Source organism: Cryptomeria japonica, chromosome 5, assembly GCF_030272615.1.
Source record: "Cryptomeria japonica chromosome 5, Sugi_1.0, whole genome shotgun sequence".
NCBI lineage: Eukaryota > Viridiplantae > Streptophyta > Pinopsida > Cupressales > Cupressaceae > Cryptomeria > Cryptomeria japonica.
In genome coordinates, this window is record NC_081409.1 from 908,274,218 (window position 1) to 908,346,306 (window position 72,089).

General features: G+C 37.5%; 1 protein-coding gene across 2 annotated transcripts; it reads right to left on the minus strand.

Annotated features, from left to right (window-relative positions):
* Positions 1-20,922: 20,922 nt before the first annotated feature.
* Positions 20,923-48,880, minus strand: LOC131066209 (uncharacterized). 2 transcript variants are annotated; one of them, XM_058000905.2, is made up of 2 exons: positions 48,192-48,880; positions 20,923-21,252 (listed from the first exon to the last, which is right to left on the minus strand). In XM_058000905.2, exon 1 carries the CDS (start codon positions 48,668-48,670, stop codon positions 48,203-48,205), a length of 468 nt encoding a protein of 155 aa, XP_057856888.1. In that variant the 5' UTR covers positions 48,671-48,880; the 3' UTR covers positions 20,923-21,252; positions 48,192-48,202. The 2 variants fall into 2 exon arrangements, with proteins under 2 accessions (XP_057856888.1, XP_057856889.1); XM_058000906.2 differs by lacking the exon at positions 20,923-21,252 and adding an exon at positions 27,230-27,425.
* Positions 48,881-72,089: the final 23,209 nt, after the last annotated feature.

A 72,089-nucleotide genomic window follows, 5' to 3' on the forward strand; every position in this document is an offset into this window, starting at 1 on the left:
GGGCCTTTATACATAGTTGCGAAGGTTAAGGACATACCTTATCGTGGTTCTCTTGTTGATCCCTCTTGCATGGTTAATGTCATCGCTGAGGAGTATCACTTTACGATTGCATAAACCAATCTATGATGACTCTAATGTGGTTGTGAAGTTATTTGATGGATTCTCTTGTCCTACCATTATTTCTATCACCCTTCCTATTGAAGTTCACACTAAATCTATGAATGCCAACTTTGTTATCATTCCCTCTTCCAAACAATTCCGTGTGAAGTTGGGCTACCCTTGGCTATCTTCCATGAAAGCTATTGCTTCTTCTATTCATAAGTGTTTGAAATTTCCTCACAATGGAGAAATCATAACCGTGAACCATAGCTTTTTTCACCCATCTGAAAGAAACCCTAGTGTTCATATTGATCTCTTTTGGCCTAATAAATTTCAATCTTATCAAAAATGGAAGAAAGATATGATCTTATCCTTGATTAAACCTAGATCCCCAAACACTTGACATTCCCATCCTTCTTGAAGATGAAATCCTTCCCCTAACGGATAGGACTAATCTTCCCCCTAAGGAAAATCCTCAACCTATTCCTATGGATGTGACTATGCCTTCTCCTAAGAAGAACAACAATATTCCTCCTAACGTTAGACCTGTATCACCTCCCCATGATGGACCCGGTCTCCTTCCTACACCTAATATTCCTCATTTATATTGTGCAGTTCTACCTCCTTGCTCTTATAGAGAAAAGAGGCTCGCCTCTCCTCTTGTCCGACCTAAAATAACTCAACCCAACCCTTCAACTATCAAAGAGGAGACTATTCCTCCTTCAACAAATGTTCCTCCTTCTTCTCATCCTTCCTCTAAGACTCGACGAAATCATTGTGCGAGAGACTGTCGACGAAGGCGTCATGCTCGAGCTCGTGAAGTTGTTCCTCAAACTATTCAATCTCCCAAGGCTCCAACAATTGATATGATTCCCTTTTCTCCTAAGCAAGATGTTGAACCTACATCTCCAAATCATAAGTTGCACAAAACATGTGATCATTTTACTCTTGTTTGTGTTTGTACTCCTCTTTCTATAAATCTTGATGAATAAATGAGTCAAAATGTTATTCATGATGGCAATAAAACTCCGGCCTAATGCTTTTGATAGTGATTATGAATATGTTGATGTGGACAAGCATTTATCAACTGAATTTTTAAAAACCCTAATCCTAGCTCCTAGAATCGAACAAAGTGACTTACCACATGAGTATAGTCCTTGTTTGGATCTTGTGATAGCCCCATCTGTTGCACTCAATGTCACTCCTCTGGCATGTTGCTCGCCTTCCCAAAATAGTGATTAGCAAGATCGGGAGGCGGATGTCGTGCTAGATTAGCAATATTAGCTCTATAGATCTTCTCTATCTCTCCTTTCTTGCTCTTTTGTGACTATTCTTATATATGTATCCTTGTTCTTCTATTTTTCCCTCAATGTCTACTTGAGGACGATGCAAAGCATTGAGATCTCTTTTGGTCTCTTTCATGTTGACTCAAAAGACATCCTCTATTCCCTTTCTTCCAAGGTAGTGTCCTTTCTTTGGGGAATGACGATTATTATATGCACACATACATATATGATATACATGAGTTATCATACAGAATACTAACCCCAAGGAAAGTGAGACTACCTCATTTTTTGTGTTTATTACCTTGGGTTTATTCCTTGACTGGGGACTAAATCCTTGTGATAACGTGCTCTCTCTCTTCTCTCTCTCTTGGGTGCATCCTACCTTAAAGCAATTGCTCCCGATAAGGCTTGTGCGATCGCTTTAACGTGGGGGCATACACTCCGCTCATATTTTCTTTTTCGATACTTAGAATTATTTAGTGAACTCAACTTTGCTTTATAATTTTGGAACCCAGCTTTGCTTTAAAATTTTGGTATCTTTTTCGTGACTCATAGTGAGGGGAACCTTTCTACTTGCAGTCGTGGTTTTCCCTTCTTAATCTTCCCTTTTACTTTGTCAATCGATGTTGTCAGATCCTTATTCCACTAGGGGCTTGGTGCATCTTGCCTCCTTGACGTGGTATAGGTCTTTCAATCTTGTTTCCTTGTACTTTACCGGCAGTATTGGCATATGCTTATACTCCCGCTAAAGTGGGGGCTAATTGTAGTGTCATAAAATTGCAACCCTAGCAATTTGCAACCACATTAAGGTCTTCATGTTGGCGATTTGAATCCCCAAACCTAATCGAAGACCCAATACTTGCTCAACCCTCGGAAACCGCACTTGTTATGCCCTCCGCACTGCCTAAACCTGCTTCATGTCCTAAGACAAGGGAAGGATGGGGGCGTGGCACCCCTATTGGTGTAGGGCACCAATCACTCCATGCATAATTTGGTTTGTTCTTAAGTCTTTTATGTTGTCTTTCATGTTGTAATAAGTAGACCAACCATTTGGGACTTAATGACGTCATGGTTGAGTTGTCCAAGCTTTTGTTGTGTTCAGGATGTTGATATCCTAGAAAGATGTAATGTCTATGTTGTTCATAGGTGGACTACTCTAAAAATAGAGTCATCATGTAATAAGGGTGTAATGCATTGTTTTAGGTATCTTATAATGCATAGAGGGCCTTTGGATCCTTGGAGTACACTTGAGTGCAAGGTTGCCTCCTAAGGATCAAAAAGATGTAAAATGCTAAGCAACATTTGCAACATTGCAAAAAGTTGCATTCTATGTTGTTGGTGGTGAAGAAGTTGGTTCTAACCAACTGAATCATGATGTTAAAAGCCAAAGACGACATCATTGTACATGTTGGAAGATTTTGGAATGCAAAGCAACTTTTGTTTGTAAAGAAAAAATCTTGTTTTTACACCGCTTTCACTGTTTTCCTTATTTTTTGTTGTATTGTACGGTCCAGTACAGACTTGTCAGAGGAATCTACCTGTAGGGAATGAAGGAATAGTGAACCTACTTTCCATGAAGGTGGATTTCAATATTTGTTGTGTCTGGTTGCAGAGATTTAAACCATTCTCTATGAACTAGGTACAAAACCCTTGTAGGGTAGGGTTTAAGCAATAAATGGCTCTAACCTGAGCACCCACTGATGGCACCGGTTGAAATCAGTGGATTCTAGGTTAGGGTGTTTAAATATTTTTAGTGTAGTTTTTTTGGCTTTGCAGACCTTTTTGGTGGTTTTACAATGATACCCTAGGCTCACAGCTAGGAGTTGGTGAGATTAGGATAGCAGAAGATGTGCGTTTTCAGAGCACACATGGATTGGTAGAGACAAAGTTGATACATTTTTGGAGACCCCATTGGATTCCCTTTAATAATCCATGATTAGTTTGTGCAGAGGTTTTGACTGGTGAAGCTTTCTAAGGCCAAGTTTGCAAGTCACCTGGGTAGCCCTAAAACCCTTAAAAATAGGATAGTTCTAGAAACCCCATGTGTACAAAGAACCCAGATGCCATTCTGAAATATTGTATGTAAATAGGAAAAGAGTACTCATAAATGTAATTTTGGGGGGGCCTTGTGTGGGTAGATGTGAACTTAAGCCCTGAAAACCATAAAAAGAGGCTTAATTGAATTAGGTCTGTTTGGAGCCCGATATAGACAAAGTGAGCTTGAGAAGGCTTGGAAATGGGTTTAAAGGTGATCAAACCCTTAGAAGACACCAAAGACACTGTGTCAACTTCATTCACACTCATGGAACAAGTTTGTGATTAAAGATCCTTTGCAGAGGTTGTTGGATCATTGGGAAGGTGTGATAGGGATTGAGGTGGAATCCTCAAGAGGAAGCATTGTTGTAAAAAATATGTGGTTATGCCTTGGAGGAAATCCAAATTTGATTAAGCCTTGGAGTTATAACAAGCAAAATATTTACCAAGTACCATTGGATGGGCTTGAGGAGTTAGAAGGTTGGAGAAAACAAGAAAGACAACTAGGTGACTAAGAGTAACTCCAAGAATCTCTGCATCACCTATCCTCCTAGGAAAGGGGTGTGGCACCCTTGTCCTTGCCCTATTTTGGGGGTCCCTCTATCCTATCCTTGCATTGGAATTTGCATAAAGAGGGACAAACTTTCCCTATATCGGCTTGTGACGAAAAATTAGTCAATTAACCCTAATTGAAAGTATATGTGTCGCATTTATCCTTCTCATTTTCATAAGCGATAAGTTGAATAAGTGGGAATACATGAGATCACGCATTCAAGCATTCAAGAGCATTCAAGCATTCCTTTCAAACATTGATCATTCTCAAGTCTCCCTTTAAGCCTAGGTGTTGCATTCAAGTCAAGGATACAACCATTGAATACAAGATCCCTTTCAACATTCAATTCAATACAAACAAATCTACCTACATTATATCTACAACCTCCCTTGAGGTGACTTACATTTTAGTCATTCATTTACATTTACTTGCAAGTACTTTCTTTCATCATTTGGTTAATTCCAAAATTGGGGTTTGACCTGAAGGCAAATCCCTAATCCCAACGCCTTTTCCTCTCTTTTTTGTGTGTAGGTTGCAACTGTGCATTTGTGTTTGCAAATTCAGACTCCATTTGTAGAGGCAGAAAAACCCTTTTCGTTTCACAAATTTTTTGGAGGACCGTGGACACTTTCAACATGGTCCCGACAACTTTTCCTCAAATTCACAGGGTAGCTTCATCCGACATATTATAGCCAGATCCAGGTGCACAGCTTCATCTCACGCTTCTATCTCAAGTTATAATCAATTCTTTCCTACTTTTACACTTAGTTATACAACACATAATTCAATCATTTTCCATTCTAAAAGAGGGGTTAGCTTGTAATTTATATCCCATTATCAATTCATTTAGTATTCAATCTCTTCCCTAAGAGATTGGATCTAGTGAATTTCCCCCTCTTTTAAATGTAATGTGGATAAAGTGTTTGAAGGGAAATCTGCAGTGAAACTTTCATCTCTCCTTGGGGGGAAGAAAAGCTTCCTCTTGATCTCTCCATCATTCACCTTTTTCACCATTACATTTAGAACTGGTCTCATTGTACCACTGTTCAGCCAATGCAAATAGCAATCCTAGATTTTCCCTAACCTCGGGCATAAATATCACATACCATAGTCTGACTGATCCTAGTATCGTGTGGTCATCATCAGTCAACTATGATCTCAACCTATGTACGAGGGAATCTCTCCCATGAATCCAAAGGTGCTAAATTAGCCTACAACCACAAACGCAATCGCATCAACTTTATCAACTTACTTAAGTCTTATCAAGCTTTACTAGCTTTATCATATCTAGCAGTTTTATCAGCTTTATCAATTGCTACTTAGCTTATCCTACTAGGGAAACAGTTTGATATTTTCAATTTGACTAGTCATTCTACCTATCGTACAATTATCTATCACATCTACAACATTCCTAGTCCCTAGTTTTCATTTTGACCAGATATGCATTGATACTTATCATATATGTGTTAAGAATCCATAAACACACTTTTACATCACACATAAGGGATAGCAACCACATACACGCTGCAATTAGCCATATACGCATTAAGAAACCCTATACACATCAACATACCTTACATGCAGTTTTACATGGTGTATATGCACTAAAGACCATAGACGTGCCTATATCAACCATATACATGTTATTGTGCCATGGACGCACTAATACCTACCATAGACGCACTTTTAGCAATTTCTTATCTTGTTGTGTTTTTGGCTAGCTATCATTTCTACACTATTTATGATGCCATAAATGCACAATGCAAGAAAAGTAAGGGCATACTTACTAGCTCTCCATGCTCCTCTAGTCACTTGAATCACCTCACTCACTCGAATTAGTGGAATCACTCTTCCATCTCGCCAAATACTTTGTGCTCCTTCTCTACTCTACTCTATGCCTTGATCTTTGAATGTGATGGATGAAAATGAGAATATCATTACCCCTAGCTCCTACTTATAGGTTTTGTAACCCTAATTGTCCATTCAACCCCCCTATGATCCTCGTGATCCCCCAAGACCTATTCTTGATCCGTTCTTTTCATTCATCTAACCCTATCATTGCCTTTTCTTGCTAGCCTATCCTCTCTTTTGTCCAAAGATTGTCTGAACCTTGTCACCACTTTTTAACCCAATCTCTTGATGGGGAATATATCATCATTTAGTTATTATCAAGAGAAAAACAAAAAGGGCTTCCATAATGTAAGAGGAATTGAAGTTCTTCAATCCTAGCTCAATAAGTTCCTAAAGGTATTCATCAACACCATTGAATCTTAAATAAGCTATAGGTAGAGGAAAATGAATTACGATGTCTACAAACACACATAATGGATTTGTAGAAGATAATAGAATTACAAAATATTAGCTAGGATCACAAGAGTGATCTCATCCAATAGAGTAGAATAGTCGCTTCATTTTTTCATATTTATGTGTAGGTGTTCACAATCTCATAATAGACTCACAGTTAACCTCTTCCCACACACCATTCAATATCATGCTGAAATAGTTACACAATATATCTTTCCTTCTTTCTTAGTTTGAAATTTGTGTTCTTATATATGGCTTAGTTGATTATGTTATTTTATTTCTAGTTTATTATTGAAATATCATTTGTGAGAGTTAAAAAATGAGGTTTTTCCGTACTAGTTTATTTTATGCATTTCCATTTCTCTTGCTAGATCACCTTTATTCACACTACCTTTTAATAGTATAGGATATGTTTATCTCTTACATTTATTTTGAAGCTCTTATTGATTTTTTTCACATTTAAGGAGTTCAACTCTATCTAACTTGGTCCCCAAAACAAAAGATTCAACTACTAAAATAATTATAGATGGTTGGGATGTGGCACATGATGACACCACCTTCCAAAACCCCCAAAAATTTATCCAATTTTTTTTTCACAATATAAACATCTTAAAACTCCCTTAATATTATTCTTTTGATTCTATTATAATACCACAATAACATATGTTATTTAAATTTATGCATTTATCCATCAAGTGGAAAAAGCCACCATATTTATATCATATTAGAAATAGAGGAGTAATATAGGAAGAAGTAATTATAGACAGAGAAACGATAAAGGAATTGAAACCTAGAGAAAGCCAAAGGAAAATGAGAGAAGAAGCAAAACCACCTTAATCCAAAGAAACTGCAAACAAGCACAACTAGACCATAGTCATTTAGTATTTTCATAGAGATGGATAAGTAGTAGGAAGCCACATTCGTGAAGAGAAGTGTTTTTAATTGAGACTCTAGTAACATTTGTTGGTGTTGGAAATAAGCCACACCCGGATCGATGATGGACTGGTCCAAGAGGGGCTAGTAGCTCAATGGCAGAGCACTCCAACAACGTATGGAAGGTCCTAAGTTCGAGTCCTAGCTGGTCCATGTCTCAACATGGTATCAGAGCCAGGTCCAGGCTAGGAGGCCCAAGCACACAAGAGGTGTGGCTTAAGGGGGGTGTTGGTGTTGGAAATAAGCCACACCTAAACCGACGATGGACTGGACCAAGAGAGGCCAGTAGCTCAGTGGTAGAGCACTCCAACAGCATATGGAAGGTCCTAGGTTCGAGTCCTAGTTGGTCCATGTCTCAACAACATTTTCCCCACCATCGCCATGATGGATTCTATCATAGGGTCGCGATAGCATAGACCTAAGCTTTTGCTAGTAAAAGGGGTAATTGTTAGATATTTTCCATCAACATTTGGGAAGAGAAACCCTCCTATTCAATTGCATTGTTGAACATGATTGTGGACCAAGGTGAGAGGTGACTAATAAAATGTTACATAAGCTCCAAGTATAAGGGAAAAGATTAGAGCTTGCAAAATTGATGGTGTGACGAAACCAATTGATTGTAAACTCAACCATCCTAAGAGTAGGAAACAAGCCCCAAGATTAGGAGATGGAGGAAAGTGTGCAAAGGGCTAATCATTTATAGCTAGACCAAAATATAATAGGGAAAAAATAAAAGTATAAGGAATGTGTCACTTTAGGGCTTACATAAGGAAGTGATACTGGAGAATCCAATTAATGACCTCAAAGTTGCTAAGGGAGTACAAAGAAATAACATTTAGAATCTTGTGAGGGGTAGGTTGAAGGGGGTAGGAGTTGATTGAAAATTTAATCAAATGGAAATGAGATGGCATGCCATCAATGGGGCAATTAAGCATGGGCAAAAACCAACACACACTTATCCTTTAGACTAGCCAAGCACAAATGGAATCTACAACCCCCATTCTTCATATAAAGGAAAGAGAAGGTTGCATCATTCCATAATCCAACATTTGAGAAATGCAAGTAGTTGAAGCCCTTCACAATGGCTAAATTGGTGAGTCTATCAACCGCACAATTCACCTCTTAAACATAGTGTCCACACTCATAATGGCTAAACCAATTTAAAAGGTTCCAAACTAACTATGACATATTTAAGAAATTCTAAAAAATCAAGATGATTTTTTTTTATGGTATTAATAATATTCATTGAATCCCCTTCACTAATGACGCCATTGATTTTTTTGTGGCAATACCTAGTCCAAGCATTAAGGCTCGGACCTTTGCTTCATTATTCAAGCCAAGAGGAAGATCTTTACTAAAGTTTAGAGGAAACTACCATTTGAAAGTTGCAAGGTTATCATGCCCTAGAAGTACCCATATTTAATTTAAAGGAATCATCAAAGTTGAGCTTAGTAAGAGAGGGTGAGATATTGACCATTTAAAATTTAGGCAAGAATTTCATAAGCTTCTTAGCTTGATAAATCCATTTTGAGAAGGAAATCGAAAGAGAGTCCAAACTTTAAGGATAGAAATTTGTACTAATGGGTGAGGACATCACAAGCTTAATGATTACAAAATCCAACTTGTGAATCACAAGATCCCATAGCTTAGATTCCTTAATAAAATTCTAAAGTTTATTCTCTCCATATATGCTAGATTAGAAGAGAGCAAGATACCTTCCACAATATGCCAAAGGTTAATTTTTTATAAAGAATCGGCCAGCTCGTAAATAATTGACACAAAGTACCTAAGAGAAAACACTTCCAACTCAAGTAGGAACATAGCTAGTTTCATTAGCTTGGGGTGAACTTGCAATGAAGGAATACGTGATCCAAAGATTTATTAATTCTATATTGGATGAGAAATTAGAATTTGAAATAACACCAAACTTTTGAAGCCCATCCCCTATGAGAAATCTATTCTAAATTATACGTTGATTGAAGACACCAACCTTGGGTAAACAAAGTTTTTCCTAGCAAAGAATCCTAAGCTAGTTGTGTGAGAGAGTAGGTCTTATTTAGATAAGATAACAAGTAATCTTGTAGAGTAGAAACCTGAAGTTGATCCCATCCATCTTAGTTCATCTTCATGTTTAGAGAAGAAGACCTTCCTTTTTGAAAGAATGTTCTTCTTGAAATTGGCTTTTGAGATTCTAAGAAAAAGGCAACTAGAGAAATCTTTCCACTTCAGATTTTTTTATTATCATATTTTGATATGTATTAGTTATTCTATGTTTTGATTTTACTAATTACATTAGTAAGCCAGTTTTAACTAATTAATATCAAACATGGATATATTAATTTCATATATATTAGTGATTTTTAGTTGCTCCTTTAATTGGTTTATTTTTAATTTTATAAATAACAATCATTTGGTGTAATTAACTTTTTGTTTTCTCAAATTGTGATTTTGATTTAGTTCATCCCTAATTAGAGGGAAAGCATTAAGTAATGATTTTGTAGTGTCATCGAAAAACGTTGAGGTATATTGGGAAGGTTGTGTGGTATATCTTACATAATTCTTATAATATAAATCTAATATGTATTAATGGTGCAACCATGGAACCTAGGAATGCATGCACCACATGGGTTAGAAATTCTTAGTGATAAAGAAGCATCCACAAACTTAAAACGATCTTGTATCAACCAGAAATATTTTAATTAGTTGTTGATAAAATAATGAAATTGAAGTTACATGGAGCGTCACTCTTTATATAATTTTTTTTCTCCAATTTTTTTATGTATTGATAACTTAAAACTTTAGTGTATGGATATATTTTTTCACCATTTTTTATAAATACATATTTTAAAATAGATTAGAAAAATTGTGTATTGAAATAAAATTCGTTCAATTTGATGTCACCTTTTGTCTTGATTATTTATCTAAAATAGAAAAAAGAATGTCATCTTGACCTTTATTCTTTTCTCTACTACATCATATTTATTCGCTTTTTTAAAATAAAAAATTAGTATTTTATCTTGATAAGATAATCAGCCTTATTTTTTAGTGCTAATGACCCATTTTCAATGAAAATAAAATATAAAACATAAAAACTAGTTAAATATTAATATATATATATATATATATATATATATATATTAGAAAACTTCAGTTGGAGACCTGCAAAAGGGTATTTTTATATTTAAAAAAATATTATTTATAAGAGTAGGATTTTTTGAAACATGATTTTTTCAAATAATTTTATTTTTGTGGTAATTGAACCCAAAGTGATATAAAAAAATACATTTAGTAGACACTTCCAATTGGAAAAATTGTGGCCCATATATAACTTAGCTAGAATGAATCTACCTAGACCATATATTTTACCAAAATTAATTTTAGTTAGAAATACTAAAATTTACTTATGCTAATAAGTTGGCCTAAAGTGTGATGCAAATTTGTACTTTTACATTGTGATATAGTGGAAAAATTATTGTCACTTTGACATATGCAACTCAACAAGGAAGGATTTTTTGCCTTGTCATTTCTGTTTTTGTCTTGTAAAGTTGAACTAATAATATTACCCTTTTCTTGGATTGAAGCTTATGAGTGTAATTGGAAAGGAAATGGATAGGTTCGATGAACTTATTTATAATGGTAAAATCAAACTCTAGGTTGAATCGAGTAATAGTCAATCTGATAGTAATAGAAATATTTTGGTGAAAAATTCAACAAGCCAAAAAGTATAATCAAATAAAAAAGGAGGAAATTTTGGATTAGCAAAAACATAGGAAATGTTAAAAAGGGAGAGAAAAACCTACTATTTTTAAATTTAAAGGCATTTTAATAGAATAGAGATATAAAGAGAAGGTTAAAATGAGAGTAGGGATTTAGGGTGGCAACCTCCAATATACTTGAGGAAAAATGCTCCTTGTGCGGATCTTGGGGCAACACCCTTAGCATGCTCCCTAACATAATACAAGACAAGGTCAAGGGTTGTAACCTATGCCACCAAGCCCATATTAAAGCTTTTGAAACCACCCAAACCTTAATGGAGCATGCTAAATTTCACAATTTATCACTTTTAACCAAACTCCAAGTCTCCCCCCAACCTTACAAAAAATGTTTGACTTTCATACTATTAGATTGATTGAAGTCTTTTTTTCTATTATTATTCATTTTTAATTAATAATTATATAATTAATATAATAAAATCATTACAACTTTCAATTATAATTATTAAACACAAACAAGATCGTAAAACCCCAACACTTAACCTATAAATAGAACATTTGATGTTGATGAAACCTTAAATAAATTTAAATCCTATGACTTTGTTGCCCATAGTAGTTATTCAATTACAAAGAGTCGGCTCTATGTAGCTAATAATTGACCTAAATATCAACAAACATCAATAGAATCCTAAAAATTAAGATCTCGACATAAACAATCTAATTTAGTTTGGAATAATTATCTCTATTTTTTAAGACCATAGGTGCAAACTGTGACAAGGTCCATTCTTTTTGTAGGAGGCTTTCTTTTTATTTCACACTTCCCATGTGTCATTACTTTGATCATCTCTTTGTGTCTCTAAAATTAGATGGCAAGACTAGGGGTTTTAGTCGTTGGGGTGAGTTTTCCACAATCATCCAAAGATTGCAGATGATCATTTTGTATCACTGTTGAAACTTATTTTGTTGAATTTTATTTAATCTTAGGTGAACTCTGTTATGTATTTGCATTACCTTTGTCTTGCAATGGTTCAAAAGAAGGTTCTCATTCTTCCACTAAACTGTTTCCAATGTAGTGATGTGGAACATCTTTCCACTATATGGCCTGTCAATTGATTTATCTTTGGGGTTAGGACATTCTACGAAAAGGTGCCCAATAATGTAACATCTCCTACAACAAAAAGGCAATCCCTCATAATCTTGAGGGTTACGACCAACATTGATCATTAACCCTTAAAATTATTTCAGCCAAAAGGTTTTTTGAAATGTCAAGATCTACTAAAATGTGAGCATAAGTTATGCACATAAAATAAAAAGATTTGTTATCTATAGCCAAGAAATTGCCCAAAGAGTCGCCAATAGCTTCAAAACATGATTCAACACAAAAATAAAATGGTAGATTTGAAAGACATGCCCAAATAGGGATAAACATCAAAAGATTAAGTAGAGGGACAAATTGAGGGGGAAGCAGCTACACTCCACACAAAATGACATGTCATACAGTTTTCAAAAATCGAAAAACACAATAGATTTCAACAAAAAAATTAGGAGTTAAATCTTCATGCTCTTGATCCCCATTGTTGTTAAACCACAAAAAATCCAACAAAAAAATAGTGTAATACAAATTGAAGAGGTTTTTTGAAATGTCATTTTGTGTGGAGATTAACCTGTACCAAATGAGAAGCACCACGACCCCATGCCCAAATAATGAAAAAGCTTGTATTTTAATCCTCCACACTATCCCAAAAACAGAACGAAGAAACAAGCATATAGATATATTTCAAGTTTTCTATCATAACAAACTGTCATGAAATCAAAAACAAACTGTCATGAATCAGTGATCCACTGATACAAATCTAGGAGGCAAGGCCATAAACATTGAAATCTACCAAATAACCCATGCTCTGCAGAAAAAAAAAAAATCCTTGTTTTCAACAATCTCTTTTTTTAACCTCATCACCGCAAATTATTTCCAAGGGCATACATGTGTTCTGAATTGGCTTTCAATAATCAAAATATTAGCTACTACTTTCCCCAAGTTTTGTTGGGGGTTTGTTCCCAGATGTGGTAGAATCTAGAAACCCTTATGAGGCAAAGTAGCTCTATCTTGGGCACCATTAACAGGGCTACCAAGAGCCATAGAAATCCCAAGTATTTGTGATCCTGAGTTGCCAAGATTTGTGTTGTTGCACGTGATATGTGGGTACCCAAAGATGAATGTCAAACATGGCAAAACAATATTTGATGGACGGCTTCTATCCTCATTCAAAGACTTAGGAAAATTAGATATATTGCTCTCAACGTCAAGTGAAGAAACACCCATTGCACAAGGAAGGCGAGTAGGAAACCTTTCCAGAACCCTCATTTCAACAACATTTGGCAATGAATCCCTCATTGAAGCAGCGTGGAAAAAAATGTTTAAAAGAATAATTATAAATTTTTTGAATTTACGAATTAGGGATTGGGATTAAAATCACCATGTTGTGCGTGCGGGGGATCGTGGGCGACCAAACTAGGGTTTCGTGGCCCTAGCTCGTGGGTGGCGGTGTTGCAGGTGCGGCGGGGGAGGGAAGTACAGGGCGTCGGGGGAGTGTCGTGGCAGCAGGTGTTGGGCAGGGACCGGCAGTGGGTATGGGGGGAGTAGCGGGGGTCGTCGGGTGGGGCTTGGACTGCGCGGGGGTGGAGCTTAGGCTGCGTGGGGGTGGGGCTCCGACTTGCTGCAGCCCGAGTGTTTCCCGTGAGCCTGGGGTGTCGGCTGGCCCCTTCCTTCAGTGGTGCTTGGGAGGGGTGGTACCTTGGGTGTTGAGCCTCCTTGAGTGGCCCTTTGGGGTGTGGATTCTTGGCACTCTTGTTTTATTTTTTTTATGCTTCGATGTTGAGTTTTGGTGGTGAGGCCTCGCAAGTTGCTCCAGCCATGGATTTTTGTGTTGCAGTGGGCTCAAAACCCCCACTTCAGAGTATGAAGACTTTTAACAATAATCTTTTCTCATCAGATTCGGGGTTTGGGAGTGTTGGCAGCTCGCACATTATGAAGATTAATGGTTGTCTGGAGAGATGCAGTGAGAGACCGAAGTTGGTTATTCCTCCTGAGATTATAGCTGAAGACATTGAATATTTTTCAAAACACTCGCTATACTGCAAGTTTTGGGGAATGAAGGTCTCCTTGCAATTTTTGGAAAATTGGGCGCAGAGGACTTGGGCACCGAAAGGGAAAATGGAGATTATGTTGTTGGCAAATAACTACTTCATGGTGACTTTCAATTGCATGGAGGATCGCAATAGGGTCTTTGAAGGAGGTCCGTATTTTTACAACCATGTGGGATTGTTCATCAAGCCTTGGCATGCGGGGTTTAATCCTTCAGAGGAGCTCCCAAATAGGGTTCCAATGTGGGTTCAGTTACCACATTTTCCTGTGGAATGTTGTCGGGAGGATGTGCTTCGGATGCTTGCTGCTCTGCTTGGGAGGCCAGTGGGATCTTCAACGCAAACCCTGGGGAGAAAGGTAATGACATTTGCGCGTATCTGTGTTGAAATTGATCTTAGTAAACCTTTGACAGATGTTATAGATATGTGTGCAGGCTCTTATTCCTGGGTTCAGCAGTTAGATTATGAGACTTTACCATTTTGATGTCGTCTATGTCATGAGTATGGTCATTTACAGCGTAAGTGCCGTAGATATAAACCAATGGTGTGCCAACCTCAGCAGTCGGACCCAAGCCTAGATAGGGTTGAGAAAGGGAAAGTTGTCATGTCGGTCGAGGTTGAGGGTGCTAATGGTTTTGTCTCAGTTAAGACAAAGAACAAGAACCGAGGACAAAATAGGCCCTTACAGAAGAGACAGGAGGAGGATACCTTCAACAGATTTGAGGTCTTGGATGACCTTAGCCATCAGGAAGTAAATCTACGGTTAACCCTTTTGGATCAAGATGCATCAGGGGGGCTCCGGAAAGAGTAATTGAGGACTCTACCCAGGCCTTGCTAGTGGTTGGAAGCCAGCAGATGGAGATGGATCAGGCAGTAGGAGTCCAATTGGGACTCACTCCTAGTTTTGAGGTCAATTTGGTTGAGGGGGAGGGTTCTTTAATAGCTTTGAAATTGGAACCAATTGGGTTTAAAAGTAATAAGTCCTCCGCTCACCTGGGTCTGCATCAGAAAAATATTAAGAAAAGTGCTTCAGAGAAGAGCTTAAAGGTTGGCAGAAAGAAGGATCGAGATAAGATCAAATTGATGAGGGAGAATTTGGTTGAGTCAGGGTCAGTAAAGACTTTGGATTCTCACTTTTCCAATCCTCCAAAATGATTGTGCTTTCATGGAATGTGAGGGGCTTGAACAGTGGCCCTAGACAAAAAGTTGTTCGGGATTTGATTAAGAATCATTCACCGGATGTCCTATTCTTGCAAGAAACTAAACTTTCAGTGGAGAGTATGATGAGTCTGGTGCCAAAGCTGTGAGGGCGAGGCGAGTGTCAGTGTGTTGGGGCAACTGGTTCTTTTGGAGGGGTGGCCTGTCTTTGGAACCCTTTAAGATTTTGCCCTGTCTAGTGGGTTGCCTTCAAATCTTCGTTATTCGGGGTTATATCTAGTCTTGAGAATGGGGAATTCATCTTGTTTTCCAACATCTATGCCCCTATTGATCTTCAGGGTAAGCAAAACTTATGGTCTTATATTTCTTGTATGCGAAGGTTGACCCCTTTTCATCCTTGGATTATGGCAGAAGACTTCAATGTCGTCCTTGAGTTGAGTGAAAAGAAGGGGGGTGTTATGCGGTTGGAACCTTCCTCTTTCCTTTTTCAAGATAGTATATCTTTTTTGCAACTGGTTGACATTAAATCTAGCAATGGTTTGTTCACTTGGAACAATAGGAGGGTGGGAGAGTATTGGATTGCGAAGAGGTTGGATCGTTTTCTAGTTTCTAGTTTTTGGATTGGTGGGGGGTGGTCCACAAGTTTTGAGATTTTTGACTAGAGAGGGTCAGATCACTAGCCCATCAAGTTGGTTTCTTCTTTGGCTTGGGTAGCTCGCTCACCTTCTTTCAAATTCCAACTTATGTGGCTTTGAGATCCTACTTTGCAGGTTCTTGTAGCGGAGTGGTGGAGGAATGGGAGGCCGGCCTTTGGCATTGTCATGTACTCTTTTGCCACGCAACTGCAATTTGTTAAGTTTCAACTTAACCTGTGGAACTGATAGGGATTCGGAAATATTTTTCATGCTAAGAAAGCTGCTCAAGTTGTGTTGAATGGGATCACCAGAGAAATCAGACAACATGGTTTGTATGAGGACTTGCTTAGGGAGGAGGACAGGGCTGTCAAGGTGGTTGAGGAATGGGAGCTTAGGGAAGAAATATACTGGAAGCAGAGAGCTCGTATTGATTGGCTGAAAGAGGGGGACAAGAACACTACTTTCTTCTTCAACTCAGTGAAAGCAAGAAGACATGGAAATTCCATCCCTGTTCTAGTTAAAGATAGAGGTGAGCAGTGCCTATCCTTGCAAGAGATTTCTAGGGAGTTGTTACAGTTTTTCCAAGCCCTCTTCAGGGAGGACTCCCAGGGGGAAACGGTGGTGGAGAATCGGGTTCTTGCTTGCATTCCTTCTCTTGTCACAGGGGAGATGAATGAGTAGCTTTTGTGTCCTATTTTGTTGGAAGAGCTTGAGAGGATTGTCTTTCACATGAGGAAAGGAAAAGCTCCTGGACCAGATGGGTTCCTGATAGAATTCTTTCAAGAGTTCTGAGATATTATCAAACTAGATTTATTGGAAGTAGTCCAGGAGTCCCAAAGGAATAAGAAGATGCTTCGAGTGTTGAATGCGACTTTCATTGCTCTAATCCCCAAGTGTGATGGGGTCGATCAGTTAGGCCAGTTCCGCCCTATCTCTCTCTGCAATGTGATTTATAAGATCATCTCTAAATTGATAGCAGATAGATTGAAGAAGTGTCTGGAGAATGTTATCTCCGAGGAGCAAAGTGGATTTGTGGAAGGGTGCCAAATTTTGGATGGTGTAGTCATTGCTACGGAGACCATTCATTCTATGGCATCATCCAAGGAAAAAGCTATGTTTATCAAGCTGGATATGGCTAAGGCGTACGATAGAGTTCGGTGGTCCTTCCTTCAGAAGATCCTCAGGGCTTTTGGTTTTGTTGATGAGTGGGTCCAGTGGGTTATGAGTTGTGTTACGTCTACTTCTTTCTCTATGCTTATCAATGGAGACCATACTGAGTTATTTGGTGCTTCTAGGGGTCTCCGCCAGGGGGACCCCCTCTCCCCTTATTTATTCATTCTTCTGGCTGAGGGTCTGGGGAGGCTGATTAAGCATAATGTGGGTCTGGGTATTATTCAGGGTTGGAGATGGGGTAATGACCTGCAGCCGCAGTCTCATTTGCAGTTTGTGGATGACACGACCCTTATGGGACTAGCTCGGGTCAAAGAAACTACTAATTTGCGTAAGATCTTGGATGTTTATCTTGCGGCCTCAGGTCAGTTGATCAATGAGGATAAATTTTCTATCCTCTTTTTCAACACTCCTGAAACTATTCAAAGGAGGATTGCTCTTATCTTGAGATTCCAAATTGGTTCCCTGCCCTTGATTTATTTGGGTATTTCTATTTCTCCTGGCAACCCTCCTAGGGAATCTTGGCAGGCTATCTTGGATAAATTTCGCACGAAGGTTGAACACTCTACTCATAGATATCTATCCTTTGCTGGGAGGGTTCAATTGATTCAATCGGTGGTTCAGGCTCTTCCGATCTATCAATATATGCTTCATGTGGCTCCTAAGTGGTTCTTGAAGGGTTTGGATTCTCTGGCTAGGCAATTCTTATGGGCAAGCAATCTTTCCTCTTCCAAATGGAGTCTAGTCAATTGGGACCGGGTGTGTAGCCCGAAGCAATCGGGGGGGCTTGGTTTAAGGCAGTCTATTCTTTTTGGGGAAGCGCTGGCAGCTAAATTGTACTGGAGGTGGTGTGTTGAGCAGGATCAAGGCTGGGCTAGGATTTTGGCCAACAAATATATGCAAAGGATCCCGATGGAGGAAATCCCTAGATATCTGCTTGAGGGAAAGGGCTCATTGATCTGGTATACTCTCAAGAAGGGGGCTTCACTCATTAAGGCTGGACTATTTTGGATTTGCAGAAGGGGGGGAAGAGATCCTTTTCTGGAACAACTCTTGGGATGGATATCCTCCCATCTTTGATCAATTTCCTAACCTTGGGAATCTGTGCCAGAGGTTTTTGGAGGCAGGATGGTCAAGGGTGAGTGACTTTAAGGTTGTATATAGGTGTGGTCGGTTGGATTTGGAGCAATGGAAGGCTCCTAATGAGTGGTCGGTTGCTGGGATGGAGGAAGAATGTGTTGAGTTGCATGGCATTTTGGCGAGTAGACATTGTAGCTCCCTTAAGGGTAGGGATGGGCTTGTTTGGTCTCCAACTCCTAAGGGTGTTTTTACTGTGGCTAGTAGATACTGGGAATTGTTGAACCGAAGACTTGAGGGAAAAGAGGTGAACTGGTGGAAACAGGTGTGGAATGATGTTTCTTGGCCGAAGTGTCACTGCTTCACTTGGATTTTGGCTTTGAATAGATGTCTAACTTGGGACAATATCTGCAAGAGGAGATCCTTGGGGCCTTCTATCTGTGTTTTGTGTGGTAATGGGGAAGAAGATTCCTCACACCTGTTCTTCAGATGCCCCTTCTCTATGCTTATTTGGCATTTTTGGTAGGGGGTGTGGAAGCACCCTTGTGTCCATGCGGATTCCCTGGTTGAGTTCTCGAGCAGTTTGGGCAGACCTCCTATCTTGTCCTCCTTCCTCCAGACTGTCTGGTATATTGGGCCCATCTTCATTCTATGACAGATCTGGCTCGAGAGGAACAGGAGGATCTTTCGTGAGGTCAGATTGTTTGTTCAACAAGTTTGGAATAGGATCATTGCTATGATCCGGGAGACAGTGGAAGCTAAATGTGAGGTGAATTTTCCACTGAGTAAAGATGAAGCAGATATTGTGAGTAAGTTTGGCCTGCAGGAGTTGTCTCTTGCCTCAACTTGTGTTAGGAGAGGTAGACGGGTTATGAAGAAGGTGCAAAGGGTGGGAAGGTGGATACCCCCTCTGGATGGGATTATCAAGATTAACACTAATAGCTCATCTAAGGGTAACCCACACCCTGATGGAGTTGGTGGTGTTTGCAGGAATAGCAGGGTGGAGGTAGTTTTCCTCTTTTCACTGCATAAAGGGTGGTAGTCTAATAACTTTATGGAGGGATTTGCGATTCTCTATGCCCTAGAGCGGGGTTGGGAGTTGGGTCGAAGGAAGGTGATTTGTGAATCAGATTCACAAATTGTTGTTAACTTGTTGAAAGAACGGGAGGTGAGTGGGATTTAGTGGCAGTTGGCAGGGATTGTTCAACGGATTCTCCAAATTAGTTCTTTAATGGAGCAGGTATCTTTCATCCACATCCCTCGAGAGTGGAATAGAGCAGCTAATTGTTTGGCCAAGTGGGCCTCAGAACATGGTAGTGATTGGAAAGTTGAAGGTTGGGAGCATCTCTCTGGAGATTACTGTCGGGACTAGCGGAAGATTTTTACTGAGGACATGGATGGTTATGAAGTGGGATGAGTTGGGACTGGTTTGGTGGTTCTTTTCTAGGGCCTTGGGGCTCTGGCTCTCTTTGTAATTCTTGTGCTTGAGTTTCAATAAATTTTTTACCCCTTTTATTCCAAAAACAAAATTATTTGAATTTACAATTTAAAATGTCATTAAAATAATTTTTAAAATAATAATCAACTCATCTTTAGAATAATAAAGGTAAAGTATGTTGAAAATATCATATTTATTCATTATTTCACTTTCAAAATTATTATAATTTAATTAATATTAAATTATTATAATATTATGATATTATGATATTATAATTAATATTTATTTTTTTTAAGCGAAAGTGGAGAGCCACTAATATATTATAATAATATTAATACCTAGCTCAAGAGCACCTGGAGGAAAGAACCAGTGAAGAAAACCTCCATTCTTTGCTCAATTACATATTACAAATATGTCACAAGACTATCAGATCTCCCCCCATTCCAAATATGCAAAGTTTACAAATAATTCAGACTACCAATAGTCCAATAAAGGACCATGTCCAAAAAGATTCTAGCCAAGAGTAGTAAAATTTGCTTATGCTTGATACTTGGTTTTCAAAATAGGTCTCCAATAACATTGTGTGTTATGTGCTTTCATTGTTTCGCTGACTGCGTGCCTGACATTTCCTTTAGCCTCGCGAAACGACAAATGCGACTCACATTACGTGTTATGTGTCTTCCTTCACTATACCGTTGACTGTGTCCAACATTTCCTTTAGCCTCACAAAATAGCAAAATGTGTGTTATGTGCCTTCCCTGTTTCGCAAACTACATGTCCGATATTTAATTAATATTAAATTATTATTAAGATATAATTATATTATTTTATTTTAATATATTCTTATTTTTATATTTTCATTATACTCTTTACAAAAGTTAGAAAGCTTTTAGTACCAAATTATTATTATATATTATAATTTTATATTTATATTAAACTCTTCATCAAAGAAACAAAAATCTATTGAGACTACATTATCATTTTTATATCCTTAGAAAAAAGTGGATTTAATGCAAGGACAATTTCAATCCCCCATGATTAATAATATTAAATTGAGATAATTAAAAATTAACTCGTTGCATTATGGAAATAGATAGAATTGATTGTTCAACTCAAAGTGAGTGGTAGTTAAGAGGTGGAAGTGAAGATATAATTAACATTAAATAATTAAAAATAATAATAAAAATATATATTTTTTCTTTCCATTCATTTAAATGTCCCAATTTTTTCAAATTAAATGCTTTTAATTTTTTATTAACAGACATTTTTGCATCTATACATTAGTAAAATACGTCTTTGGCATAATTATTCTCAAATTAAACTCTTCTTGTACTCTTATCAACTTAAAAAATTCCTAGGCTCACACTGAAAAAACATTTAAGAACTGATTTCCAAATTCAACAAATCAAACTTCAGGTCAGACTTTTGCTCAATACAAAGAAGGTTGCCATGACACGGCATACAGTTATCTTTTCATGACGATTGCTTCTATACTGATTTTGTTCTTGTTGTTTCAATTGACAGTTTCTCACTGTCTTTCTATTGTTACTTTTTGCCATTTTTCAATAAACATATATAGATATGTAAAATTAACTTGAAAAAATTAAGACATTTAAAAAAAAAAATGTTTTTGTTTTTTAAATCAAGAAAAATTCTACGAGTCTTTTCGTGCTGCCTGCCGTAAACCCTACTGCGCCGCGCATAATATATCCTGCACAGCAAAAACCCATTGAAATCCGTCACAAAAAATGTTGAAATCGTGCGTAAACTTTACCGCGCCGGCAAAAATGTCGAAATCGTGTTTAATCGCCAAAAAATGGGATTAAAATTAGGAAACGATTTACTCAGAAATAGCGATTTTAACAGCGTAAAAATCGCGAAATATACCATTCCGCGATTATTTCGCCATTTTTTATTCTTTTCATTGAAAAAATTGCTGCAATAGGTGTAGCTAATAATTAGGAATTCAATGAAACTTGTAGGTGTTTCCATACTTCGAGGGAGAAATTTTGCTGTAGTTGAGAAGGGGATTGTTCCAAAGAGGCTTCGAGCTAGTTGATGATGATTAAAGAATATCGTTTAAATTCCACTTTCCTTGAGAGAAAAACTACCCCGAAGAGCGGCATATAATTCCAACATATTGTCCGTCTGGGTGCCAAGAAATTTTTACTAAATGCTCTCAGAAGATTGCCTCTGGAGCCCTGCATCACCCCTGCTACACCAGCAGCTCCTAGAATATTTTTCGAAGCTCATAAAAACTATTTTAATCCAACCGGAAGAGGATATCCAATGCTTAAACAACTGAGGAGCAGAATCTCTTGATGATCCTTTGTTGAGAGAGAACCCAACCTGTGCTTTTTACCTTAAGCAGAATTAAGGACTTGGCTGTACTTTTTAAGCTTCTTTTATCACATTCCTTTCAAATGAAAACAAAATATGAAACCAGAAGCTAAACTGTGGAAGAGATTCAAGATTGGCATTCACATTACCTGTGGTAGCAATCGGTGGGTTCTCTTAATTATAGTGCCCTCTCTATTGAGGCTAGCATGGAATTGGTCTATAACAGCTTCCAAGATATTATGGGTGAATGGGTTAGCTTATGAAGAAATGTTAAATTGCTTCCCCATTTATGAGCAGTTTAGGGATATGGAGTGGCAAATCCTGCCTTCGTTTGTGAAATGGTCCACAGTAAGAATTTGAACATGGCATCAAAGCCACAAAAAAGAAAGTGACTTTAAGCCATCCATGGGATTCCCATGTTCGCCGTTAATTGATTTGTGTTGGTGAACTGTGAAAATACCTTTAGAAAGACTTCAAAGTTGATATCAGCGTGCATTTTTCAAAAAGAGTAGTCCTTCCATCTTATCTCATCTTGGGTATTGAAGAGATGCATCAAGCCGAAGTCCAATTCCTTTTCTACAGTCTACATCCGGTCCTGATATACTTCAGTCAGTGGGCTTGACATGTGGGTAAGCACAAACCAAGCATGTAGTCATAAACTTCAAGCAAATTTAACATCGTGGGATTGGCTTGAATGGTTGGTAATAATCACAATTTAATGTAAGGTAGCCATTCAAATTGTCCTAAGTCCTCCAGAACCTCATTGTTTGCCCATTGTCCATTGCCCAATTATCACATTAAGCAGTGCTGCATATTCAATAATCCTTGAGTGATATATTTGGCTATTACCGCCGGACAATGTTTACATTGCATCTTCAATGGGAGATTTGATGGAACCTAAGATGTGCTGTATAGTCAGAAGCAAAGTCCCACTTCAAGGGCTGGATTGAAGTTCTTTGGAATTTTGAAGTTCAATCCCCCACCTTTCTTAGCCCTTGTTATGGTTTCCCAAGCATGTTGTACGGAGAGGGAATGTTGATGCCAGAATAGTTCTCTTTGTTGCAGCACAGACATCTTGTGAATGGATTCTTGTCTATTTCTTAGGAGTTCCAATGCAATTCCTTGTTCTCTTATTGTCCATTACATTTCTTCCAACTTTATATATTTTGTCTTTCCTTTGGTGAATATATAGCCAGACTCCTAATTCCACAAAGAACATTGAGTTTGCACTAACTAAATTTTTTTGGTGAACCCATATATTTTGTATCCTGGAATGGAGGGTAGTTTCTCCCACCATTCTTTTGATTTTGTCTGCAAATGTCAGATCTGTAAGCAACATGCTTTCAAGCCGAGCAGGACCCTTTCATGTCTTTTGATACTGAGAATGAGAATGACTGGCCAGTGATCCAAAAGGATTGCAATCTGGACTATTCCTTATGTTGTTTTTTGTGGAGTAAGCCATCAATGGGAGATCAGAATCGTGTTTAGCTTATCTGAGGAACCGACAGTGCCCTTCTATTTGTCCGGGTGTATAGACCATCAGAGAAGTCTAGATCTATCAAACTTGAGTCAGCTATCAAACTTTTTCTTTGAGATGTTTCCAGCCCTTCTAGTTTCCCAAAGGACCAAGACTATCTGATGATCCTTGGTTTTCTTGGGAAGAAGATGCTGTTTATTCCCGGCACATATTGCACTTATGTTCCATGAGATATTACGCATACTTGGGTTATATCATCTATACTTCCAGATAGTCACTTGTTTTAAGTTACGCATTCATCATTAGAAAATAAGCCAGTTACTTTCAGTAAGTAGCAAGTTTTGTATGGAACATTCAATACAGTGGGCCTTAATACCAAAAGGAATCGTACTACAGTGCAATAAAAAATTCCAATAAACCAAAATATATAATTGGATATATAAACATCTAAAATAAAAATAGAAAATGTATTCTTGCAATCAGTCATGCCGTTGTTATCAAGACCAAGTAAGATACTTATGCGTTCCTGCAGTCAGCTGTGCAGTCATCATTCAACATGAGTCAATTAAAAGAAACCTAGTGACCTGAAGAATGCACCCATGAGATGAAGTCAGTTGCACCAAGGAAACTGATCCACGATAGTATGACAACAGAGGTCACTAAAAATTCTTAAGTGGCAATTGTGGGAAAATTTCCATAAAAGTCTCGTTATATGCGACTAGGTGCCTAACCCATACCACTCGCATAATCCCAGACTGGCTTCCACCTTCTAGTGAAGCATCTTTGTCTATGTTCCCCAGGGACACATCCCAGGCAATTTTTGACACGTCCCTGTACAGGAGACAGAGGGTGGGACGTTGTACAGGGGACACAAGGATGCCTCAGAAACGTCCCACCCTCTGTCCCCAATCAACTTTTGTTGGCCTTATTGTCCCAGAAATGTGGAGACTTTGCAGGGATGGCTGGCTGTCCCCGAGATGGCTGGGGCATCAATGACATCTCCTGACCATCCCAAGCGTGGCCAGCCATCCCCTTGTAGTTGCACTCAATTTTTTTAGTCCAAAATGAATTAAAAAATATTTTATTGTTCTTTTGTGGGCCCCCACACCACTCTCAGCCTAAATGAGAGATTTCAGTTTGCAAAACAACAGATTTTCAAACTCCTTTAAGGTGTATGACAGTCACAAGTTGTTAGAGTTGACTTTGCAAGATTTGAAAGCAGTTTTCAGCCATTTCAGTTGGCAAAATAACAGGATTTTAAGATAAAATCAGACAAAACAATACCTAGGATACCTATCAAAGTGGTGTTTAGTCTCAAGATGATGGTATTCAATATTTGGAAACAACAGTTTTTCCTTGTTTTTGCAATCAAAAAGTTGCAGTTTGCAACATTTAAACACCAGAGATTTTAGTCTTCTTGAGGCAGCCCTTTCTAATCTCAATAAAAAATCAGGAAATTCTTGTCACTTGTGTCAACCACTACAACCTTGAGACAAGGAAGATAGGCTCATGATTGCATAAATTCTTTGCAAGCATAGGGGTAGCAGCATATTTTCTATGTTTTTGTCATTTTGTAGTTGGAACTTGCAGCCTTTGTACATTTTGTTGGAAATTTTAAGTAATTCTATGTATCAAGGATCTATAATGTATATGATGAATGCCATATCAATTTTATCATATGAATATTTGAAATTTACCTATGATTTTAAATTTCCCCATTTTTTAAATAACCGTTGGCATGTCCCCTCTTTTTTTTAAAAAAAATATGCCTGGTAAACATTCTAACGTGACCGGTGACGCTGGCATGAAATGCCCTCCAGCTCCATGTGAACGCTTTTGACCCGGAGCTATGAACCGGTGAGGCCACAAACGGGGGACCTCATCCCCACACTTCACTTGATCAAACCGTGAGCTCAACGACCTAAATGGCCAAGCAGGGATTTGAACCTAGTGGCCGCTTCACCAATGAAGTGTTTCAACTGTGACACTACACATCCGAAGACATTGTCATGTCCCCTCTTGATTGCTTATTAGATTCAATTATTATTTAAATAAAAATGTTATCTAATACTACCCTTCTTTAATTAAAAAGGAAATATATAAAGTGATAAACAATAATATATAAATAAATAAGATTGAAATAATATTATAAAGAACTAAATAAATTTAGGAAGCGGGATGTGGAAAGGAGCAGTGGTAGAGGCATGAAGAGTTGGATAAAGTGAATGGTGCAATGGATGATAATATTTGTTAAAGGCATCAAAATGGCAAGTCTGCTACAGCGATGATTTTGAATGGACAACAATGCTTGGGTTTCAACCCTTTGGCGGCTAGTAAGCAAAAGGATATTCTTCCTTGTGTCTCCCACAAACCCATGGCCTTTGCCCCAACATTGCTCAATCCCTATTAGGGTCCACAAATCTATTTGGCCTGCAAGAGTAGTGCCAACCTTTTCCATGAATGTAGTGCTTTTTGCAAGTAGAAGATCATTATAGCAAACCCTAATTACTGTCCCAAAACATTGGCATGGTCTCTAGTTGTTGAAGATGCTCAAACCCTTGGCTCCAGTTGGTTCTTATTTGTTCCTCTCCCTTGACTAGCAAAAGATCTTTATCTTGGGTGATTTTGAAGCGGTTTTAGCTGAGGAACCCATCAATTCCCATATCTCAAACGCCTATGTTAATGTTGCTTCTGATAATGTGAGGAACTAGTCCCTCATCCTCAAATTCCTGAGGAGACATTCCCCATTTGAGCTCTTTGTGGAGTGGACCAAGTCAACCTAGAACAGCTTGGCCACTCCTGAAATCAAAATGTTGGATTTTGGCTTCTTTCTTATATGCTTTAAATCTTCAGCAAACTGCAACTTTGTAAAACAAAATGATCCTTGGTTCTTTGAACAATTTGCCCTTTACATTGCTCCATGGTCCCCTTTTTTGATCCTATAGGTGTTAAAATCACCTCCATCCCAATCTGGATGCAATTGTATAATCTCCCCTAATCATGCAAAATACGATTCTCATTAGGAATATTGATCAGGTGGGCACTTTTGTGAGGATGGATTTTGAGTCAATGGCTCCTACTATCAAGTTTACCAGGGTTTGCACCATGATTGATATTTCAAAACCTATGCATCATTGTATCAGATCCACTCCTATTATAGAACCTAGACTCAATTCTTAAATTATATAGGTTTACCTCTCAAATGCTTCTGACGTAACTAGATTGTTCATCAAATCTCTAGATGTACTACAATTATTTCATTAGGTGGTAAGGCAATTAGTCTCAAAATGAATCAAGAAGCCAAGTCCACTATTGCTTGCACCATGATTGATATTTCAAGACCTATGCATCACTCTATCAGAATCCACTCATATTATAGAACCTGGACTCAATTCTTAAATTGTGAAGGTTTACCTCTCAAATGCTTCTGATGTAACAAGAATGTTCATCAAATCTTTGGATGTACTACAATTAATTCATTAGGTCTAAGATGTCGGTTTGGGTTCAAGGTTAGCCAGTTAAGCAAAAACAATTTTTGGGTTTTGGGTTCATTTGGGCTTGTTAGAATATCACATAGCATCATATAAGCAACAAAACGACCATAAACTTGCAATCATAGCATCACGATCATACTATCATATACTTCAAGTTCAATACCAAAATAATAATATCGAGATCAAATTTCATTGTTTCAACAATTGGAACTTTAAACTTTTGAATTTTAATCATCAAATGGATTCTCTAAATCATTATCATTGACATTACATGAACCACAAGCAATGTCATTTGCACTTGCACTCATAGTGTTCTCGTTTTTTGAGCCCTCAAATGCAAATATGCTAAAAAGTGGAAGCATCCAAGTCAATATGCTCTAGCTCTATATCCCACATCTTCGTCTCCCCTTGCTTGTAGTCATGTTGTTTGTGTGAAAGGAGATGCAAGTAACGCAAGTTGGAATGCACACATGCTAAGTTCTCCGCTCTTCTTGAGTGCAACTTATTGCAATTTACTGAGTGCATGAAAGAATATGTGCTCCAATTTCTTTCTAATGCATATGAACTAGCAACCTAAGAAGACAAAGTAAACAATTAAAGTTATACATTTGAAATTTTAATAATAGAATTTTCAATTTAAAAAATATATATATATATATAAAACTTTAAGTACTAAAACATAAATATTCATTAATTGTTAAACTTACTTGTGATAGAATTTTGATTGTGAGGGGTTGCAGATTTTGGAAATATTGGCCATGGAAGTACCACCAACTATAAGCATCTTTCTTAAACCTATCACGAAGAGACTCTAACACTTTAACCATTTGGCTGCACAAAATCTATGAAATCATTCATAATTGCATCTACCAATTCATCTTCAAGGAAGAGTCTAAGGAATGCTGCCTTACCCTTCAAACACTTCAAAATCTCTATATGGGGCAAGCCTTCCTAGCATATTAAGAAACTAATTGTTGTAGTATTTTTGGAGTCAATGCATGGCCCAAAAAATGTAATGGAGTAGTCATCTTGTTCCATCTTTCTTCAATAATTGCATGCAATTGTTTGAAGAAAGTCTCCTCAAGGTCTTGCTCTTTTGCACTTACGACACACTTCATCTTCTCAAGCATTGAGTTGATGCCATCATATATCTCTCCAATGCAAGGCTTGTCCATGTCAGTATAACGAATCATGCTCATAATGGGCTCAATGAAACTAAGGAGATACCCCACACGATCCCACCATGAGTCATCTAATATCCTTCGCTCAATTTTTGTTGCCCTCTCAGTGCTGCTTTGCTCCATATAGACCAATTTTAGTTGATCATCATATTAGAAAGTGCCTCTTTAACTTTCACAAGTCGTCTCAAGACAATTGTGTTAGAGGTGAAACAGGTCTCTACAACTTATAATAGAAATTAAAGCCAAAATTATTAAAAATTAAAGACAAACTTTAAAGAAAAATTAGAATACACATTATACAATCAATTATGAAAATCAGAAAATGTAAAATTTTATACTACTTCACTTACCTTCAAAAGCTCCAATTTTGAAAATGATCTGAAAAATTCCTTGAGACATGTGATAGTTGGTAATGAACATTTGGATGTCATCAACCTCTGATACACCTCTTTGATACACTCAATTTTATTCCCAATCTTTTGTAGCATAAGATTTAGTGGGTGGGTCGCACAGGATGTCCAAAGTGTTAGGGTTTCAAGCAGATCCGAAGCAAATATGAACTAACAATTATATGCAGATTTAAATACAAAAGATAAAGAAATAAAACAGGACACAGATAACACAGAGATTTAACATGGTTCACCCAGAATGGGTTACCTCCACCATACACAGCCGTCCAATCTTTCTTATTATCCAACAAAAATAGTACATCAACCTTACAATGCCTTAAGCATCCCAGCCACTTATAACATGTGTTTTTAGGGCAAAAACAAAGTCAGCCTTTTTAGGGTTTTTATTACAATGTCGATTTTCATCAAAAAAAAACCCAAAAAAAAATTTTTCGGGGGCTCCTGCCCCCGAACCCCTACAACAATCTCCCACTTGGAGACTGATACTACACGACACCACTGTACATGCAACATCCACTAGATAAAACACTAGGACTCGACTGGTATAAATTCCACAATTATCAATCAAGAAGACCAACAGAAACTGATGAAAATCAGCTTCTCCTGTGGAACTGCCTTCGTGAACATATCGGCAGGATTCTCACTTGTGTGAATCTTCTCAAGCCGTAACTGACCCTCCTCCAAAACAGTCCGGATGAAGTGGTACCTGAGTTGAATGTGCTTTGTCCTTGAATGAAAAGCAGAGTTCTTCGCAAGATGAATGTCACTTTGGCTATCAGTATACAATGGGCTATCCTCTTGTGTCTGACCCAATTCCTCCAGAAAACATTGCAACCAAATCATCTCCTTGCTGGCTTCTGTAGCAGCAACATACTCAGCTTCAGTGGTTGAAAGTGCAACAACCTTTTGCAGCCTAGAAATCCAACTGACTGCAGTTCCCCCTATAGTAAAAACATACCCTGTAGTACTCCTCCGTGAATCAATATCACCCGCCAGATCAGAGTCAACAAATCCACTCAAAGCAGCATTAGATCCTTTGAAACATAATGCCTTCATAGTAGTTTCTTTCAAATACCGAAGAATCCATTTCACAGCATTCCAATGTTCCATACCCGGATTACTCATAAACTTGCTCACAACTCCCACTGCATGTGCAATATCTGGCCTTGTGCATACCATTGCATACATCAGACTGCCAACAGCTGATGAATACGGGATGTTAGACATTTTATTAACCTCTTCCTGTGCCTTTGGGCACATCTCCTTAGTCAATTTGAAATGACTAGCCAAAGGTGTACTAAATGCTTTTGCATCCTGTATGTTAAATATTTTCAACACCTTCTTTATATACTCACTTTGGGACAAATTCAAGGTTCTATTTTTCCTGTCCCGTGTAATCCTCATACCGAGAATTTGCTTAGCTGCACCAAAATCCTTCATAGCAAATGACCTGGCTAATTTTTGTTTAAGATCATTTATATGTTGCATGTTAGACCCAGCAACATGCATGTCATCAACATAAAGCAACAGGATAATATAACTGCTATTATCAAATCTCTTAAAATATACACAATGATCAGAATGACATCTATGATAACCGTGTTCAGCCATGAGACTATCAAATTTTAAATACCATTGTCGGGGTGCTTGCTTTAGGCCATACAGACTTTTCTTCAACCTGCACACCAAGTTCTCCTTACCTTTGACCTCATATCTCTGTGGTTGCAACATGTAAATTTCCTCCTCCAAATCTCCATGGAGAAAAGTTGTTTTGACATCTAATTGTTCAAGATGTAAATCATCTGCAGCCACAAGACTAAGTACAGTTCTAATTGAAGTCATTTTTACAACTGGAGAAAATATTTCATCATAATCTATACCCTTTTTCTGTGCAAAACCTTTTACCACAAGTCTGGCCTTATATCTTTTCTGACCTCCTTCCTCCTCCTTCAGCCGATAAACCCATTTGTTAAGCAAGGCTCTTTTTTCTGCAGGTAAAGGGACTAAGTCCCAAGTCTTATTTTTCATCAAGGAGTCCATCTCCTCTTTCATGCCTAGCTCCCACTGTTGTTTGGCATCCACTTGCATTGCTTCTTCATATTCTTCTGGTTCACCAGAATCAGTTAATAATATAGAATACAAAGAAGGAGAAAATCTTTCAGAGGGTCTACTTGACCTCGTAGAACGTCTAACACTTGCAGGAGTTTGTGGGACATTCTGTTGTTGCTGAGCATTAGGTACCTGTGGCATTTCATTTTCAGGAATCTCATCCAACACCACATATTCTTGCTTGTCCTATTCATGCTTCTTTTCCTGCATCTGTTCTTTATACATAACCTTCTCATTGAATATAACATCTCTACTTCTAATTATTTTCTTATTTTCAAAATCCCATAATCAATAGCCATATTCATCTATCCCATATCCAGTGAAGGTACATTTCTGAGATTTAGCATCAAGCTTGGTTCTGTTTTCTTTATCAACATGGACAAAAGCTTCGCAACCAAAAGTTTTTAGAAAAGAATAATTTACCTTTTTACCAGTCCATGCCTCCTCTGGAATATCACCATCCAAAGGGGTTGAAGGTCCTCTATTTATCAAATAGACAGCAGTATGTACAGCATCTGCCCAAAAATGTAAGGGCAATCCAGCATGCAATCTCATGCTGCTCGCGCGTTCCATGATAGTTCTATTCATTCTCTCTAACACACCATTTTCCTGTGGAGTTCCTGGAACTGTCTTCTACTTTTGAATCCCATTTAAGGAGCAGTAATCTTCAAATGCTTTGCTGCAATACTCACCTCCATTATCCAATCTGAGACACTTCAACTTTTTTCCTGTCTCATTCTCAACCAAAGCTTTCCATTTCTTAAAAGTTTCAAAAACATCTGATTTTTGTTTTAGGAAATATACCCATGTTTTTCTGGTTGAGTCATCAATAAAAATAACATAATAACAAGAGCCACCAAGAGATGATACCTGAGCCGGTCCCAATACATATGAATGCACAAGCTCTAACTTCTTACTCTTCTTCTCTTTCCCAACCTTGAGAAATCTGACTCTTTTCTGTTTACCATAAACATAGTTTTCACAGAACTCTAAATCAATCTTCTTTAGTCCTGGCAATAGATTTTTGGAGTGAAGGGTTTTCATCCCTTTCTCACTCATGTGCCTAAGCCTATGGTGCCACATTATCGAATCTGTTCTTGCAACATTTATTGTTGTTGTCCCTGCAGTAACTTTATCTGTAGCAACTAGGGTAGAGTAAGTGTTACCTGTACACAGATATAATGTGCCTACCTTCGCACCTTTAGCTATTAATAACTAAGTTACCGATTCGGGTTCGGATTAGGGTTCAGATTCGGCAAAAAAAAAAAAATCTTGGGTACAGGTACGGGTACGGGTTCGTCCGTACATATATATATATTTTTTAATTATATATATATACCCATATATTATATATATTTTCAATATATACAATCCATACAAAAATAAAATATACAATGTGACTTTCCATACATAAATGATAAATCCATAATTATTAATTGTCAGTGCCGATAAATATTCATATATTGCAAATGTAATCAGTAAACTAATAACTAAAGTCTAATATCTTATTCATAATTTGCAAAAAAGATAATATTCAAGTTTCAAGTCTTTTTTAAAAAGTCATAAAGGGGCAAATTAGAGTTTTATTATTAAAAAACTATTTTAAAAAGTCTTTTTTTATTGTTTTTTATTGTTTTTTTGACCCGTGGCCCTGTTTTTTGGAAACCACGGGCCTGGGTTCACGCAGGTCCTTCTGGGTTCACCCGGGTCCTCCTGGGTTCGACCTGGGTTCCACCCGGGTCCTTCCTAGGTGGCCGGGCTCCCTGTGGGTCCTGCGACGGAGGACCCACAGGGAACCCGGCCACCTGGGAAGGACCCAGGAGGAACCTGAGGAGAACCCAGGGAGAACCAGGACCGGGCAAGAACCAGAACCCGAACCCAGACCAAAAAGGGAATCTAATAATCCTTTAGCGACCTTCCACATACTATCTGAGAGGGTAACTATGCAACCTTCACTACCTAGTTGCCCTGCAGAAATTAAATTTCTTCTTAAATTAGGAACATGTCTTACCTCCTGCAGAAACCAATCATTTCCATTCTGCAACTTGATCTTTATCTTTCCTTTTCCAACAATTTGACAGGGCTCATCATCACCCAAATATACTTGTCCAAAATCACCTTGAACATAATCTAGAAAATATTTTCTATGGGGTGTAGCATGAAATGAAGCCCCAGAATCTATTACCCAGGAATCATTAACATTATCCAAACATAAGATTAAAGCATCTTGTAAAGTATTACTTGCAATATTAGCTTCCTTACTGTCATTTTCATTTTTGTCTCCTTTGTTTTTCCGAGACCAACAGTCTTTCTTTAGATGACCAGGCTTTCCGCAGTACCAGCAATCTTTCTTTCCTCTAGATTGAGAGCGTCCTTTCTTTGACTTCCCTCGTGACTTCTCATTCCCAGGGCCTTTTCCTCTTTCCTTTGATCTTCCTCTATTCTCCACATTCAAAACACTACCCAATGATGTTGGAGTCTCACCTGTGTTTTTCCTTCACATTTCCTCGCTTAGGATAACACCAACAATATCATCAAATACCAAAGCATTTTTACCAGAGACAGAGTTACTTACAGCCATAACCAAGCTATTCCAGCTTTCTGGCAAAGAACATAAAATCAAGAGAGCCCTAACCTCTTCTGCAAAAGTAATTTTTACTGAAGACAATTGACTGGTAATTGTATTAAATTCATTTAAGTGCTCCACTACAGATCCTCCCTCACTCATTTTTAAATTAAACAGACACTTCATAAGAAATACCTTATTCGAAGCCGAGGGTTTCTCATACAACTTAGCCAATGTCACCATCAAATCTACAGTCGTTTTTGCTTCTGTTATATTGAATGCTACAGACGGTGCAAGGCACAATCAAATGGATCCCAATGCCTTTCTATCTAAAATGTCCCACTCTTCTTCTGACATTGTGGTCGCTTTCTTTGCCTTTCCTTCCAATGGCCGCCACAAATCCTTTTGATACAGGTAATCCTCCATCTACATTTTCCATCACTGATAATTCTGGCCGTTAAGCTTTTCGACCTTGAATTTGGAATCCTCCATTGCTCCCACTCAAATTTGAAAGTCCTGCCAATTTACAGAAAACCTCGCTCTGATACCAATTGTTAGGGTTTCAAGCAGATCCGAAGCAAATATGAACTAACAATTATATGCAGATTTAAATACAAAAGATAAATAAATAAAACAGGACACAGATAACACAGAGATTTGACGTGGTTCACCCAGAATGGGTTACGTCCACCATACACAGTCGTCCAATCTTTCTTATTATCCAGCAAAAATAGTACATCAACCTTACAATGCCTTAAGCATCGCAGACGCTTATAACATGCGTTTTTAGGGCAAAAACAAAGTCGGCCTTTTTAGGGTTTTTATTACAATGTCAATTTTCATCAAAAAAAAATACCCAAAAAATATTTTCTCGAGGGCTCCCGCCCCCGAACCCCCGCTTTTCTCGGGGGCTACTGCCCCCAAACCCCTACCCAGGGCCCGGCCCGGCCCCGGACCCCAACGAGGATACATGCTGAATGTACAGTACTTTGCTGATCAGTCGCCACATTTCAACACAAAGGATATGTTGATATCTTTTCTCAACCAGCAACTCTACAATTCTTTGTGTTGTCTGTTAATATTTGAACAACATTATAGGATCCCACTGTCTCAATGGCAAAGATGAGAATATTAGTAATAAATCATCCATCTTTTACTTGCCCATCACAATCCATGGCTCTTAGAAACTGCCCCTTTAGAAGACGCTACTAGTAAATTGATCAAGGGATGATTTCTTGAATCTTTCCACCCATCTGAAACAATGGACACAACTATCTCAATCCATGAATCCCTTATGGGCTTCAATGCATCTTCAAGCCTCTTGACCTCTCTTTCCAACAAGGTGCCACACACCACCTCATAATCCGGTCCCTTCTACCCTTTTGGAGCTTCATTAACTTTTTCAATCTCTCTTTCCAATATGGAGAGCAAACAACATTAAAAGGCAGCCCATTTGCATAAATACATCTTGCTACATGTTGGTCGCCAATGTCTCAACTCTCATTTTGAAATGCACTTTTCAAAGGTCCTTTTGATCTTTTGCCAACAATGGGTTCTTCACTTTCAACATCAAATGTGGTAAAAAATGGGTGGTATTCTAACACAATATTGGAATTAAATGGGGACTACATTCCCTTTGATTATTTTCGAATGGGCTGATTTAATGTACGTGCTTCTCGCTCATCTACTTCATCTTGCTCCCTAATATATTTTAACACTATCTCATGTGGTTAGGTACCCCATCTTTTCTAGGGCAACTTTTGATGCCTCTTATTGGTGTTCCACACAAATGGGCTTTCACCCGAAAATTTGAACTATAACGTTGTACATCACATCCCCTGCATTTCCAAATGAATCCCCACCCTCTTGTTGATGTATAGCTAGGTCGGAGCCTTCTAGGGGCCGACCTAGCACGTTTGATGGCTAAGTAGCCTGTCGGCCTTAGCCATAATGATGAGATAATTTAATATGTAATCATGGGCGGCAGCATGTAACTTGTGTAACTTGTAAAGCAATTAGGTCTGACCCTAAATGGGTGAACCCCTTGTGCAATTATGTAACTCGTAATTAAGCCGACCTATATGTAACTTGTAATTAAAGGTCTGATCCTATTCTTGGTGCCAAAACTACAAGGCCGACCTAAGTCACTAGGTTCGAATTCGAATTCGAAGTTCAACAACTTTGAAATTCAAATGAAGTTCGATGAGGGAAAAATTCGAAATGTATAAAATTCGAATTAAATTCGCCATATGTAATTTTTAAATTGTTTTAATAAATATATGTAATATATCTATAAAATTACCTAAATAGTTTAACATTGATAAATAGATTTGAAATCGTTACAAAAAGATGACATATTTATAAAATATAAACCATAGGAAACATATGCTAGGGCACGAACGGCCAAAAAAAACGGCCTGCAAAAATTGCAAGCGAACTTCTCCTGCACGTTGCAACTATCATGGGTCCGTGACTACTCCTGCAGGCCGCGACTCACGACAGACTGAAGATGAGTTTAAAAAATATTAACAAAAGAAGAAGGAAAAAAATTAACAACAGCAACGAAAAAAAAAAAAACGAATTTCAACGAATTTTTATTTTTTTTGAAGTTCGGCGAATTTTGAACTTCAAGGATGAAATTCGGCCGAACCTGGTGACTTAGAGGCCGACTATGATCTATTGGAGGCATTAATTCATATATATACAAGATGATTTGTGATCATTCTGCAATCAATAAACAATCAGCGAATTACCTATCTCTGCAATCAGCATTTTACTTTTGCATGTCAATCATCCTAGACCTGGGAACTATCTCCTTATTGGCGAAATATCTAGGGCTAGCAAACTGATCAAAGTGCAGCGAATTCATCAGACAATTAGCAGCGAACTAGCAGTGATCTACTTCTGATTACAAGCAGGGAATTACTCCTGATAGAGATCAGTGAATTATCTCTTGATTAGGCAAATCACCTAGGGTTCCTGAATCTGTCTAAGGTCTAGCGAACTTGTATTCCAAGCTGAGCGAACATTCTTCAGTGCTGCAGAATGAAGTTACAGTGACAGCGATCTGCATTTGAAGGATTGTCAAGGTCATAGCATTTCAGATAAGTCTGCCCTAGCATGGGAATGATGTAATTGTGCTACTGTGTTTGATCTAATATAAACTGAGATAATACTTGCTGGGTTTTTCACCTCCAAGAGGGAAGTTTTCCCAGGGTACTACTGTGTTATGTGTATTGCGTTTATTGTTTTCTGTTCTTTGTTATCAGTCTGATCATAAAATCAACACCTCCTGGAACTATCAACGTATTTCCATAGAGGAGAATTTGGATCTGTTTTGAATTTTGGTTGTTGACTTGTGGAGGTAGAACTAGTTGCCATTCTAATTCGAACACATTCAAAACAAAAATAAAAGAATGGAAAAAGAAATAGAGAAAAAGAAAATTGGAGGGAAAAGAAAAATGAAAAAAATCTTACCTCTTATAGTCAATGGAAGGTTGCAAATGCGTAGGAATGAGGGTGCAACCCTTGATAAAGCTTCACTCTTTGATCTTCGACTCTCTATGTCGATGCAACAAGCAAAAATATATGCTCAACTAGTAGGAATGGAACTTCTTGTTTGCAAAAGAAATGAGCAAAAATGAAGTTTTTGGTATTCATTTTTGGTGTCTTAAGTGTTTTGGAGGTAACTTTTAGGGTTTAGGGTGGGCATAAAGTGAAGTCAGACCTCAAAAATCATTTTAAAATTGCAATTTTTTTTGTTTTTCCACTATCTAGGCACACGGTTTTGCCCAAGAAAAAGAGGACCCCAAAATTGCAGACCCTATTCGAACCCGCAAAGAAACCAAACCCAAAACCGAACTAGGTTCAAACCGAACTAGGTTCAAACCGAACCTGGGTCTGGCACCCTGTTGTGACATATTCACACATCGCCCCATTGCAAATGGGGACCCCTACTTTTTTCGCTTTGTGGGGTTTTGCTTTCTAGGTTTTAGAGTTTTGTCTGTTAGCCTTTGCTTTTCGAGTGTCGCCAGGGGAATCACTAGGATGGCAGGCTCTACTTGAGCCAAGGTGAGTCTTTCGGGCCCCAGAATTAGGGTTACTTTGAAAGTCTTCCTTAGGGCCTAGTTTTGCTCTTGTTGCTAATTGTGTCTTGCTTGGGGAGTGAGTATCATCCTTGAAGGTCCGAGCTAGGTCAAGTTGGTGAGTGATGAAGTCGAGAATGTCATCCTGATCTTCAAATGCCCTGAAATTGGCTAAGTCTAGAATGTCCTAATCCTGAAATTTGACTAAGTCTGGAAAACTGAAGAATCCTCCAAAAACTAGATTTTGCAATATAACTCCTGGAGGTCTTAAATGATATATTCCATAAAATGATCCTGACGGAGAGACCAAAATGTCAAATTTCGCTCCTAACCCTTCCAAAGGGTCCAAAGCGAATTTCGCTCCTGACCCTTCTTCTTCATAAGACATTCTACTTTGACCAAAACCTAGAACTAACGCATTCCTAGGCTTGAATGAAGGTAAAAACGCTTGTTTAAATGAGGAAATGTGAAAATGAAGTCAGGATTTGAGCCCAATCATGATTTTCGCTCCTGACCCTTCCAAAGGGTCCAGAGCAAAATTCGTTTTTCTCCACTTTGCTCTTTGAAATGACCAAGTTTGTTGACTTCTAGGGCGTGATGGGAAGGTTTTGATGCACATTTGTCTTTGAGAGGAGATTTGAGGTGACAAAATGATGGAAATTAGCCTAAAGTAGGAATTTCGCTCCTGACCCTTCCAAAGGGTCCAGAGCGAAATTCTTGAAAACAACTCATTTTCTCCCTTGTTTAGAACAATGTTCTAGTTTTGAGGTGATGGGATGTGAAAATGTGAAGGATCTTGGCCAAGATTAGGAATTTCGCTCCTGACCCTTCCAGAGGGTCCAGAGCGAAAATCTTTGTAGCTCTTATTTTTCTTCCTTAGTTTGGCTAAGCTTTGGCGTGATGGAGAAGGAATTAGTATGTTCTTGCCCTGAGAGGGAGTGGGATGCTTTGGAAGATCAAGATTTTAGCCTAAAAGAGAATTTCGCTCTTGACCCTTCCAAAGGGTCCAGAGCGAAATTCTCTATAAACCTCATTTGCTACTTGATTTTGGCATCAATCCTTGTTCCTCAAGTGAAAAGTGATCTAAGTTTGCCTCTTGAGGTGGTTTGAAGTTTGAAAAGTGAGTGATCAAGCCTAAACTAAGATTTTCGCTCCTAACCCTTCCAAAGGGTCCAAAGCGAAAATCCTCCTAAGGCTCATTTCCTCCCTAGTTTGACCAAATTTTGATTTGCAAGGCATCTTGAAAGGAAGAATGAACATGTTGTGGCCTTTGGGAATGTTTGAAAGAGTTGAGGAATGAGTGTTTTAGCCAAGGAATAAAATTTCGCTCCTGACCCTTCCAAAGGGTCCAGAGCGAAATTCCTTACAAGCATATTTTTAACCTTGCTTGAGCTTAAAACCTTGTTCCTAAGGCGAAGAGAGAGGAGATTTTACCTTGCAAAGAAGATTGGGATTGAAGGAATGATGATTTTGATCTAGAAAGGGAAATTCACTCCTGACCCTTCCAGAGGGTCCAGGGCGAAATTGTGCAAAACCTATCTTTTCCCTTGGTTTCATGCCAAATCTAGTGTGGATCATGATTAGAAAAGGCCTTAGGAATGACTCCAAATTGCCAATGATTATCAAGATTGAAGGAATTGAGCCAAATGATGAAAATCGCTCCTGACCCTTCCAAAGGGTCCAAGGCGAAAATTCTTCAACCACCTATTTTCCCTTGCAAAATCAAGTCAAACTTGGGTTGGATGTGAGAGGAGAAGTGTTTTCTAGCCTTTTGAGGTGAATTCAACTTGAAATGATGGAGGAATAAGCCTAAATTAAGAAATTCGCTCCTGACCCTTCCAAAGGGTCCAAGGCAAAATTTCACCAAAACCACCTTTTTTCCAAATTTGTGACAAGACAATTGCAAACTAAAGTGAATTGGGATGGAAGAAGTCTTTAGGAGTAACTTCAAGTTGCTAGGAAACATTGAAATTGAAGGAATTGAGCCAAATCAAGAATTTCGCTCCTGACCCTTCCAAAGGGTCTAGAGCGAAATTCTAAAATCCACCTATTCCTTTCACATTTAGACCAAGCCAGGCCTAGACAAAGATGATAGAAGCCCTTGAATGGATTTTGGTCTCCAAAAATGATGATTTTGGGCTAGAGGAAGAAATTCGCTCCTAACGCTTCCAAAGGGTCCAGGGCGAAATTTCACCAAAACCACCTTTTTTCCAAATTTGTGACAAGACAATTGCAAACTAAAGTGAATTGGGATGGAAGAAGTCTTTAGGAGTAACTTCAAGTTGCTAGGAAACATTGAAATTGAAGGAATTGAGCCAAATCAAGAATTTCGCTCCTGACCCTTCCAAAGGGTCCAGAGCGAAATTCTAAAATCCACCTATTCCTTTCACATTTAGACGAAGCTAGGCCTAGACAAAGATGATAGAAGCCCTTGAATGGATTTTGGTCTCCAAAAATGATGATTTTGGGCTAGAGGAAGAAATTTGCTCCTAACCCTTCCAAAGGGTCCAGAGCGAAAAACACTAAAACCATCCTTTTCTCCAAATTTTGTGCTAAGTCAGGCCTGGACTAGGGTGAGATAAACTATTTGGAATGCCTTGGAAAGATGTTTGACCATCAAAAGTGTGAATTTTGAGCTAAAATGAGAATTTCGCTCTTGACTCTTCCAGAGGGTCCAAAGCGAAATTCCGGATAGGTCCTATCCCTGGCTAGGTTTTTTGAGCAAATTTGACTTTTTAGGCCTTGTGAAGATCAAACCAATGTTGCCAAGTTGGGAAGTGGATTCAATGTGAGGAAGTCCAGATGAAGTGAGGTGAAGAAAATGAAATTGGGTGTGAATAGGCAAGCAAAAAGTGAATTTCGCTCCTGACCCTTCCAAAGGGTCCAGAGCGAAATTCATCAAAATCACTATTTCCCCTTTGTGTCAAGACAAGATTTTGATTCCTAAGGCATGAAAAGACTGGAGGGAGGTTATTTAAGCCTTGCAAGATGAATTGAGGTAGAGGAAGTGTAAAATGAAGCCTAAAGAAGGAATTTCGCTCCTAACCTTTCCAGAGGGTCCAGGGCGAAATTCCCATTATCACCTAATTTGCCCATGTGAGAAACTAAAAGGATGGATCCCTAGACTTTGTTGGACTAAAACAAGCATATGCTCACCTTCAGGAGGATTTTGAAGTCAAAAATGGAGTAATTGAGGCCTAACCAAGAAATTTCGCTCTTGGCCCTTCTAGAAGGTCCAAGGCGAAATCTTTTGAAACTCCTATTTTTCACCTTGTTTGGGCCAGGTGAGGAGCTAGTTGTGAGGTAATGTTGAAAAGAGGTCTAAGTTGGCCAGGAATGCAAATTTCACTCTTGACCCTTCCAGAGGGTCCAGGGCAAAATTCTTATAGGGCCTATCCCTGGGGAAAATCTTGAGCAAGCTTCATTTTAATATCTTTTGTTGATGACTTAAGGTGTAAAATACTATGTTGAAATGAATTTATCTTATGTCCTTAATCATCTTTTGGTTTGCTTTGTAGAGAAAAGAAGACCAGATCAAGGACGACCTCCTCCAGTCCAGCATCATCAAGGACGACCTCCTCCAGTCCAGCATCATCAAGGACGACCTCCTCCAGGCCACAATCATCAAGGATGACCTCTTCCAGTCCAGCATTTCAAGGAAAGGTACACAATCCATCCTGCACATCAAAGACAAAGGAGGTTAAAGCAAGGGTCCGTTGAAGAAGCCAATAGTTTCAGAAGAGTTAATTAAAGTTAGCTTCTCAGCATCATCAAATTGAACATCAACCAAGTTACAAGTGTCAGACAAGGTGGCATCCCAGTCATCACTCCTCCAGTCAGATTGGTCCACCTCAATGTGTCCAGATTCAATGTACCTGACTCATTGGGAATGGCACAAACTTCGATGTACCTACCCCGGTTATCCATTGGTCGAATATTCCAGAGAAGACATGTGTCCAAATAATACAATTATTTCATTGGCCAGAATTAAGTTTGTTGTAACAAACCCTAATTAGGGTTTTTATTGTAAAATCTCGGCCATTCATCTCAAATTGATCTAAGCCATTGAATTGTATTGTGGGCACTATATAAGCCTTGGCTCCTCATTTGTGAAGGTTAATAGTTAGTTCATAGAGGTTAGAATAGCTAATGATTAATAGCAAATAGAATAGCAATTAGAGTAGAATAGAAAAAGAAGGCAAAGATTGTTGCCAAGATGAAGGCAAAGATTGTTGCCAAGATGTTGTTGTAAAAGATTTGTAAACTTCATTGAAGAAATGGTGAAATCTATGGGTCGATTCAACAATTTGCATGGTCTCTATACTTCTCAGATTTGATTTCATGTTATTAGATGAGTGGAAGAAATGTGTTTGATTGATGATGAAATTTGTATATCCATACTACTAGCAATTTGTAGATTGCAGACTTGCCCTGTGTAGTCAACTGGAATCATTCAGCTTAAGCCTATCAAATTGTCGCTTCTTCACTAATATGCATCAACCTGATGGTGTCTATGCCTGTAGCAATGATCTGAACATCATAAAGCTTTCCTCCGAAGATCGCACTAACCTTGTGGAGATGGTCCTAGGATGTCAAAACAAGACTGACTTAGAATTTCATCAAAGGTCATTCATTGCTCCTACATTCTTAGTGTCAAAATTAGATCCTTCCCTCACCCTCATTCTTTTTTCCTTTTTTCAAAAATCTAGCCTAGTGAAATCCTGTGTTCCAGTAATATTTAAAGCAAATCAGATGTTCAAATCATCGAGAGTAAGTCCCCTTGTGATTCCAGCAAAATCACATTGTACCGCAAAGAGCTTATCCACACGTAGAGATCCTACATACAAGAACCTTGGAGTTACTCTGACTGATCCTTCAACGAGATCTTCAGCAGTCGGGAACTTTGTTCAAGAGAGGATAAGGTACCTTTAGGTATTTTATTTTGTGTTTGGTCGTGTACAAAAGACACATCAACACACCCCAAGGGCCAAACCCTACAATGTAGCATTAGGTGCAAAGGCAGTCAGTCTCAAAAAGTGGATCAAGAAGCCAAGCTATTCAAACGTTGATTTCATTTGGCACAAACATGGTAAGTTCTAGGAAGTACAGAAGGAGGATAGACTTCTTCCTATGACTCTTGTGGACACCTCTAATCTGATGGACCCTCTACTTCATTATCCCACTAGAAATGACTCTTGTGATATTAACCTACTTTCCAAAAAGGAGGGTGAAAGATCTAATGATAGGGGCACCTCTTCTTCCATGGATGAATTAGATGATGAGATTCTTGCACTCCTTGACCATGATAGTGTGATTGTTCCTGTTAAGAAATGCTCCATTGCTCAATCTGCGAGCCACATCTCAAATACAAATATTGGCATTCTTGAAGAGAAGAAAAGACAAATATCTGAGGTGGAGAAAATCCAACTTGAAGGAAGGGATGCCATTGAGGAGGGTTCTTGGTGGACCATGGATGCTCTTCTAACTCGAAGTAAAAAGAAGAGCTTAGCAAAACAGATCTGATGGTCAAGTCATCCTTATAGAGGGTTCTAGTTGTGTACAGTTTTAGACTCCTAGTGCTACTTTCCGATCTTTCACTAAAGACCTGTACCTAGTCTCTTGTTGGTTTCTTTAGGCCTTTTCTCCTCCTCTAAGTTACTATTCTTTATTCTTTGAGCCCCCGTGTTGTGGGTTTAAAGCTATTTTCTTCATTTTCATTTTGTTCTTTTATCGAGAGTGCGCCCTCACCCCACAACCTATCTATCAAAAATAAAATAAAAAAATAAAATAATTTAAACTTGCAGGTTTCAATACCCAAGTTTTGGGTACCAGGCATCCCATACCAGCTGATATAAGAAGGCATATTTTTTCATTGTAGTGGTATGAAAATATAGTTCATCCAATTTACTCATAATCTGTACTTTGGGATGAAACCACTAGAGTGCAAACCCTAAGGTAGGCCGAAAACCCTTCCTCACTTCCTTCTAGTAATAAATTAATCCAATTTTCCTGTGTGCGAGCTCATCTCATTGTTTCAAGACTGCTGACATTCATAGAGAACTTCCAGCGACCTATCCCACTCATCATCAGCTAGGAATCTGACCCAACAACCAGACTTGAAGGTTTATCAACTCTTGTGCCTGGTACATAGTGATCATCTACATTCAATGAAGAATATAAGTGCATCATATCTTACCTACACCTATGTGAACGTTCAGGAAACCACCCAAGTATCCCATATTTCAAGTGGCAACCTGTTGACGTGTTTTTTATGACAGCATCTAACACAGAATAAAGTTACCAATGGTCACTTCACTCTCTCTTGATCAAAGTTTAACTGTATGCTAAGATTGCGGAAAGTTCAAAATGCTAACTCCAAGGTTCCTTCATGCAACCGACGTGACTCAGTTGGTAGATGTGATTGCTGGTAATCCAAGGGGCCTTACATTTGGATTGTTCTTTCACTTCTTCACTGTGGCGTGGAACTCCATCATCGTATATGGCAATTCTGCAATGCTGCTGCTTCAAACGGACTAAAATGAACTGAAAATAAAGGGGAAAGGGTTTAGAAGGATCTAAATCTATTCCTAAGGGCAACGATATCAACAATTAATGCTTTGGTGGATAAATTCCAAATAAACCAAGCTTTGCTTCACCAAGTTTAACTACATTTCTGTAGGAACCGATGCAATCTTCTGAGGATGTTAAAGGATTTTCACATTGAGAAAGTGCATTGGAATACCCAACACGGTGCAATCCAAACGACTATTCTCAATTGAACTTAGCACAAATTTTGGGTTCAGACTAACTTTACACTGCAACTAACAATTAGCAAGATGCAAAAAGTATGGACCATGGAAATTCATCAAACACCATCACATTTTCCATTGAAAATCAAAGCACTTTATCTAACAACTGAGAAAATAAAATTCTCCTCTAAGTGAGGAAGGTGAAACCATGCAAGTCTTGAAAAAATAACTTTAAGTGGACACCATCAGAGAACAATGTTTCATTGTTATTATCTCAAAACTTATCGCAACAATTTCATACAAGTCTCCCTCATTTACAAATGAGGGGGGTCACCCCTTATATAGGCCTCATGCCATATTACATGCAAAACCCTAATTAGGGTTTTCCCTAAAAGATTCCCCACTCAAGATGCAACAGGTGGGAATCAACTATTAATGCCCACTAAGCCCATATACAATGAATTCAAAAAATCCCCAAATGGCATCCATTCGTGCATTAAATGCACTCCATTACATCAAATTTGCCCAAAATACCATGAATATTCCTCATGCAGACATAAATGCCCATCATTCTCTATGCGACAACTACATGCGGCAGGAATCTGTCATAAAATCATTAATATGGCGGTTGCCTGCAAAAATATTCTTCATGCATTCAACATGCATAGACCGAGTCGCCACTAAGTCAACTTTCCATTTTTTCAAATTTTGGAGGGAAATTAGGAGAATCTTCAAGATTCAACTGATTTATCCACTTGGCTTGACTTTTCCTGCCTTGGAGGGAATTTTCCACGCCTTTTGACCATCTCCTATTTTTTAGGGATCTCCCTAAGATATAGGGCGCAGGTCCATTAGAGAGAAAAATCTCTCACGATTCCAAATCTGTAAAAATTTCCGAATTCTGATAAAGATTCGGTGTCTAAAAATGGAAATTTAAAAAAAATTCCCAAGGGGATTTCTGCTTTTCATTCCTCCTTGACCCCTTGGATTTTCATGCCTTCGACAAATTTTCAATTTTTCAGCTTGAGCATGGAATTCATTTTGCATGGTGGAATTCATCATTTCATCCTTGGTCATGGGAGTCTTCTAATATTTTTTTGAGCGTGGAATCATCTTGAAGTAGAGATTTCATCATCATTTAAACCTCCCTTTCCTGTCTTTGAACTTGGGCATTGAACTGGCTTGATGAAGGAATTCATCCTTTACACATTTTCCAAAGCCTAGGCATTTTGGCGTCTTATGTACATGGGCGGAATTTCACACTGACGGAGGAATTCATGCTTTGTTTGAATTATCCATCATCCCTTGGATTTGGCGCCCTATGACCTTCTTGGGCAGATTTTTGGGTAGGTGGAGGAATTTACACTTTTTTTCATTCTCCCTGTTGACCATGCTTTGGTGCCCTTTGACTTTCTTGGACGGATTTTAAGTTGTCCAAGGAATTCATACAGTTTACTATCTTCCATGACTTCTTGACTTTGGCACCCTCCTGAGGAGTAAGGCAGCATTTTGCTAGGAGGAAGGAACTTTGACGTTTTTTATAAATTCCATGACAGAGTAGTTTTGGTGCCCTTTGACTTTTTAGGGTAGCATTTTGGGTTGGAGATGGAATTCCCTCCATTTCTTGATTTCCAAGGAACCTTCATTTTGGCGCCCTTTCACCCTTGCCTAGGCGGATTTCTATGTTTGTGGAAGAATTTGATGTTTTCTACCAATTCAGAACATATATATATATGAAATATAACATTTAAGTCCTTTCTTATACTTTAAGTTATATTTCATATATATTGGCAGGATGTTTGAGAGTGGTTTCAGATCTCTAGGAATTATAATGCAAATTCTAGGTTTTAGAAGATCTTTTAAATTTTCAAATAGTCAAATTTCAGGGCATTTCTGGATCAGGGTGACATTTGTGGATCAATGTGAATTTCCAGACAGATGATTCTTTCGAGCTTTCCATTTCTTGAATAGGTGTTCCATACTTAAACCATTTTTTTTATCCAACTTGTCTACCTTCTAACTCTTCTGGATTTAGAAATGATCCTTAGGAACATTCAGTCTTCAAGGATGAACCTACCAAAATAGATTTTCCCAAATAGTAAGTGTTTCAAAATGTTAGGGTTTGGACAAAACAGTTTAGGAAAGCACTTAACTAAAAATAGAAACTTACTAAAAATAGAAATTCCTAAAAATAGTAAGTTTGATTTTTGGCAAAATTAGACCAATCCGGGAGGCAGTGAAACTTACTAAAAATAGTAAGTATTCAGAATTCGCTTGAATTTTACTGGGAGGTTCCTTGAAGGGTCCTGACTCCAATTCTACGTTCAGTTTTTCCAAAACCCTAATAGAAACCCCTAAAATCTAGGACTAAAGGCAGAAACCCTAAAATTGACAAAAAGAGCCCTAGACTTAACCAAATTCGCTCAAACGAAAAGCAAACTTGATCAATATGACCCCCAAACACTTGCAAAGCAGAGAGACTAACGAGACTGCTGCGAAAAGACCCAAAAAAACAAAGCCAAAAGACCGGAAGGACCTAAAAAGTAGGGGGTCCCCATTTGCAATAGGGCGATGTGTGAAAACGTCACAACACAACCCACAAAAGGGGGTCAGATCTACCACATCAAGAGGTGCTTGCAGCTGGTGATCTGGCCACATCACAGTGCATAGATTTCATAAAGTGCAGAGGGTTCATTTTCATGAAGTTCATACAGCCTGAGAATTTTCCAGTGAAGTCAAACTAGCCGCCTCAGATCTGACTGCGCCCTAGCAAAGAGAAGTGAGAGAGAACCAGCACATAGACTCCCCAGCAACATTGTAACAGCATCTAGATTTGGGTAACTAAGAACTACATTGTTCAGTTAGGCATTCTATATTGACATCTACTTATTTTCTGCAAGCTGTCCTATTGTAAATGATGAATTAAATTCCTAAATTGTGTGTTGAAACAACTGTTACAGTTCAATTCGGTTCAAATCAGAAATTATTACGGTCATCATCCATTTATTTTCCTAGTTTAGTTTGTTGTTGAGTTAATTTGAATGGAGAATTAGCTAGTCCCCACTAAGGGCTATTTCTGTTGTCCCCTAAAACGACCTCCAAAAAATCTGTCCCCAAAACACATCCCCCCTGTCACTTGCCATCCCCATCTCAAAAACTTAGTGGAACATAGCTATTTACCTTACATGCCATCTGAAAATGTTTGTTTAAAAAAATAAGTTTATGTTTGATTTCAAGTCTTGTTATGGCTTTCACTTCGTAGTCCAAAGGTGATAAATTCTAGTCAAAAATTTAAAAAACTCACCATTTATAACAACTTTCTAGAATTTCAGTTCAGGTTTTTTTAATTTTAGATTAGCATAATAGCAAATCTTGTTAGGAACACAACAGTAGGATATATTGTAGAATATCACTAGTTTAGACCAATAAATTTTGAGAAGAGAGTAAAGAAAAGAGTGCTATTCCTTTTCTCAAGTTAATACTTCCACAGAAATGAAGCAAAGAAATATGTTGTCAGAAACCAGAAATAGAGAACAAGAAAGCAAGGGCAATGTGACAGGAAACAGGGCTTCCATATAGGGCCCGTAGTCTAATACTCACAAGACATGATGAAGAGTTGAAAATTGAATATAATATTAACTCCAATCTGATGCGCATGGAAAACCCTAACAGCCCAATCCGCGTGCATGACCAGGAATAAATTTGATGGAAGGTATACCCTCAACTGTGAGGACTATGCCAAATGTTATCCCAAAATGGGGAATTTACCAAAAAAAAAAAATTTAAAGGTGCAAAAGTCCCCTAGTTTCAATAATGATAGGGCATAGAAGCATATCCTTTGAATCACACTTGACCATGCATGAGCAAAGCAAAGGAGTGAGTCAACTGACAATTAGCAATAGTTTAAGAAAAGAAAAGAAAATTAGTTTGAGAAAAGCTTGGTTGACTGAAAAACATGTAAAACATCCAAAAGTTGATAAAAACCCAGAAATGGTGACAAACATCCAGTTTTCGATCCAAAATCCTAGAAATTGTACTTCAACAGGATAATGAATTGGGGATGGGAACTAATGAGTGAAATAAGCAAATAAATAAATTGTTTTTAAATAAGCAATGCAAACTGCAATTAATCAGACATGGTAAGAAAACTGATAAATGCACTCCCAAAAAGCATCGAATTCTGGTTTATCTTCCATAGAACATATTGCAATTGTAGTATTACAACATTCGAAATCTTACATGATAGGCGTTTAAGTATCATCACCAGTTCCCGTTTTCCCAAAGGCAACCTCATCCATAGTCTGCCCCTGCCTCTTATACCTCCCACCTGAGGCCAAAAAACCAGGGCAAGGTCTATAGGCCTTGATAGGCCACCATGTAAAACCAGGAATAGTTCCAATTCCACCTTGAATCCTGCCTTCTCCATTGCAGCCCTTTTCCATCTCCTCCCTTCCACAGGCCTTACAACCCACTACACTGGGCTTCTTGTTCTGCTCTTGCAGAGCAGTACCACCACTAGAAGTTGCAGGAATGCCATCATCAGAAACTGCTCTGGCCAACCCAATAGAAGGAAACATGGAGTTCCGTGCATGAATGGTATTTTGGCAATGCAAGTTGGTTTGGAGAAACTGTGTTGGAGGTCTCTGAGCATCTAAGTGGTTTCTGGATGTGGGATTAATGGGCAAAGCTCGTGGTGAAATAAGACTGACAATTGCCATTGATTGGCACCAGAAGCAAATCCTGGCTTCCAGATACGCTGGGAAGGATTTTTTATAATTGGATGGTAATATTTGTGTAGATTGAATTATGTTCTTTCTTTAAATGGTGACAGGTGAACTGAAATTGCGGACATTAGAGAGAAATCACGAGGGTCATGAAATTAAAGATAAATGGTAATTAACTATAATAATTGTGCACCACAAAGTCCTATCAGCAGAATACGCGTCTTGTAGTTGCTGTACGAATTGTATACTGTAATCTACCGTTCAGTTTAAGTTTATTTTACTCGTGATGAATGGATAGATTTATGACTCGTGGCTATCCATGGGTGTGTCTTTCTTCTTCTTTTTAACAGAGGAGAGGATCTCATGGTGGTGTGGATAATGTTGCGTGGATTATTTTTAAAAAAAAAAATTTAATTGCAAAAAATTAAAAAATATATATATAATTTTTGTCTGTGTACGTGTGGGGATTTTTTTTCAAAAATTAAAAAAAAAATCAAATTTTCTTTATTAAATTTAATAAATGTTTTTAATTGGACTTTTCAATAAGTTTTAGAAAAAACAAATTTTTCAACAAAATAAATAAATTTGGGAAGGATTTTTTATTTTTATTTTTTTACGTGTCTCTTTATTTTTTTAGATATTTTTTACAAAAATTAAAAAAAAATCAAAATTTCTTTATTAAATTTAATAAATGTTTTTAATTGGATTTTTAAATAAGTTTTAAAAAAATCAATTTTCAAAAGATTACGTAAATTTGGGAAATAATTTTTTTATGTCCACTTATCATGCCTATTATTTTGTGATTGTTCCTCCAATCATCCCAATCGGAAGGCATTTTCAGCAATCTTCTACAAGGCAATCATTTGGTGGCATCTTCCTTCAATTTCCAAAATTGCATCATTGTCATGTCATGTTGTAATCTCTTGTATGAGCCATGTTGTAAATGCACTAAAATAAAATGTCACGTTTCATTGCGTGATGTCATTGATGACTCATTTGATGTAATCCTCATGTATTCAGTAGGTTAGAAACTATCTTGTGAGACTCAATACATGTCTCCAATTGAGAATGTATGTAGTTTGAATATCCAGTTGATGCTCATACATGTGTCTCCATGCCTGATCTCTATCATGTTGTAGTGACAAATTCATCATCAATTCTTTATTGATAGTGGTACCTAGTTTTATCACACTTTGACATTTTTGGTACAACATTGGCTCTATTTCTTCCTAAGGGGGGAATGTTGGTTGACATTATGGGACCATCTTTGCAGGAGATTCTACTTTGAAGGGGAGGCTTCATGGTCTTTGTCCTTCTCTCTTATGGGGGGGACTTTTTCCTCACATGAGATTTTGTTCTTCTCATTCATCATTGAGAGCATTGTGTGCTTTCATCTCTCTTTTGGGGAGTAGCTTTATTCCACTAGGTTTTCTCCTTTTCTTTGTTTGTGAGAGATTGCATTGCATTTGTATATGGGTACCTAATATGGCCTAGATGTCAGGACCCACCTTGCATTGTTTTCTTTTGTGTACATTCTCTCTAAGTTGCACTTAAGGGGGGTTTGGTGTAATTTAGGTGTTGTACCTTGGTCATTCTTCACCTAGGTACTAATTACATGTCACATAAATACAATACCAAGAATTGCATGTCCTACTATATTCTATTGGTAGAAAATCTAATAAGGTGGTTATGTCCTATTGTTCTGTGTACTTCAAACCACAAGACACTAATGCTAGGAAAGTATGTTAAAAATATGGTAGATGTAATAGCATATTCCCCCTTAAAATAATTTCATATAGGAGGCGTATGCATTTGATTTTTAAGGTAGAAAAAAGGGGGCAAGAAAGGTCCTTAAGAAGGGCATGTCTAATATGTATGCCCCAGTATCAATGATATGTTGCCTTGAAATACATAAAAGAAATTATGTTTTCCCCTAGAGTATAGGTGATGACAACAAAAATGGAGGTGGTTGTGCTATTACCAAAGATAAGGGAAGATTGTTCCACCCAAACTGTGCCACCATGAAATGGTGGCAAGAAAAGAAAGAAAGGCATGTGTGTCACACAATAAGTACTAGCTCAACTAAGTGAGCAATCCTATAAATGTAATCAACCAATGATATAGGTCAAATGATATCGTGAATCAAATAAGTGTACCTCTCAAGAAGAATGAAATAGAGAGTTCTATGAAGATAGAGATATATCATGTATAATTAAGAGTGTTGTCACACACGCACACACACATTCTACTCAAAATATATTGATGTCTTTCTAATAACAAGCATAACTATAATAGTTAAGCCTAATGGCTTGTTTACACATACAATCCATTTCTACCATAACTTGCCTAGTAATTTTTTTACTCTTGATTTTCTTAGATCAATCAACTAGTCAACCTCTATGCAAATAAGCACAATTCTATTATTGGATTTTCATTATTGACAATGAAACTCACTCTTTATACAAGTGTGCATCCATATAACGATGCGTGTAACTTAAATTCACGAGCTCGTTACCACAATATGTACATGTCTAAATATATGAGATGCAAGTTTCTACTGTAGACACTAAAAAATGGTCAACGCCTGTGTCTCCTATTTTTTTAACATATCATGTGTATAGTGCCTCTTAGGTTTAATTAATTAATTAAAACCCCTTTTACTAACAATTCTTCTAAGTCCTAAATAATTAAATAAATTCATTTTATTTAATTAACTAATTCATAAATATGAGCAATAAATTAATAGATCATTTTTATTAATTTATCATATTTATCTTCCTCCAAAATAAAGATAATTAATAAATTTTATTTATTAATTCATCTTTATATGCTTTTTGTGAAGAGATAATTAATAAATCATGTTTATTAATTATCTCTATTTATCCTCTCATGTGAGGATATTTCCTTCTTTTCTTAATTTTTTATTCTTCTGTTTTATCTTCTTACATGAAAATATTTAATTATTTTTTTAATTATTAAATCTTCTCATAAATCCTCCTAATTTTCAAATTTGGAAACTAATATCTTTCCTTGACTTTCAAAAATCAATATTTTTGGCAATATATCATTAATTTTATTTTAAATTCCAAAGTGTGGTATGCATCTCCAAAAATCTGCTTTTTGTGAGGAGGTAATTAATAAATCTTATTTATTAATTTTCTCATAAGAGGATATTTTATTTATTTTTAATTCTTCTATTTGTCTTTCTTCTGTCTTCATCCTTTCTCGAATGGCAGCTCTGTTATGCACTCAATCAAGTTCATCCATCTAACCAAAAATCTTTTCAATCTTAGCCATCCAATCAATCCCCAATTTTTCTATAAATTGGACTCTTTTCTCATTCAATTTTAACCACATTTTTCAGGTATCCTTACGCTGTCCATTTCACTTGCAAATCTTGTTTTCCACATATAATTGTGCTTTGTAGGTGAGATCCACAACAAATTTGAAGGAGAAAAAGAAACAATGTAGGTCAATTGAAGGAGATTTTGATTAGTTTTCATTTTTTGCTTAAATCTTATCTTCAATTCTTTCATTGAATGTGATAGGAGTTGATTTCATTTGCAATTAGGTTTGTGGTTTCCTAATGTTAATTATTTTGATGCTTTATTTCGATTTCCTACCTTACATTTTATGGTGAACCCGACGTGAACATGCAACGTCTAATAATTCTTTGAATATATTTGCATGCAGGTTTTGTGTGCTAATCCATTGTTGCATGCAGGTTTTTTTGAACTAATTTGTTGTTGCATGCAGATTTTACATGAGGATCTATTATTGCATGTGGGTTTTATGGATCTTAAACAATTATTCATGTAGGATTCCTTAAAATGCAATGAAAAAAATCTTCACATAGCCTAATTAGAGGGTTTTAATGAACAACAATTTTTCACATAGCCTAATTAGGAGGTTTTAATGAACAACTATTTTTCACATAGCCTAATTAGGAGGTTTTAATGAACAACAGTTTTTCACATAGCCTAATTAGGAGGTTTGAATGAATCCTACAATTCTCACATAGTCATAATTAGGATTTGGATCAAAGTACAACAAATTTCACATTTCATGCATGCAAAGGGTTCAAAAATGAACAACAAATTGCATTTAATCATGGTTTAAATTGATCAAATCCTTTTTTCAAATTAAGGTGGAATTAACCTCATCTAGTCTTGACTAGGATGCAAATGGATCAATGAACTCATATCATGCAAATTTTGAAGCAAGGTTGTTTGTCTTAGTGTAGAGAACACTTCAATTTTCTCAAGGATAAAGAACACCATGTTTGATATGTCTTATTTCTTTTTGTGTGTGTATTTTTACCTTTAGAGGGCCTACCTCCCGATTTGCCTTGGACTTCACATAGGCATTGGTGAGAGGGAATGACCCAAGTGGTAATGGGCTAAGGCCAAGCTCTTCCGAACCACTTTAAATAAATGTATTTGTGACGAAAGCTGCAAGCGACGAGTGTTGATGTGTCAATACCGACATAAGTCTCCCTCAATGTTCATGTAGCATGTAAAAACCTATAGAGCATAACCTCTGCAGGCTGGGAGGCCTCCTTAACAGAGCAAAACGTCGCATGTATGGCCACCTGAACGGATGCCTTGACTAAAAACTCTTTGTTTTAGAAACCAAAAGCCTTCTAGTTTTTGGTACAAGAGGTTGGACCTCTGATGACGTCTCACGTCCTTACGGTTCTTAGTAGAGATACAAAGTTTGCCATGGGGATTTTTCATGGGGACTGATGCTTGACTTCCTCGGAGAAGTGAGTTGTGTGGAGTGGAGCTAGTGGGGTCAAGCATCTAAGTATCCGCTTTGAGCAAGTGTAGTTGGGGAAACCCAAGTGAGATCCAACAGTTATTGTCCTTGCCAACCTTAGGATTTGTTGTTGAAGGTGCATGATTGTCTTGTGTCAAGGTCCAACAAACATTTTGTCTTCTATGTTTATCAAAAGGAGAATCAAAAACAATTCTTATAAATGGTCATAAACAACCTTGGTTTTCAAAAGCAAACAAGTTTCCAAAAGTTCAAACAAGTTTCATGCCCAACCAAGAGTCGAGATTGTGTCCAAGTATTCATCCAACATTTGAACATGACCTGTCAAAACATTGGATACCCTTGTTTCAAAATTCATGTCACTTAGGGATATGTTTTCATAGTTAAAACTTAGGTCTTAGTACATATTGTCATTACCCTTCATTTTAGTCCATTTCATTTCAAGCATCCTCATTTCATTTTCCTAAGTCTTCATTGCATTATCATCATTCCAAAATTAGGTCTTGTCTTAGGTTAACATTGTCAAACATTTACATTCATATCATTTTCTCATATCATATCATCCTTAGATCATATCATATCTTGAGATCATATTCATATCATATCCTTAGGTCATTGTCATTATCATTGTCCTCTTGCATATTAGTCTCAAAATTAGATTTTCCAAACTTGTAAAATCAAAACTTTAGATTAAACCTTAAGTTGTTTCTAGGAAGTCTTGACCTTGTCCAACACTTTTTTTTGTCCAAATCTTGTCCTTCTATCAACATCATTTTGTCAAACCTAGCTTAGTATCCAAGCATATAGGTGTGCCATTGTCATCGTCCTATCGTCATTTTTTCCTTTGTCATTTTGTCAATTAAGTTCTTGACTTCATTTCAATTTCCTAAGATTGAGTCTTTAGGTTTGCATTCCAAGAGTTTGTCCAAACCTTGAAAAGTGAAAAAAAATTTAAAAGATAGGTTGCATTCTTACCTTTGATTGCATTTAATTGCATATCATTGTCATTCCAAAAATTCAAAAAGACCAAAAATATTTAGTTGCATTGTCAATCACCTAGGTTGCATTAGTTGCATACATCATTCTTAAAATCCAAAATCCCAAAAATATTGCATTGCATAGTGACATGTTTATTGAAACAAGATTCCAAGCTCCTAAGATGCAACAAATTTTGACATATCAACTAATGATTAGTCCAATGAATAACACAATGCAATCAAGTTTTGATCCAAGTAAATCACAATTGTATCCAACCCAACAACAAGGCAACATTGATCAAACTTTTTATGACAAAACAAGTGTCCAAATACGACAACCGGAGGAAAAACTAGCTTGAGAAAAAGAGATCTTGGAACAAAAAGTGAAAAACCATGAAAATATTAGTCCCAAACCTCCAAAATATTTTGAAAATTTCAAGGTCCAAATCCAAACATTGATCCAATTGATGTAAAATCTCTCATCGAACAATCAGACATACCATCTCTCATCTCTCAAATAGAGATGATGAAACAATTTCAAGCAACGAGCACAAACTTGAACCAAGCCCCAAATCAAACCTTGTTCGACCAAAAGCCAAGTCAAACTTTATTCGATCAAACTCCATTCAATCAAATGACGAATCAACAAGCAATGGTCCAACATTTCAAACCAACACAACCAATTATCCAACAACAACCAATTATTCAACATGTACAACCAATGATACAACAACAACCAATCATCCAACAACAACCAATGATCCAACAACAACTAATTATCCAACAACAACCAATTATCCAACAACAACCAATGGTCCAACATATCCAACCAACACAATCAATGGTGCAATTTCAACAATATGCTCAACCAAACACACAATATCGACAATTGGTTCAACCAAATATGGAGTACCAACAACAAAGTCAACCATCAAATTAATATCAACAACTAAAACCAAACATTCAAAAACCAAAGTTGTAACTCACACTAGGCCAAGTTTCAAACATGTTAGACCAATTCAACAAAGTCCCAAAACAAGTCCAAAATAAAAACCCAATCATATCAAAACCTTGCAAGGATTCAAATGTGTCCCCAAAGAAAGGTGGTTCTATTACAAAGCTCTTAAAGGGAAGCCTAAGTGATTTTGCTGAGAAAGGTCAAAATCATACACCTATGTCTAGCAATGGCTCATCCCCCCCATAAGAAAATTGACTCTCTAGTGGCATCTATTCCTACACCTTTTGAAAATTTGCAAGAACTGATGCAGTCAAGCTAGGGAGATCCAATGAAGGACAACCCCGTCATGTAACCTATAACACAAATCCCATGAAAGATATCGGTAACCAATTCACACAACACAAGATATAACCGGGAAAATAGACAGAGCAATTCTTATATTATTTTAATAAGTTACATATACCCTCAGGCTTTACACATGTTGGACCACAGCCCATGATTAAAAAACAGCTATTACAACTCAAATCTATGATCTGCAGATCATCTGCTCGGCAATTCGGTCTCTAGAAACAGTCTGCACTGTTCTACACTAATCCAGATTTCAGACCCTTTGGACTGTCGTCCCCCCAGACTAGAATCTATTTGAAAACTACATCTTCTATGGATCTCTTCTCCCTCAAACCTATGTCATCCTAAATGAATCTCCAAACTTCCTCTTTATACCATCCACAAGCAACAACAACTCAACCAAGTCAGCCAAAGATCTATCGGTTCATAATGAAATGTGCAAACAATAATATGTCATCCCAAATCACTAAGAACATCTCCAATAATGCATAGAACTTCCGGCGGACCTCGGAGAACATTTGTTAGGTCTAAAACAACATCTCCCAATGCTCCAGAGTCTGCAAGTTATAGAAACAATCTGCAACCCATTTCATACTATGCCAGATCAACACAACAAGAACAAGCCAATCTGGAAGTAATACCAGAATCAATATCTCACCAGAAACACATCCAAATGCCATGAATCTCAAATATGTTGAATACAATGATCTCCAAAAGCTAAATCTAAATCCGTAACTCTGAACTCTTAATCATGAAGAAACACAACAATCTTCAAGCAACTCCTCTGCTATCTGCTCCAACCAGATGAACTACTCAGATGCTCCTGCATCAAGAACCTCACATATCATCCTCATCAAATGATACATCAAATAATGCATCCTCCCAAGGGTTGTATGCAACAAAAATACATGTTAATCTATGTCTTTATACCAATCCCTTGTACTTTTCAGAAATGTCAGATCCAATGCCATCATGCACTTCATTTCCCCTCAAATCTATTGTAGAGAGTCTCATACAAAGTCCATCTCCCTCATGTCAAAGTATTGATCCCTTGTCAAAATCCCCCATGCATATCCAAAGTCCAACCCTATGTCAAGAGGATAATTTAGAGAATGAACAAATGAGTCCTAAAACAAATCAAGATCAAGATCCAGAATCCTTATCATCCCATCCAATTGTTGACAAGGATCCCATCTTCCTAGACACTCGTGATGATCCCCCTATTCCTATCCATTCTATCCAAGAACATAACATCTTTTCAAGTCCCATTGACATCTCACTCCCTGAGAAAGATCAAGATATCCCTTCCGTTCTTCCTAACAATCCCATTGAAATTCAAGAGCAGAGCACCTTTAAAGAGGAATCCAATGATCTTCCTCCTTGTCAAGATCAAATTATTCCTTTAAATCCTCCACAAGATCGTTTTGTTCCTCCATCTTCATGTCCTAATCCTCCATATACACTCCAATATCTCATTTCTTTTTATGATCCCATTATTTCTCACATTTCATCTCTTGAAGAGCCTATCATTGATCTTGATCTCCCTAGTGATCTTGATCCCCCTTATGATTCTAACATGTTGGTTCAAGATGTTCATGAACCCTCAACATGCACAATGGGTTCTTCCAATTTGTTCCACTCTGATCCACTTCATGATCTCATTATTCCATTCATATCATATCCACCTCATAATGGACTCGTGTCTTCTTCCCAAAGCAAAGAGTATCCTACAGGTCAAAATATTTGTAAAGGCAAAGGCGTAGACCTTCATAAGAAAGAACCCTTCCTTGTCAAATAAAATATTAATGGTCATGACCTCAATGATGTTTCTCAAGATGTTGGTATCCCTACCAAACCTAAATCTAAATATGCACCTAGCCCTTCATCCCTTCCATCCATCTCAGGTCCTTATATCCCTTCATCCCTTATGAAAGGTCGATAAAGGAACACATCCTTGAGCACCTTCAATCCATCCAAAAGACCTCCATTTCATTCTTATCCATCCATGCATTCCTTTTCCCCTCCAAGCAATTTGGAAGCCAAGAATAAAAGTCATAAGTCCAGCAATCCACATGTATTCAAGGATCAACATGTCCCATATAATCGACATGTCAAACAAAGAAAAATATGATCCAAAAAGAAAAACAAGTATCCAAAAGGCCACAATGGACCACTGAACAAATAAAAGCAAAGTCAAAATCTATATGGGTTCCTAAATCTCTTGTGCAAGCAATGCATTCCAAGGAACTACAAAAGAATAAAAATTAAAAAAACTATGTGGATTCCTAAGCGACTCCTAGAAGCACAAAAAGACAAATCCAAGTTGGCATCCAAAATTGCTACTTCTCCATCAAAACCTTCAAAATACATTCCTCCATCACCTCCTTCATCCATTTTGGGTCCTTATGTCCCAAAATCCATGGCCTTTCCTCCATCCAAATCTCAAAATCTAAGATCCACTTTTCCTCCATCAGTCCACCACCCCTCAAGGCATGTGCCACTGCTGATCTTGCCAACATTTCCATCTACTCAAGCCCAATTCTTCCAATATTCTATCTATATACACATAAAATTGGCTATGAGCAATTAAATAAATATTTTATATTTATTTATTAATTATTTTTCTATTAAATAGTTATTTTGAAAAGATTAATTTATTTAATTCATTTCATGTCCTTCTATTAATTAATTTAATTGAAACATTTTATTAATTAGTTCATTATATCCTTTTCTTCTAATCAATTAATTAAATTTCTAATATTTAATTATTCCTCTATTTACTATCCTATAGTCTCATTAATTAAATAATTTCTTAATTATTTAATCCCTTTTCCAACTCACCTTTCATTCTCCACATCACTTCTTCTTTGCCAACTTGTCCATCATGTGGCTAAATTAATTCAACAAAATAAAATAAAATCATTTATTAGCCACTTATCTCCAACTTCCAAAATAAATTAAATATTGTGTACATACACATATTTCCTAATCTTCTTCTATATTATCTCCAACATCCCTATATCTTAGGAAGACTTAAGTCCATTTGTCCTCTCATTCCTACATCTTCTCCAACTATCCTATATCCTCTTAAGTCTTCAACTCAGTCAAGGTGAGATGAGTGACACTTGTGTTCTCCTTCCCTCTTTCTCTCAACCTTCAACATCTTTCTCATAGCCATCCAATTTGCAAGAATCAATCATGACCGTTGATCTCTGCCACCTAAGCTCATGAACACAAAAATCTATAAAAAGAGGTCTCCTAAGCCATTTTGAAACTAATAGCTAATCATATAGTCATTCTAGGAGTTTTTATCTTGCATCTGTGAGTTTAAGTTTGAAGCAATTAGCAATTTTAGAATTTTTATCATGGCTTAATATCATGTTAGCTTAAATAATTTGCATATGCATATCATAGTATCAGTTAACTATTAGTCCATTCTTCATATGCCATCTTGGAAGCTACCAATGCTTGTCTGAGAGCAAATTATCTGCAACCAAGAACAATGGATTTAAGATGCAATGAGTTGTAAATCATGAAAGGTATAATCTTGTTTATTTTATTTATTTCATGTTTCTTCATTGGTTGAAGTTAAGTGTCATGTTGCTTTCCTTTTTATATTTTATGATGGACTAACAAGTTTCAAGATATTTCTTTGGAGTTCAACTTTAACCTCAACATTTTTGGCACCCACAATGGGGCTGAGGTCTCGCACATATCCTTCTAATATCATGTCTAATTCTTGTAAAAAATAATTTAACGCATTTGTAATCCAGTTTCATGCCTGTGTGAAATTTGGCAGTGCATTCATCTAATAGGTTAGTGCTTTTGTAATGCAGGTCAACACTTTTATAACACAGGTTAGCACTTTTGTAAACGCAAGTTAGCGCTTTTGTAGCACGGGTTAGTGCTTTTGTAAACGCAATTTAACACTTTTGTAATGCAGATTAGCACTTTTGTAAGGCAGGTTAGCGTTTTTTAAACACTGGTTAGCACTTTTATAACACAGGTTAGTGCTTTTGTAAATGCAGGTTAGCGCTTTTGTAAACACATGTTAGCGCTTTTGTAATGCAGATTAGCACTTTTGTAATGCAGGTTAGTGCTGTTGTAAAGCAGGTTAGCGCTTTTATAGCATAGGTTAGTGCTTTTGTTTTTAAGGTAGTGCTTTTATTATTCATTCAGGCATATGCTCTGCCTTGCCGAACATATGCTCTACCTTGTCTAACATATGCTCTGCCCTGTCAAACATATAATCTACAAAGGTAAATTTTCACAATTTGTCAGCTAACATACTTTTGCAGGTTCGTCCGTCAAAGTCCAAATTTTTGAAAAATGACTGACTTATCTTAATGCAAGGTTGATTTGAGCAAATTTCATGCATTTCCTCACTTAGCTAAACTAAGGTTTTTTTTTCAAGTAAAATATCATAACTTGTTCATCTCGTCTAACTAGGAGGATAATCAATAGCATGAAAATTGCATTTGAGTGTTTTCCTTAAAGTAGTTGCACATAGATTCTTAGAAGGTTTAAAATAAACCTTTGTCTTTCGTGCTTGTTGAAATAGTAGGCAAGTATGCTCTCACCCTCATACAATGATCAGAAAACTAGACCTATTTCCTTCATGTGTAACCTTTAGAGGGTATGCCTTCCTAAGTTGCCTTGAGGAGGCCAGTGAGAGGGGAAAAACCCAAGTGGAAATGGGCTAATACCGAGTCCTTTTGATCCACTCTAAATAAATCGTGTCTGTGACGAAAGTCAGAGACAACATGTGCTGATTAGTTCACACCGAAACTAAATTTCCCCATAAACCCTATGGATCATAACCTCTATAGGCTGGGAACCTTATGTATTTACAAAGTGTAAAGTGTCACATCTATGACCACATGACATGAAGCCCTTATTAAAAACCATTTATATCTAGCCACCAAAATCCTTCTAGTTGTTGGCGCAGGAGGTCAGACCTCTGAAGCGGCTCACACACATACGATTCTTCGTAGAGATATGAAGTTTTCCATGGGGAGTTTTCATGAAAACTGGTGCTTGGCTGCCCCAGAGAAGTGAGTGCCGAGGGTGGAGCTAGTGGGGTCAAGCACCTAAATATCCGCTCTGAATAGCGTAGCCTTGGGGGAACCCCATGTGAGATTCAACAATTATTGTCTCGGCCTACCATAGGATTCATGTTTGCTTGTGCTTTTTATTTTTTACAACATTGTGATAGACTTGTAAAGCACTGAGAGGGGAGGGTGAATCGGTGACAACAAAAATAATACCACTTTAAACACAAACTGATAAAGACAGTTAACTAGTGTAGCGTCCTAAAATTGTGACACTTGCAATTTCGACAGCATTTGGGTCTTCACGATGGCGACGCAACGTTGAACCTGAATGGAGACCCCGAAACCTATTTGCGACATCAAAAACTGCATATTTATGCACCTTGGCCTGATCCTTCCTTGCACCCTGCTGTCCCAGGAGGTGGGACCATGGCGCCCAGCGCCCTGGTCCCTGGCCCTATTTTGGGCCTAGTCTTTTGTGGGCATCGGGTCTTTAAGTTTGCAATTCGGAAAATAATGTTCCTAGGTCAGCCTAAGGTCGGAAAAATTAGTCTCCTAACCCTAATTGACAAGTATATAAACTACTTTTCCTCTCCTAGAAAGGGAAGAAAGAAAATAAGCAAGAGCAAGACGCGGAAGCGATATTCAAACATTCAAACATCCAAGCATTCAAGTATTCCTTCAAGCAATTGACCATTCTAAGTCTCCATTCAAGGCTAGGTGTTGCATTCAAGACAAGGATTCAACCATTGAAGAGGAGATCACCTACAACATACAACATACAACATAATTACACCTTCGCATGTTGCAGGTACGCGGCTGTAATTGAAGATCTGGAATCCTTGTGCAGAGACGAATAGATCCACCTTCGTTTCGCGGATTTTTCGGAGGACCGTGTGCACTCCGGGCGCTATCATCCCGTCAACTTTCGCTCAAATTTGCAGAACAGCATCGTCTCGACATTTTACTGCTAATTTCAGGTCCGCATCTTCATCCCGTATCCCTATCTCTGTTTATAAGCGAATCTTTCCTAGTTTACATGCATTCCTAGTTCAATCATTCTATCTACATTCTTTACAAAAGAGGGTATCCTTGATGTCTTAACCCTTGAAACTCATTTAGAATCCAGTCTTGCATTGTGTGGGATTGGATCTTGTGAGTTTCAACCCCTCTTTTGAATGTAAAGTCTCTCCTAAGTGAAAACCGTCAACCCTAGTGACCCTCCTTTCTCTCTCCTTGGAGTGGGGGGGGGAAACACCTAGGGTTCGATTTTTACGCTTTACATTTTGGTGAACCCGACGTGAACATCCTAATTCTGATTATTCATGGTTAGATCTGAAAAATTTGCTTCCTTAATTACATTTCCATGTTTGATCTTTTGCAAATTTTAGAGGTTAATTGCATAAAAACCCTAAAATTTTCTTTTTAGTAATTGAGCTTGTTAAATGTTTGATTGTTAATGCTTGTTTCAGATCTACCCTTCTATTGCAAATTGTCAATTCATATTTGTGCTTTAATTTTGAAAATTAAGTGGTTAAGTGTCAAAACCATAATTTTTAAAACCTTCTTGATTCAACCTTTGACTGATGATTTCATTATTCAAAACATCTCCAAATCGGCTGTAACTTTGGATTCCGCAACAAAATCACAATATCTCTCATCCCTGAAAATTTTGAAAAAAGTTGTGAGGACCGTGTGCACCCCGAGCGCCATTGTCCCCGACATTTTTTCCAAAATTTCGGGAGCTAGATCTTACTGTATTTTTCTGCTAGAATCCAGAATCTTGGCTGATTTCATCAATTCTAACACTTTCAAAATTAAAGTCAAAGTTGGTCTAGTGATTGCTTGGATTAAGGCTTATAATCATTCAAAAATTGTTGAAATTGAAATTTGTGTCAAAATTGTGTTTCTTACTGTCCTAAATCTGAAAAGTGTGTTAGCATTCATTCGAAATTTCAGTGCTTTATTCAAATCCTTTCAGTTTGTGACTTTTGAAATTAAGTGTTTAATTGCAGCAACTTTGATTTCCACTTTCAAAATTTGAATATTGCATGAAATCGAGTCAACTTTTAATTTTCAAAGCCTGCATTGCTTTTAGTATTCCCTCTAAAATCATAAAATTCAAAATTTCAGTTTCCCTCTCTTTTTCGAAATTCAAATTTTGCATTTTTCAACAATCTTGGTAGGGTTCAATTTTGAGATTGCAACTTTAATTTGGCCTACCTACAGATCTTAAAATCACTCAATTTTTTCAGATTAGCTTTAAAATCATCATAACTTTCGACCCTGAAAATATCGAAAAAAGTTGCGAGGACCGTGTGCACTCCGTTCGCCACGGTCCCTGACATTTTTTTCGAAATTTCGGGAGATTGTCCTGATTGTATTTAACAGCTTAAATCTAGGAGATTGGCTAATTTTATTGAAATTTGCTACCTCTAAATTCAAAATCTTCTCTCTCTCTTTTAGTGCATGAGTTTTACAACAATAAGCCCTACTTACACTATTCCCGTTAGACGAAGCCTTAGAATTAAGTCTTTCCAAGGTTTAATTACCGAGGAGATGGAACCTAATTTGAATGGCCTTTTTAACGAGGACATGGGTAATTCCTCTAATCCTCTTAATGATGAAGAAGCTCTCCATGAGGTTTCTGTAGAACAACTTTCGAAATTGGATAACCAATTTGATGATTTTCGACAATGGATGTCTCAAGAATACCCTGATAGTCAAGCTCTTTCATTAATTGAGGGTCTAAAACGTATGGTTCAAAGTGATAAGAATGGAATTGATATTTTGCGTAGTATTGCACACATTGTGGATTCGAATGTGATGCCTATGAAAAGTTGTGCCGAAACTTTAGGTTATACACAACCTCCTACTCAAGTTAATCATTCTATTCCTTTGACAACTTCTATTGCTAGTATACCTAGTTTTACATCAAACATAATGACTACTTCAATACAAGACATTCCACCTATGATCACCAGTCATGGGGCAATCCTTCTTCTTCAATCAACCCTCTTCCTTCATTCAATCCAACTTCTTCATTCATTCCTTCAATGAGTGTCCCTATTACATCTCCACAAATGAACATGACGCAAGGGGGCAATTCATTTAACCATTCCATTCCTCCTTGTAGTGTTCCTCCTTTCCAATCATCTCCTATGACTAACTATCATAGTGTCCCACCACCTTATTCTCAATCAATACCTTCTTTCAATAACATAATACCTCCATCACAATCTAACACGTCTAATATGAACTCTTCGACTGAAGCGACTATTAACAATCTTGCACAAACTGTCTCTTCTTTACAGCAACAAATTGCCTCTATGAATCAATCTAAGTTTAGTGTGCCCACATTTGATGTTGCGAGCCCACTTTCTCTTGACATTGTTTGAGCTATTCCCCCTAAACATGTTGAAATCCCGCAATTGGAGCTTTATAATGGTAAGGGTGATCCTCTAACACATGTTAAGACCTTTCAAACAATATGTACCGATTTTGCTTATGACCAAAGGTTGCTTGCAAAACTGTTTACTAGAACATTAAGAGATAAAGCCCTACAATGGTATTGCTCGTTGCCTTCTTATTCTATTACTTCTTTCGAACAACTTGCAAATGCTTTTATTCAACAATTTCAAAACAATATAAGTCCTAAAGTTACTTTGATTGATTTAATGCATTGTAAACAAGGTGTTAAAGAAAAAGTGACTGATTTCATTGGTAGATATAAGCATTTGTATGCTCAAATTTCTTTTCCAGTACCTGAAAATGATATTCAAAGAATATTTATTTCTAATTTACAAAAAGATATTAGAGAAAAACTTCTGTTTTCTGAGTTTACTTCTTTCCAACAGTTGTGCGCAACTCTTCACAATTATCAACTGACTGTGAGTCAAATGGAACAAGCAAATCCTATGGCTCCGAGTGATAAGGGTGATAGTAGTCAACAACCATTTGGGAAGTTTAAACCGAACAGAGAGGTCATTAAATTCAATGAAAACATCATCAACAACAATGTGAATGCAGCATCAGGTGTGCCTCCTATTTCTAAGTTTTTCAGGAAAGAAAGAAAGTTTACTCCTTTGAATTAATCATTGCATAGTATTATGAATAAGTTATTGGAACAAAATGTGCTTACTCTCCCTCCTATAAGGCAAATAGATCCTGCAAAGATTAATTCACCCTATTTTGATAACAAATCTTTTTGTCAATTTCATCGTCAACCTGGGCATGATACCGAAAAATGTTTTGCTTTAAAGGGTAAAATTCAAGATTTGATTGATAATAATACTATCTTTGTTTCAAGTATGAATGATAAAGGCAACACATCTGTAGCTCCTCCTAACCAAAATCTTAAGATTTTTACTGATCCATTACCTTCTCATACCTCTAATGTGATTGAGACTAATGATTCCTCTTTTTCACCTGATAGTCTTGTGTCTATGACTCTGAATGTGATTAACTTTGTAGAGCAGCAGAAAATCCCTAAAGAACCTTCCATCACATTTGATTCCAGTGAAACTATTAGGGCACCTGATGGTCCTTTATATATAGTTGCAAAAGTCAAGAATACACCTTGCCGTGGAGTGCTTATTGATCCTTCTTGCATGGTTAATATCATTACTGAAGAATTTCTTTTTACGTTGCAATTGAATCAAGTGATCTATGATGAAACAAATGTGGTTGTGAAATTATTTGATGCATTTTCTTCTCCTGCAATTGGTTCTATTACATTACCTATTGAGGTCCATAACAAATCCCTTGATGTGAGCTTTGAATTATTCCATCGTCCGAACAATTTCATGTGAAGCTAGGCTATCCTTGGCTATCTTCCATGAAAGCTATTGCTTCTCCTATTCACAAGTGTTTGAAATTTCCCCATAATGGTGAAGTTGTTACTGTCAATCATAGTCTCTTCAAACCAGCTGAAAGAACTTCTAGCGTTCCTATTGATTATTTTTGGCCTAAACAATTTCAATCTCTTCCACCGCGAAGTGATCATCTTTTCAAATCTTATCAAAAGTGGAAAAAAGATATGATCCTATCTCTAAGTGAACCTAGAACACCCAAACTTGATATTCCTATCATTCTTGAGAAGGAAGTTCTTCCTTTGAAAGATAAAACTAATGTCTTTCCTCAAGAAGATTCCCAACCCATCCCTATGAATGTGACTATGCCTATATCTAATAAACTTTCTAAAAGTAGACCTATACCTCCTCATCATGATGGACTTTGTCTCCTTCCTAAACCAAATATTCCTCCTTTATATGGAGCAGTTCCTCCTCCTTCCTCTTATGGAGAGAAGAGACCTTCCTCTTCTCCTATTATTCAACCTAAGAGACCACAACCTAAACACCCAAGTGATAAGGATGAGGACATTCCTCCTCAATCTTCTCAACTTCCTACTAAGACTAGATGAAATCGTTCTGCACGTGAACGCCGATGAAAGCGTCGTCTTAGAGCTCAGGCAGCTGCTTCTCAAACTTTGCAATCCCCAAAAACACCTTCAGCTAGTATTATTCCATTTTCTCCTCAGCCGAAAATTGAGCCAAAATCTCCTAAACATAAGATGCATGATGGTCTTGATCCTGTGCGAGTTAAAGATCCTATTTTTATAAATCTTGATGATGATATAGATGAAAATGCTATTCATGATGAAATTGTTACTCTTCTTGCTTCTGATAGTGAATATGAATATGTTGATGTTGATAACCATTTATCTAACAAATTTTCTAAAGCACTTATCCTAGCTCCTAGACAAGAACAACGTGGCGTGGAACATGAACATAGCCCTTGCTTGGATCTTGTGATAGCTCCATCTGCTGTGTTGGATGTTCCTCCTCTAGCGTGTTTCCTGCCTTCCCGAAATATTGATCAGCAAGATCGGGGGGTAGATGACATGCTAGACTAGTTTCATTAGCATAGCAGACTCTCTCCTCCTCTCTTGATCTCTTTTGTTACTTCTTCTATGTGTTATTTTCATTCTTCTATTTGTTGTCCTTAGTGTTGTCTACTTGAGGACGTTGCAAAGCATTGAGATCTCTTTTGGTCTCTCTCATGTTAACTCAAAAGACACATGTGTTCCCTTCTTCTAGGTGACCTTCCTTGATTGGAGAATGAAGAACAATTATGCATACATACATATGATATACATGAATTATCATACAGCATACTGACCCCAAGGAAAGCGAAGTCACCTCGTGCTTTGTGTTTTGTGTCTATTATCCTTGGGCTTATCTCACACTTGGGGGCTAAATCCTTGTGATAACGTGCTCCTTTCCCTTCGCATTTCCTATATGTATCACTACCTTAAAGCAATCACCCCCGATGAGGCGTGTGCGATTGCTTTAACGTAGGGGGGCATACACCCCATTCATATCTCTTCAAGACACTTGAAAATTTCTTGGTGAACTTAGCTTTGCCTTGAAAGTTTTTGGTATTTTTCTTGCATGACTCATAGTGAGGGAACCTTACTACTGACAGTCATGGTTCTCCCTCGTAATCTTCCCTTTTACTTTGTCAATCGAAGTCGTAAGATCCTTAGTCCACTGGGGGCTTGGTGTATCTTGCCTCCTTGACGTGGTGAAAGTTTTTCAATGTTGTTTCCTTGTACTTTACCGGAAGTATGGGCGTACGCTTATACTCCCGCTAAAGTGGGGGCTAAATGTAGCGTCCTAAAATTGTGACACTTGCAATTTTGACTGCATTTGGGTCTTCATGATGGTGGCGCAACGTTGAACCTGAATGGAGACCCCGAAACCTATTTGCGACATCAAAAACTGCATATTTCTGCACCTTGGCCTGATCCTTCCTTGCACCTTGCTGTCCCGGGAGGTGGGACCATGGCGCCCAATGCCCTGGTCCTTCAGGACCATGGCACCTAGCGCCCTCGTCCCTGGCCCTATTTTGGGCCCGGTCTCTTGTGGGCATCGGGTCTTTAAGTTTGTAATTCGGAAAATAATGTTCCTAGGTCGGCCTAAGGTCGGAAAAATCAATCTCCTAACCCTAATTGACAAGTATATAAACTACTTTTCCTCTCCTAGAAAGGGAAGAAAGAAAATAAGCAAGAGCAAGACGCGGAAGCGATATTCAAACATTCAAACATCCAAGCATTCAAGTATTCCTTCAAGCAATTGAGCATTCTAAGTCTCCATTCAAGGCTAGGTGTTGCATTCAAGACAAGAATTCAACCATTGAAGAGGAGATCACCTACAACATACAACATACAACATAATTACACCTTCGCATGTTGCAGGTACGTAGCTGTAATTGATGATCTGGAATCCTTGTGCAAAGATGAACAGATCCACCTTTGTTTCGCAGATTTTTCGGAGGACCGTGTGCACTCCGGGCGCTATCGTCCCGTCAACTTTCGCTCAAATTTGCAGAACAGCATCGTCTCGACATTTTACTACTAATTTTAGGTCCGCAGCTTCATCCTGTATCCCTATCTCTGTTTATAAGCGAATCTTTCCTACTTTACATGCATTCCTAGTTCAATCATTCTATCTACATTCTTTACAAAAGAGGGTATCCTTGATGTCTTAACCCTTGAAACTCATTTAGAATCCAGTCTTGTATTGTGTGGGATTGGATCTTGTGAGTTTCAACCCCTCTTTTGAATGTAAAGTCTCTCCTAAGTGAAAACCGTCAACCCTAGTGACCCTCCTTTCTCTCTCCTTGGAGTGGGGGGGGGGGAAACACCTAGGGTTTGATTTTTCTGCTTTACAACTAGTTTACTTAATACTATGCATGCAATCCAAAATGATATTAAAGCATCCACAACAAGTAAAACATCCACCATAACACAAGTGTTTATATGTGGAAAACCCAACTGGGAAAAACCACGATGAGATGGGACTCACAAGTTAACTATCTGCAATAATAGGTAACTGACCGGTTAGGGTCTACAAAGTGCTCTGCTAGGAGCAAATCTTGTTAAAGATCCCAAAGCCCTGTTAGGAGCTATACCATGTTAAAGGTAGTACCCTGTTAGGAGTAACCTCGGTAGAGGATTTCAAACCCAAACTAATGGATCGCCTTGTTAGAGGATTTGTACAATGGATCTTGTTAGAGCTTACCTGGTTAAGGGATTTGACCGTTGTAGTGATTAGAAAACAACAGGTGGTGTGATCTAGAAGTAGCACAACTTGCTTGAATAGATCCTCTTCTGCTCACTCAAAACTGCATCACCAACATACTTTGCAACGCCTTCAGTAAATCACAACAACTTAACACTTCTATCTCACATCATGAAAATAGTTCATCACACTGTCGTTATATAGGTATTAGATTTCATGTTGGCTCAGGAATCACATCAAAATTTCCTAGGTGCATTGTATCTGGACAATCTAACATAGCACATTACAGATTATCGCCAAATCTGTCAGTTAGGGATAACTCATCATGACCGGTGATAACTCATCACACAATTAGTGAAACCAGTTGGAACACCGATACTAGTTAAGAGTTAACCTCTTCCAACTCATAAATTGATTGTCCTCCAATTGTTTCTTTGATGATCTTTATTGAATCTCCAAGCTGGTGTCATTCCATTCCTTCATATACCAGTTGTCTACATATACCAGTTAGACACCCTCAAAACTGATTGAACTTCACTATACATATAATACCGGTTTTGCAATATAAAGACTTAGGAGTAATATCGGTTTGTATTAACTAAGATTACTATGACAATGTGAACATATGTGTGTGTATACATGTGCCATCAGTGACAACACATGAATTCATCCATTAAAATCATCATCAAGCCAACAATCTCCCCCTTCGACATTGATGGCAACACTTAGAAAATTTTACAACTTTACAACTAAGTATGCAAACATAGTTCTACTCCCCCTTAACAATACATACAAAATTTTCACAACACATGTATATTTCTACTCCCCCTTTGACAACAATGCCAAATTGAAAAGTAAAATATATATATATTATATCAAATTTTGCATCAAAATCTACATATACAAATATAAGAGTCTTTTCAAGGAGTGTTAACTGCAATTTTCAATAAAATGTCACTGAAAATGATCTTCATCTGAGTAAAATCATTTTCCCATATTTCCAATAATGTTTTAGTGATCTCAATGGTTGTCATAACTTGTACAACAAATTCTTCCATTGCATCCACTGTGCTCATCTCTGGAGTTGTCGAAACCGCTTTTGCATCCCTGTATGCTCATTGTAAGATATCCACTTTGGGTCTCAACTAGTTCTTTAGTTCCTTCAAGGATCGGAGTCTCTTAGCCTGTTCACAATCATAGATATCTAACCGATTTTGCAAATCATCAACTGATTTGCCAAATGCTAAGGTTGAATCATGTAAAGGTATGTAGGCAATACATATCCTTTCTAGTTCTTGTTTTGTCTCTTCTCACCTCTTCTTCAATTCAGTATAGAAAAATGAAACGTTAGATGTATAGGCCAGTATCCTTCCTCCAATTTCAATAGCAGTCTTCAAAAGATCTTTATTCAGAATTAAGGCAATATTCCCTGTATCAATATCTTTCATTCTTTTATCTCCTCTTTTCTTTATGTAATTCTTCTCAGCTAAAGTTTGAGCACCTTCTTCAAGGGACTTCAGTTGGTCAGAAGAATTAGCAACCAGCTGGCCAAGCTTGTCGATAGGAATCGACAAATTCCCAATGTTAGTCTCTACTTGAAGACTTGACAGAATCTAAATGACTGTTTGCATTGTTTCTCCTTCTTTCCTATGCTCTTTCAATCTTTTCTTTTGATCTCTTGATTGCATCACTGTAGAAATCTCCATGAGTTCAGATGCACTCATATTTTCTACATCTATAGGCCCTTTGATTCCTATTGAGTCATCCTCATCATCAATTTGTTGCTTTACCTTTGTTTTTTCCTTTTCTTCTGCTATCTTCTCCTTTGTTTTTTCTTTCTCTATTTCTGCCTTTGATTGTTTCTCCCGTGTATCTATTGTAACTGGTGGTAATTGATTTTCCACTCGATGTTATTTTCTCGTGGCAGTTGAATATCCACACTAGGTTCAATGATCGATGCTTCAGTTGCTTCTTGTGTAACAGTAATGACTAGTTGCTGTAAAGGTTCCATAATTGGTTCAATGATATTACCAATTGTATAGATTGTGTCCTAGATTTCATCAGTATTACCTACAAAGATGATTGGTAGAGAATTACTATCATCCTTATGCTTAATAGGATATACAATATCTAGTGCAATAATTTGTTCTTCATCTAACTCCGGTTGTGCTCCAGTCTCTATTTGGTCAGTTTTATGAGGCTTCATCTGCTTATGCATCCTTTGAATATTTCTAGCTATCTGATGAGTTTCAAATTCAATAGATTGAACCTTTCCACTTAATAACTTCAATCTTCTTGCCTTAGAATGAAACCGTCCTTTGAAATTATCAAGCAATGCTAATAATTCATCTCTAGGTAATTTAGGAAAATATTGAATTAAAGTACTTCAATAATTTCTTGATCTTGGTCAACAACCATTTTCCACTTATTTGCAAGAATAGAATACAAAGAATTAGAACTATCCTTTTTAATATCTTGAGGTAACCGACTATATTGACACAAGTGGTTGATTACCTCTTGAACAATTTGTTGCTTCTGATCATCATCAAATGAATCAAAACATTTTTTCACATTATCAAACCTATTCCTCCCAAATGTTTTTACAGTTCTCTCAAAATCAGTCATAGGTTTGTAAGATAAAGCATTAATAGGAATACTTTGCTTTGAGGTGTCTCCTACTGGTTTGGCTTTCTTACCAGTTGCTTTCATCTTCTTTGGTTCCTCTTCAGTGTCGGTATCCTCATATCCTGCTTGAAGAATAAGTTGTCTACCTCTCTTCTTCATTGTAGTTTGCTTCTTAGCATATACTTTGGGTGTCAATTCCTTTTTTCCTTGAACACTTATTGTCACCCTTGTACCGATAGTCACTGAAGGTGCTTGCTCAACTTTCTTCTTCTTCTCTTTGGCCATACTGAGTTCAGCGGGTGCATTTCTTTCCTGGAATGTTCCCAGTCTTTTCTTCTTCTTATTCTTGGGAGATGCCAAAAGTTTGTTGGCATATCCGATAAATAAGTCATAGTTGACTTCATAACTCATTTCATCCATTTCATCTTCCCTAGGTTCTACGGCCTCCATAAGACAAAAATATGTGGTAACTGTGAAACAGATGTCTTTTGCAAAGTGTTTCACCATATCTTCAGGTAACCTTAACCTCATGCTCATCTTCTTTTGGAACTCATTAAAATATTTGATCATTGCAGCAGAAAATATGTTCTTACA

Excerpts from the sequence above, each read along its gene's own strand:
- LOC131066209 (XM_058000905.2), bottom strand. The coding sequence starts at position 48,670 with ATGGCAATTGTCAGTCTTATTTCACCACGAGCTTTGCCCATTAATCCC.